Source organism: Peromyscus leucopus, chromosome 5, assembly GCF_004664715.2.
Source record: "Peromyscus leucopus breed LL Stock chromosome 5, UCI_PerLeu_2.1, whole genome shotgun sequence".
In the NCBI taxonomy this organism is placed as follows: Eukaryota; Metazoa; Chordata; class Mammalia; order Rodentia; family Cricetidae; genus Peromyscus; species Peromyscus leucopus.
In genome coordinates, this window is record NC_051067.1 from 22409999 (window position 1) to 22482087 (window position 72089).

A 72089-nucleotide genomic window follows, 5' to 3' on the forward strand; every position below is an offset into this window, starting at 1 on the left:
GGTCACCGGGCATATTAAGTTTCAGGAAGACATTGTCTTGAGGCAGCCCAGGTGGCTGTCTGTTGATGGCATCTCACCCTGACACTAACAAAGGAGAAAGGAGAGACAGGGCCTCATACCAGCCCAAACAACACAGGTTAACTTAAATCAGGAAAACACAGCTCAGTCTCCGAAGCGTTGCTAAGAGATAGTGTATTCCATCCAAATATGGCTGCCTCAAATGACATGTTCTACTGTGGAATCATGTAAATGAATTCTTTACAGTCACGTCACACAAGAGAGTCACACAGCAACTCATTTACTAAACACACCGTGGGAACACCAGGCAGGCAGTTTTCAACAGAGTGAGGAACTCTCTGCTACAGGTCCCAGCTGCTGGCTGAAGGCATGCTTAGCTTGGTCATTGGAAGCTAGAGTTCTGCAGAGTTGACACATTCCATGGGTTGAAAGGTTGAACCTGATAGTTAAGAGGCTGTTAGGTTAGATACAGAGGTGGCTGATAATGCCTATGAAAGGGACTGAAGACAACCCATGATACGGTTAGCTCTTGATCTGCAACACTCCAGTTTTCCACAATCGCAGAGGTTTTAACGAGTCAGTCAGGCTGTAGAGTCTTTGTCACAGGTGTGGCATTGGGGGGACCTCAGTCTGCACAGGCCAGCAGAGAAAGCACTTGCTCAGGGGCACACTGTTCTCTCTTGCGGGTGATCAGTGCAGTGTGGGCTCAGGGATGCTACAGAACAGCAGATCGGGCATGCCTACCAGTGTGGCTGGGAAAGTCTGGTTCACGGTGCCGAATAAGACAGGACACACGTGCGCACACCCACATCACTGGAAGCTCACAGCTCCAGAACATCTACAACCATGTTTCACTCCACTCTGTTTCTTTTCCTTGTTGGTATTTTACTTATTTTATATGCACATTTGTCTGTGTGTACATATGTGCGCCACATGTGTGAAGTGTCTGTGGTGGTCAGAGGAGGCATTGGATCCCTTGGAGTTACAGGGGGTTGTGAGTCACCCTGTGGGTGCTGGGGACCAATCCCAGCTCCTCTGCAAGAGTAGCCAGTGCTCTTTACTGCTGAGCTATCTCCCAGCCCCAAGTACCATAGTTTCTTTTTAAGACTTATGCTGGTTCAGTCTTCCAGTAAATAGTCGGAGTAGTGTAGTTGGACCTTTTTGTTGGAACCACTGGCTTCCCAATAATGACATGGAGATTTCTTATTAATTATGAACACTCAGCTGATAGCTTAGGCTTGTTACTAACTAGCTCTTACAACTTAAATTAACCTGTTTTTATCAGTCTACTTTTTGTCTCATGGCTTTATTACCTTTACTCTGTATTGCCTGTGCTGCTTCCTCTCTGCCTGGCTGGTGACTCCCCATTTCTTCCCAGCATCCTGTGTGCCCCACAAATCCTGCCTAGCTATTGGTTGTTCGGTTTTTTTATTAAACCAATCAGAATGACACATCTTCACAGTGTACAAAAAGATTATTAGACAATATTTTCTCCTTCTTGTCTAAATAAAAAGGAAAGGGTTTAACTCTACACAGTAAAGGTATATATAATAAGAACAATTATCAGTAAGAATTAGATTCACAATGTTTAGTCCATTTGTATTTGGCAATTTTAGAGGAAATACTTTATTTTTTATCTTATCTTGGTGAGTTCAAAGTTCTGTACCTATTTTATCTTGTATCATAACTAAGAAAAACTATAACTATGACTATCTATAGTCTCCAACCCCATCAAAGATCCCAGAAATATTTAATATCATTTTAGTAAATAGGAAGTGTAGAGCAAGCAACTTCCAAAACTAAAAAAAAACAACAGGAACAGCTGGCTGCCTCGACAGTCACCCAAGTTTCCACTGCAACGCTGGGGCATCCATTTTTCAGTCTACAGGCCTAGAAGATCTGGCAGACTTTTCTGTGAAGCAGGAATTTTTGAAGTACTGTCCTACCCTGGCTTGTCAAAGTTTGGCAGTCACTTTTTTGTGTGTCCTACTTGTCCAATTTGGACAACATACTGTCAGCAGTTGAGACAAGGGTAGTTTCTTGCCCAAATGGCTAGCTTTTGCCACAAAGAAAGCAAATTCTATATGGAATTTCTTTGATGTCTATCATCTTCACTGAAGTAATTGGTGCTGCCAGGAGCAGACGTGTCTCATTGTCATGAAAAGCCCTATGTTAACAAAACATTTTAAATGCCATATTCAAACACTTCAAAGACCATCTATCTAAAATATATCTCTGTTTGACTTTGAAAACATACCTAACATGACTACAAGTTTGATTGCTATAGGTGACTAACTCCTAACTTGCATTTCTTTATTACACTAAATAGTTTGTAATAATAACTTTCAAAGACTAGAAATTTACATTATATTGTTAAATGAACTGCATAGGTACAATACCTTAAACAAGAGTAGAAACATACAGTATGTTGTAAAAAAAAAAAAAACAAAAAACAAAAAAACCTTAAATTTGTATCAGTATATAAAAATCCATACCAATGTAAAATATTTGAGACTAGTAATTGTTCAAAAGTAGACCCAACAATCTACCCTTTTATTTCATCCTTTTTATACTATATCCCCCCTTTTCTCTTCAGAAAGCAATCCCTGAATCTAATCTCCTTTGTTCAGGTTTTTTTTTCTGACCATAACCAGTAACAATTTACAACCAACCCTCCCTAAACAATGAAAAACATCCATACCCCACCAAATGATTAAAAACCACCCATTCTTGGGAATGTGGGAGTTGTATTCTCTAGACTACTTCTTGTTGTCTGGGGGCACTGGCATCTTTGGGGGACCCTGAGAAAATTAGAATAATGGTCAAGTCCTTTCTAGAATAGTCTGTGAACTCTGTCTATCTGGCAACTTTCCACTTCTTCTTCCCAGCATCGTGTGCCCCGAAAATCCTGCCTAGCTATTGGCCATTCAGCTTTTTATTAAACCAATCAGAATGACACATTTCCACACTGTACAAAAAATATTATTCCACAACAGAGTAGCTTCTGAAATCATCTCATGTCTGCAGCTTGAGGCTCAAAGACACGATGTAACATTCTCAAGTGCATCCAGCAAAGTGGGTGGCAAAGGTAGGATCAGATGGAGGCTCTGATGGGGAAACCTTTGATCTTTCCTTCTATCAAGAAAGGAGGCACTGAAAAGATGTCAGAGCAGACAGCAGAATCCTCTACGGTCTGGATGTCCACCCAAAGTTTCTGTATTGGAGGCTTAGCCTTCAAAATCATGTTAATGGTATTGGTAGGACTCTGGGAAGTAATCAGGGATGGCTGAGGTTACCAGAGTGAGACCTCCTTGTGGCATCACTGACTTTAAGAGGAGAGGAGGGGCTGGGTTGGTCCCTTGCCTCGTATCATCATGTGATACCTTCCACCATTCCGTTATGCAGCAAGATGACCCTCACTGAATGCCAGCACCATGCTCTGGGACTTCGCAGGGCCCAGAACTGTCAGCCAAATAAACCTATTCATTCCCAATGATTTGCTCTGAGGCATTTTGCTATAACAAGAGAAAACAGACTAAGACAGCAATCCATCCCTTACCTTGTAATTTTAGAAGGAGGTGTACTTTTTTTTTCATAGAAAGTAGTCTGGACAAAGTGGTATTGTTCTGCCAGTGATGTCAAGTCCAACCTCATTGTTCTGGTACTCTTGGGAGAACTGTCCTGGTCAAAGCAAGGATATTCTAAAGAGAGATATTTGTGTCCCTCCCTTGGCTATCAGACTATAGAACAATGGTCTCTGAGGAATTGGAATTTCCCCAGGAATCTCTTTCTGGGAAAAGGAGAAGGCTGAAGCCCCTGAAGCTGGTGCCAGCCAAAGGAGGGACTCGTTTCCCAGGAAGAGATCTCACATCATTCTGATGTGTCTGATGACCTTGCAGGATAGACCAGGAGCCCAGACAATGATGGGTCAGTGATGAATGGGGCTACACCCAACCCTAAACCTCAGGTCAGTACTCCAAACTTGGGGCATCCCTGGACTTCTCTGTCTTCCCAATGTGGCCACATTGAATAAATCTCCTTTCTCTGCTTGTCACTATTACTTGTTTCGTTGTCCTATTGAGGACGAGTGGCTAAGCCTAGCTCTTAGGGGTACCGGGGTCCAGGTTCTGGCCCTAAGAACGCTGATAACACTGGCTCTTCTATGCAATGCCTATTCACTTTTGAGTCCCATCCAGCACTGTCTCCCTGTGAGCCTTTCTCACTTGGACCTCAGGCCAAGCATGCGGACTTGGATTCCTGCTGCTCCTTTATCCTGAGTGCTCCTCTCTGTTATTTTCTTGACTAAAGACCCCACATCTACTTTTAGAAACCCATACTCCCAGGCCTGTCCTGGTGTCCAGTCACCAGGACAGCCACCTCTGCCCATCTAAGCCCTCAGGAGCTTCTCCAATTTCTGAAATGCTATGATGATCTCTAGCTTGTACCTCTCATTTGGCGTGAACTAGATGCAACCTTGGATTTTCTGAGGGTCCTCATATTCACAAGCTACTGAGTCAGGAAATGGATAACCAGGGCCAGCCAGTGGGCTTGTTTCTGGAAATTCAAGTTAGGAAATTCCAGGCATCGATATGCCAGGCATGACATCATAGGACTGGGGAGGTTAACGTGTCCAGGTACCTTGCAGAGAGCCAAGGAGCAGGTCAGCAAACACTGGAAGGCAAGAGAGACGCAGCACTGAGTGAGGGGTCTGGGTGAAACAGTCGGTCAAACCTCTGGCTCGGGTATGGGTTAGAGGGCTGGAGAGCTTTGAGATGGGGAGACCATGTCAAATTTTTAAAATATGTTCAGAGTGCTTTCTGAGGGTGAGCTAGGGAGATTTCCCTCACTGCTCTTGATGTTTTCAGAGTATTCATGGAAATTAAACAAAGCTAGAAAGGGTTGTAGTGCTTTCCACAGCCTTAAATATGCCTGTATGAATTATGAATCCATAAGAGATGAATAAGGCGATAGCCTTATCTAAAGAAATTTTGGACAGATAATTCTGCACAAAAGCCCCTCTCATTCCATGCCCTATGGAACATGTTTAATAAATGCCATTTACATTTAATCTGATCCATGTTTAATTGTGAGTTAAAAGAGAGAAGACTGGAAAATTTTAGAGATGGATCTTTATTTTGTCAAATTTTACTGTTAAAAGTTAGCATTTTTGGCAATATTTGAAGAAAAGAATGAGATGCCAGGCCAGATTAGGAGTAGCCAAAATAACCAAAGAATCCTTCGAGGTATACATTATAAAGTTGGAATCCCACCAAATGACTTTTTCAATCAGAACTTTAAGTTTTTTCTTCAAATTTCATTATTTTCTAGAACTTTAAAACACTGAATGGGTATTGAAGACTAAATCAGTTCTTACGTATTTTCTTTTGGATTATTTGGATTTTCACTTGTAATAAGAGCTCTGCTTTCCCAGTGGAACCTAGCTCACGGGTTTTGTTGTTGTTTTGGTTCGTTTCAGGGACAGTTTTTTTTTTTAATGCCTTAATTCTGTTCTAAATTGCAGAGAAGATTCTGCACACCTCTGTCCTCACAGAAATAGTGACTAAAGTCAGATGTTTACACACATTTGAAACAGGGGTATTTTAACAGGAAGTGATCCATGTAAAAGAACAGTTCAACACAAAGCAAAAAATTCTCTCAGGGTTGTCTGCCAATCTAGTATCTCTGCAATAGAAGAAGTGACATAATGTTGAGCTTGTCTTTATTTGGGGATACCACTGTAATCTAAATTTCAGCCTAAGCTTTAAACAGTTTCTCCATGACAATCTGACCCCACAAATGAATCCACTGTCACAACTGATACATTGTCACTTGATCTTGACTAGGGCTAATCAGCACGCTGCTCACTTTCCCCACCGTACCATGGAACCTGCTGCTGACATCCTTCAGGGCCTGTTGTGCAGATGCTTCTCAAACACGGCATCCCACTACTATGACAACCAAAGGACCCTTTAGTGCTTTTCTCTATGCTGGTATGCTGGACTCAAAATGGCCACAAAGACTGGTTTTGACTTAGTGATTTTTTTTTTTTTCTGATCCAGATAGCTGGTGCTACGTATTAATTTGGTGGAGAATCAGAGTCTGGAATCCATGCTGTATTTATTTATTGATGAAGGAAAATGGTCTGCTTAGTTGAGACCTTAATTAAACACACAAGCACTCTGACCAGTTTCTGGACACTGGTACACAACTCTTAGGATGAAGAAACTGATTAACAGCCCCATGCTGAGCACTAGCAAACAGTATCCCACCTAAGCCATAATTAGGCCTTGCTGCTTTCTTCATAAAATATTAAGGCGAAGCTTTATGGCAGATAGAGGAGCTGGGCTCAGGCTATACAGGAAGTAATCTATGTCCAAAGAACCCACTGGCCCTCAAGACTCACTTGAGTCCAGACAAGGGCTGCTGTGGTCACTGTAGGTCAGCCTTCAGAACTGACTCTGTCTAACCAGCTGCCCAAGTCATGAAAGAACTTGTTTAACTAAGTAAATGTATCCAGGACAGAAAAGCAGAAAGAAAACACGTTTGGGTTTATTCCAGGGGAAGCGTGCTTTCCTAGTGTGCACCATGCCCTGGGTTGCCACCCGGACAGGACCCAAAAGCAAATATCCCAAACAAACAACAAGACTTCTTTCCAAGTAAGAACACACCATGATGGTAAACGGAATATGTTAAAGGTTTGCCAGTAAAGGTTGGAAAATAACATAATTACAATGAGTGTTCTACCAATAAGAGGCACACACACACACACACACACACACACATAGATGATAGATAGATAATATATATATATATATATATATATATATATATATATATATATATATAGAGAGAGAGAGAGAGAGAGAGAGAGAGAGCGGATTTAGATTTGAAGTTTTCAGGTTTTTTCATTGACCTTGAAAAAAAAAAGTAGCTCAAGGTTTTTAACTAAGAATGTGCAGAGACTAAACCTTCAAACGCACTATTAGTGTTGAGGTTATGGTTAGGATGGTTAGGGTTACGGCTTGAGACAAGGCTAGTGTTGAGTTCAGGCTGCTGACTGGCCCCAGTCTAGGGAAGTTGAGAATACTACACTTGTGTCGATGGTGTTGCATGGACAGTGTCAGCCTGAACTTTGAGAAGACAAGGGGAGTTCATCTAATGCTGTGTTGATCAGGGAAGAGACTAGTAGACGCCCAGGTCTAACGGAGTCTCATGTACAGGGAGGTCAAACCAGAAGGACCACGTCTCACTCAGGAAGCATCCACAGGGCTTTCAAGACAAGTCCCAACTGTCCCCACCCATTTCTGTGCTTGTCCTACTTCCTTTTTGTGTCATGGTTTGGAGTCACCATGTGGCAGTCAGCATAAAGGGACAAGGAAGGAAAAGTGGGTTTGGCTCTCAGCTTCTCTTGTCACGGTGTCCTGACTTAGGGTTGGGAGCAATTCTGTGTTTGTCTCCACAGTCCCTGCAGAGCAGGCACACTGTGTAATACAACATGTCCACATGTCTGGGAAAGCATCAGCCCTGCGGGGGTGGGGTGGGGGGGTCTGAGCTACACTTACTTCTGTACACTAACAAACAAAGCTATTAGCAACAGGATCTGAGGTAGCCGGTGACCTTGCACAGCTGGCAGGCACGTCATGCCTGTCCTTCAGGGGACCTCACTTAAGTCACCGCTGTGGCTTCCTCAAGCTTGGACATATTTGGTCTAGGGAATGCAAGGAATTTGCTGGCTGAGCAAGTTCATCCATTCTGCTTTGTAACAGGCTCCTCTCCATTACTGCTTCTAAAAAAAGAAGAAAAGAAAATCTCCCAGCAGGCTTTGTTTCAGAAGTAGCACCGTGGTCAATGGGACAGTTTTAGTCTGAAAGGATTTTCTCAAAAGAAGCACCCTCACCTCAGGACATAGAATCTGGTTCTGATTTTTGGAAGAGATCTATTTCACTCCCTACCGAAACCTGCAGCAAAGGCCTAGAAGGACATCCGTCTACCTGTCCTACAGACAAACAGCTAATGGGGGATACAGAGTTATAGGCTGGGCATTCATTCTATACACGTTATTCCCAGTTTATTGATGTTTAAACTGAGGGTCACAGAAACTAAACACCATGGCCATGTTGAAGCAATGGGTGGCAGACCAGGACTTGACAGGCAGCTCTAGGGCTGTGTAGTTTTGGAGTTGTTTCTCTCCTCTGGGGAAACTATTTAACTATCACTAGCTACGTGCTATATTCAATTTGATAAAATGTGATTAGGCGTTAAGTAATGGAATTTGAGAAAAATGCATAAATCAAGACAAGGCTAATGACTTAATTAAAAATCATATTAATATAACTGTAATTTTTTGATTTGTAAATAACTCTCAACACTGTATCTTAATCATTCTTCAGAAAGCAAAAATTGGTTAGTGATGGCCTATAGAAACTATGTTTTTTCTCATGTTTAATTTGCTCACTTATCTTTAGGAGGCAAAATAATTAGCTGTCTTAAGGGAATGAGCCCCAAAGTACATACCAAATTAGTCTGGACGCCTAAGTGGAAAAAGAATATAGAACCACGGCACCATCTAGCGGTAGAATGAAGCCTTGCAACTAAACAGACGATGCAGTTCCATTCTATAAACGTGGACAAAAGTGGGTCTGGTTGCAACAAATAATGAAAACTTGCAGACAAGTGGTCAGTATTGGGAGATATAAATGCTTCTTAAATGTTTCTGGAGGCAGACCCAGTTTCCCTATGAAAGATTCACCATGGGTCCTGTTGATTTCCTTCGTTGTCCCTATAACCACAGGTACAATTTCATGAGTTAACAAGGTCAGGCATGAAAACACCCAGGACGCGAGTTCCCGTTTAGTAAGTTGAGCAGGACTTGTCCTCCACAAGGGTTGGTATAGAGTTCAAGCGTTTTCCTTCTGGATCCTTTGTCTCTGGTCTTGTCCTAGGTCGGTGCCCTAAGGATGAAGTTTATTGCCTTCTCTCAATGCTCAACGGATATAAAATATATAGAAACAGTTACCTGTTTCAAAAACATTTCAAAACATTAGAGTCCAAGAAAATAAAGTAATAAACTCTTGGTGCATGTGTGCAAGATTTGTATTTCATCTGAGATTTCTATTTGGTTTGGTTCATGGGCAATGTGGAGAGGTATTTAGTAATTTTGTAATTCTTATGCTTTCTGGTACCAAAAAAGAAACTCACTTCAATTTGGTAAATATAAGAATTAAATAAACACCAGTATAAATGAAAAATGTGTTTACTTCCTTAACATTATACATGAAGCTAGTTTTTGTCCCAATAGGGTCAGTGACATTCATAGGAAGTGACTGTCCACTCCCTTCTTAAGATGGGTGAGCCTGGCACCTCCCTCAGAAATCCCTTAAAAAAAAAAAAAAACCCATATTCTGCCTCAAATGAGACAGTCCAAATCCCGAGACTCCACAATGCCAAGGGTGTGCTACGGTCCTCCAAAACTCTCCATTTTTATGTTGAACTTTCTCTACCATGTAGGTTTTGGAGACTGAACTCAGGTCATTAGATTTGGTAGTGAGCATCATTACTCAGTGAGCCATCTCTCCAGAGCTACCTTCATTTTGGAGGCAGTCTTTCCTGGACCATGAGCTTATCAGTCAGGACTGGCTAATAAGGCCAGGAATCTTCCTGTCTCCTATTCTCTAGTGCTTGCGTTATAGGAACACGCCATAGATTTTGGCTTTTCACATGTGTGCTGGAATATGAACAAGGCCAGCAGTACTGATTGGGCCATCACCCCAGCCCCATGGCATAATTTTTAAAACAGTGACTCTTAGAAATAAATGCTTATGTGGCCTAGGATTAGTTTAGCACCAACTAACTACTGGCAAATATAAGCCAGGCCAAATTTGTCTTTCAACTTGTTGCTTACCTTTTCAATACTTTCATAGTTCACAGGTGACACTGGCCGAGAGAAAGCAGCAAACGATCAGGAGAGGTCATGTTATTGTGTTTTCTATGGCTTTTGTGGTACCAGAGATTGAACCCAGAATCTTACAAATGCTAGACAAGCATTGTAGCTCTGAGCCATATCACTGGCCTGTGAGAATACACTGAGTCCACTGTGAGTGAGTTGAGAAGATACAGACTTTAGACAGTCAAGAGTCCAGCACCGTGTAAAGCTTTTGAAGACAGGTTTATTTATATATAAGTGCATGAAATTGAATACAGAAACTTTATTAAAATACTGTATATTACAAATTTTAATCCAATAAATTCTGTGTAATGACACAATAAATTCTGTGTACGACACTGAAGTGCTGGGTTCAGTTTAACAGATGTTCTGTGTGTTGTCCTCAGTTCACCCTGTATACTACAAAGAGGAGAGCCACGTGCGGCTCTCCGAAGTTGTCCTGGGACCAGACGCGGGATGGTGTGAGTTGTGCATCTTTTACAGCAGTGGATTGACTGCGGTCTCATCTTCGAAGGCCAACTTTCAAGGATCAAGATAACTTGCATATGTTTATTGCTGCCCTTTGAAGAAAATGTGTGGTGAAAAATAATTTAAAATAAGGACCAGCATCTCTGAGGCTAACCCGATGCTTACTGCAATTAAAATACTTAAAATTCACTGCAAAATTTGTGTTCTCCAGGAAGTTATGCTATATATACAATGAAATTTGTACATGACTTGGGAAATAAAAAAATTGCTCATATAAAATTAAAAATCAATAGTATACAATATTTACAGCTGGTTAGGTATTACATATAAACATATTTTAAATAATCCTTCAAAATGAAACTGTTTTATGTAAACATGCAGTACACATATTCATACAGTGTAGTTTATAGTCTTAACAGAAGGGGAAGTTGTGTTCACATAATGCAGGTACTTCATCAAACACACTCTTGCTTGAGTATCACCCTCCAATGTCTATTCTTCCTGTCTTTAAGCTTCACAGTACATTTAGTATTTTTATTGTAAAAATAAATCCCTGATGGCAAACGTATTTCTAAAGGTTACATAAAGTCTGTCCTTGTACTACAATATTAAACTAACACTGTTCACACAGGAATCTCTAGTGTACCATAAAACCCAGCTTTAAAATCCCACATTTAATTTGCTTGACCACATATTTCCCCGTTTCACACTTGCTTGGAAAATGAAGAAAGAACCCACAGGAAAGGGAAACGCTGGGGAATGAAGGGTAGTGAAAGCAGTCTCCTGTCATAGCTGACTGGTGTCAGCTGGTGGCTGACTAACTCCTCGGGAACCCTAGGAAGGGAGCAGTTGGACTGCCTCAGTGGCCCTTCCTAAGCTCCAGAGTCTCTCTGCAGTGGAGTGGACAAACAAAGCCAGCTCACTGGTACCAACCCCAGCCCCACTGAGGACACTTTGCAAAGGTTCTTAACTTCCAAGACACAGAGACATCATTTAGCTTTTAAAAATTGTACTGTGGTTCAGCTAAATGATTCATCAGTGGGCTGAGAGCTACTACAATTTTAAAGTGAGTTTCTTAGTATTTTCTGATGGATCAATTATACTTGCTACTTAAACAAAGCCACATTAGCATCTAACTTCAAAGCTGCTCCCTCATCCTGGGACATCTGAAGGCTGAGGCTAACATGAGGGTAGAAGCACAGGTGAATGTTCTGCCAGATTATATGGCTAAAATGAGCAACAGGGGAACTTCCTATTTATCCATCTAAACAGGTGGACCTCATGACTAAAGGTGCGTAAGGGGAGAGAGTCAGACTGTTTCTCTATTTCTCCCTGAAATCGCATCCACTGTCATAAACACTGAAAAAAATCTATGCAAACAAAAGCCTCCAGTTGTCTTTCCAGGAAGAAAGCTTTAAAACTGTTCCATCCCAACCACATTCAGTGATGGAACGTAAACATTTTGATTTAAAATGAAGGAGCCAAGCAGTGGCACACACCCCTAATCCCAGAACCTGAGAGGTTGAGACAGGAGGATCACAAGTTCAAAACTAGCCTGGGCTATACAGCGAGTGAGCCCCTATCTCAAATACATAAAACTTAAAATAAAAGCAAACAAAATGTTGTAATATCAGTAGGAGTCCCAAGCTACTGTTCATTTAGACAGGGCTCTAAAAAAGTTAATGTTTAAAAAGTAATTACCAATACACATCCGGGAGGGAAAGTACTCTGGTCCTGGGTCTTAGATGACCATGCATCAGAACTCCTCTTTCTAGGTATTTAGGCCATACTGTTTCCCAGTTGACATCAGAGACCTGGGAACTCCCCAAAAGGGGAGAGCGAGATTACATACACTAGCTGTAGGTACAGGATAGCATCTAAAGGAAAACAGGAGCATCACATCGTCCTTCCCTCCGTCACCTCACCCCCACCCCACCCCACCTGATGCTGTCAGCTACTTCCTTTTCCATGGGCTAACCATGGCATAACTACAGGCACAGAACGCTCACTCTAGACCAGCACTCCAGCTTCTGTCAAGGAACTGTGACATCGAAGTAATAATATCTGACATCTGCTTCAGCAAGGAGAGAAGAGATTGTTACAGAAACTGCTAGATAAATCAGTTCAAAAAACCAAGAAAACCACTAGATAAGTTAAACACACAGGTAAAGAATGTGAGAGCCAATCTCCTAAATTAAGAAATTATTCTGGATCACAGCTCAGCTTGCTCAGAAAGGTGAATGCTGCCCTCCTCCCACAAAGAGGTAGCCAGTGCACTTCCTGTTTACTGAAAACATTTCATATATTAAGCATTAATTCCTCCCAAACAAATCCTAGCTATGTTCTGTCATAGGCAAATTCAGAAACCAAGACACCACACTGGATTACCTAGAGGGAACAAGGATCTCCAAGGGAGAAGGGCAAATCTACCTCACACAAAATGCACCATGATTTTAAGTGCATGTGTTTGGTAGAGCCCACACTCCTTAGAGTGAAATATTAGCAAACTTGTATCTCACTGGAGTTTAAATTCTTAACAGGATGGAGGAACTATGCTTGCATAATGCAGGGAACTTTATCACACATGCTTCTGCGTACTGACCTCTTTAACAATTCCTCCTCTTTGAACTTTCCTCTGCTACAAATGGCATTATTCACATACATTTAAAAAACATTATATTTTAAAACCAAATAATGTCCTTTATATTCTGAACAGTTTCAAAAGGATGAGAAATTCTGGACAACCAGGAGACTACTAGATGATATCATGTCAAACCACTGAGAATAAAACCCAAACCCTTGATTTTAAAAAGAAACAGCACTTTACTCAGTTACACTCAACTTGTGTTACCATACTTCTCTGCAATCTAAACCCATGAGAAATTCCCCAGTAATTTCCCTGTATTCTTCATGTCTTACACACAAAATCAAAAGGGGTGCTTCCAAATATTGTTTGAGAGAGTCTTCAAAAAGGTTTTCAAATGGCAATAGCACTGTCTGCAAACAGTTCAGAACGTGTTCTCAGCATCTTGTCACTCCCTCCATTATAAAATGGTCATAAGTTTAAGATAATGGTATTTTTTTTTAGGTTAAATAGAAAATAGGTAATAAACAAACCAACAGAGACAGGATACAGAAGTCCCAGATGCTCAGGATGACAGGTGACAGGTGACTAGGAGAGGTGGGGAGCTACAACAAGGGCAATCCTTTGGATAACATAAAGAGTCAATGAAGGTTTGAAGTTAATCCAAAGAAGTAGAAGATGGCAGCGGAGGAAATGCTGGCCACCTCTACTCTTCCTGTAGTAACAGCGGTGACAACCCCGGAGTCTCCTCCTGTCTGCCCTGCACCACCAACTCCCCGAAGTACCCTTAGAGGAGTTACCTGCTGACTTTAAGAAGGAAAGAGGAGGTGCCAAAAGCAAGGCTAGAGGAAAGATTTGTTTTCTTTCTTAAAATATACAGAAAGACACGAAATGGATGAAGAAAGGTAAATTTTACAAAACGCCGTCTCTGATGGGTATTGCAAAAATGACCTGTCAATTCTATTGACTGTCTTCTGAGCACGTACTGTCAGATATGCATTCTTCTACCCAGGAGAAATTCATCAAAGTCCAGAGTGAAACCTGAAACTAAGAGTGGTTAAACAATGCCCAGATCAGGGGGAACAAGGCGACAGAGCCTAGACTCAAGACTGGAGCATTGGCTGAGAATCTAGTCCTTTCTCCCCTAGCTCTGAGCAGCATCTAAGACACTGCAATGCCCAATTCAGAGGATGAGACGGGAAAGGAAAAACTAGGTCACAAGAGGAAGCGAAGGATGAGTCTCAGGAAGCAACAAGGTACTAGCCGCCCACGCTGTTTAGGACTTGAAATTGTTTAGCCAGTTCCTGGTGGACTCGAGTGAGGGAATCCTATTTCAGCCGTCTTTGTACATAGGAGATGGGAACTCACCAAACTGAGCTAGGTAGTGAGTGACAGTCTGGGTACCTTAAAGAGGCCACCCTACTTTCCACTGCAAATGAAAGGTCCTGGAAGCACTGTTTCCTATAGCATTTATTTATTTATTTTTTTAAATCTTAAATCATCCAGTGAACCTTCTTTCCTTTCATAAATAAAACCCCCCAAGGGCTTGGAAAAGAAGCAGTGGAATTCTGCATTGCAAATACTAAGAAAGTATCCTGGATAAGACTTTAACACTGGATGATACATATGAGAATTCAAATTAACAATGACACTTTAAATTGAAATGAACGCAGGCATCAGGTCCCCTGAGAAGCCAATGGGACTGTGCCAGGGCCCATGACCTGCACCTCTTTTTTGAGAAGTTAACAGGCTTCACTTGTAACTTACATGAGGCCCTGGTGCTAAAGACTTTTCCTTTGTCATGAAGGAAATTTACTGCTAGACCACGGCCGAGTTTTCAGAACATGGAACTTGACTATGTTGGTGGAAGCTTTTGTCATGTCCCAAACAAGGGTCTCCAGCAAAAATCCTAAACACCCTCCAGTCTAAAAGATCCCTTAACTTTTATATACAAATATAGCAACTTCTCCAATAGGAAAATGTTCATCAGACAAAGCTTTCCAATTGGACCATATTCATATATAGCTATCTATATATGTATATAATGATATACTTGTGTGTGTGTATATATATATATATATCATTAAACATTTGTCTCTATAAGAAATGGCTATCTTCTTGAAAACTTCACCATATAAACAACTATTTAGACAGTTTCATAAATCCATACTATTCAACTGCATTTCAAACTACCAAGAGTGACAGTTACACAAAATCCCAATGGAAATAACTGAAATTAAAAATGCCCCTCAAAACAAAAGTACACACACACATACACACACAAACACAATTCTTAATGCAAATCAGCTTGACAATGAGATGACTTCAGGACATTCTATAAAATGATAACCCTCTCAGACTTTCATCCTAGAGCAGAAACAGGAGCTCAAACCTCTTTGGTCCATTCATTCACATATTCAATGCGTCAAGTTAATTTCTAGTTAATTTTAGGTTATAAACACTGGGCTCCATATTACCTCCTATGATAACTTTCTTAGATCATAAAATAACCATGTTAAAATAAATATTTGTTCTGTACATGAGAAGCACTCTCCGTGTTAGCAATTTTCCTGGTGGTACACGAAGCTCTGAATTCCGGACAAGCCGCTTAAGGGAAGAGCAGAAATCAGCCAACAGGAAAGGAGAACCAGGTCTATCTGGAAAAGATGCCTAGGTTTCATTTCAGAAAGCATGAAGAATATAAAGAACACATGGGAGAAACAGCAGGCTTGTACACAGAATCCATCTCTAGACTTGTTTTCCCCACATCTCTCAGGGTGATTGGTTGATTGGGGGGGGGGGTTGTTGAATTTCCAAGCCACATTATAAACTGCTATATGTACTGGCAAAAGCAGTCCCTCCAAAAGCTGTCCATATATTCTTTTGCTAGAGAAAAGGTATGGATAATAAAAGTCTTAAAACTAAATGACGTTAAAGAGCTTAGGGTGCTCCATTCTTTTTTAGCTTACTTATAAATTCATAATCTCTACAATGGATATTCTCTTAAGTTAGCACATTTGTAATCACAACTAGTTAACCATCTCCCCACAATACTCAGTTCAACCAGGGTCTGTACTTTCCCGACTTCTTGTATTCATAACAAACAACTGTGTATTTCTCTAAACCTCCTAAAAGGTTTTACAGACAAATTCTATATTTTAGAATTTTAATGAGTGTGATCCAAGACTCTATTTGACTCAGGTAATAACTTAGAAACACAAACTCAAATGACACCCCTGAAATGACCCCTCAGACAAAGGCTCTGTGCTGTCTTGATACACTCTGACTAACTGCCAACTTGTGATACACTATGCCCCCCAGTTTTTATTTAGTGTAATCCTAACCCCACCACACATACAGAGCAAGAGAGTTACTGTTCTTCCTATGTAAAGTACTTATTACTCTTCTATAAATGAGGCATTTTAAATCCCAGAGCCTAATTTAGGCCACTCTCTAAGCAGTTAGTACTCCGGAATCAAAGACTGCCGAGACATGTACACGTACAACACAATCCTACCACAACATGAGTTAGAAGGTCATGCCCTGTGACTTATGAGGCAAGAACTTTCTTAGAAGGGTTGAAGAATGCAACATGCATTTCAGACTTCTTACAAAATTTATAAGAAAAATTTCAAATGATATTTTATGACACACAAGTGACGATGTGTTTGAATCCATATAAATAGAATATGATGTACAGGGAAACTATTAAAAGGGTGAAAGTTACTGAAAAGTATGCACCCTCCAAGTCTATTTGAGTCCTTAGAATAGCTCAGCTAGTCTTCCATTAAGAAGACTATTGTTTTTCACATAAATTAAATAACAACACATAGACATATTAAAGCCCCAAGTCCCAGAAACACTCAGCTTTAAAAACCAAACGCCTTCCTTAGTACTGAAAGCCTGGTGTTCGGCATTCATATGGGAGTTAGCATGACAAACAAAGTCTGACTATGTTACCTGAATCCATGTCAAGTATATTCACAGCACTCACCTACATCTACACTTGCAAACTGTCACATGATAGATGTTAACAGAAAGAAAAGTTTGGCACATAGATCAATTTCTCAAAACGTCCTGTAACTTAACACAACACTGTTGAGAACGATGATTTCAACACCAATGTTAACCTGATTGGCAGCTAAACAAGGTGCTTTTTCTTGCAGCTTCACATAGTGTCCTGTGCACCTTGCCTGGGATGGAGGCACGTAAGGTGCAGTGCGGTAGTGCAATCGCTTGAACGCCAGAGGGCAGGCTTTCCACACGTTTGGACTTGCCCGGTCCCTGCTTGTACAATTTCATTTCAGCTGGTTAACAACGCCATTTCCGGGGAAGCTGTACATCTATTTCCTTAGTTAAGAAGACATTCCTTCAGAACCTCAGAGTGTCGCGAGGATCCTTGAAAAGGAGATGATAAGGGTCAGCACAGTCTGCCCCACGCCCCACACCAGGGCTTCCAGGGGAGCCATGTTCTTCCCGGCCACTCTGTAGATGCCTGCCACTGCTGCACCTGGGAGGGAAGCAGAGCACAGGGTCACCAGGGCACCACCTGCCACACGGCTGCTGCAAAGGCCACCTTTCAGTTTACCAAAGCAGAAAACTTCAACACATCCTCGCTTTTCTATGTGACTGGTTAAAAGTTACTACCTTTACTACACAACATATAATCACTGAATTCAAGAATGGCTTTTTCAACTCAGTTATAGTACACAGCTTATGCTCTCATCTCTTTTAATGTGAGAACTGTTTTAACAATTGCTACTCGTATTTTACTCCAGAATAAACTCTTATCCCCTTTCATATATATACATATATAATATGTGTATGTGTACACACACACACACACACACACACACACACACACACACACACACACACACGAAAGGAAAGAATTAGGTGCTGCCCTGGAACTTTGTGCACTAATTCTAGCCAGTAGTCATGGCATGGAAAAGCCTACCAGTGTCTCACAATACAACTAATGGTATTGGAATAACTCAGTAGCCATCTGGAAGAAATAGATTGAAATTCCTACCTCATACCATTCCATCAGGCACACTAAAGAACAAAATGCTAAAAGTAAATAAAACCACAACTATAAACTATGAAACACAAGCGGACGGATTTAGTATCCTAGGAAAGAGGTGACCTTAAAACCATGGTGGTGGGGGAAGGGAGGAGAAAGGAAGAAAAAGTAAAGAAGGGGGGGGGTAGTAGAAAAGGAAAAGGACCAGGCATAGTGGCGCACACCTTTAATCACAGCTCTCGGAGGCAGAAGCAGATGGTTCTCAGTGAGTCCCGGGCCAGCCAGGTTACACAGGTTACACAGTGAGATCCGTCCTCAAAAGTCAAACAAATGTGGTCTGGAGACCACAATGGCTCAACGGCTAAGAGCACTGGCTGCTTTTGCAAAGGACCTGGGTTTGATTCTTAGCACCCACACAGTGGCTCATGACTACCTGTAACTCCAAGGGACCCAACACCCTCTCCATGAGCATCAGGCACACAAGTTGTGCACATACATACATACATACATACATACATACATACACACACACACACATAAAATTTAAACGAAACAGCAGAAGCCCTTGATGCAGAGAACGAGCTCTGCACTCCAGAGGCAGCATTGTCGTGCCTAGGAGCCTACGCTTCTGTCTTTCACTTTCTGAACTTTCCTGACACGCTTGCACCAGCCTCGATAAGAGCTGTGCATATTTTACTCTTTCTATTTTGTGTGGTAATTTGGATTGGGGGGTAAATAGTCTTTAAAATTTTGGTGGGGTGACCTGAATACCACATTTAGGTCTGGAGGTGGGGGAGGGGGCTCTTCAGCATTTCAAAGTTTTAAAAGTGTTTCTGGTCCATTAGTGCTTTCTATTTCTCCGAATGCTAATTGTGACGAATTTTAAGTTTTTAAATTCTTTATTCTTTACCACACTTTGGTTGTTTCCTCAGTCCTGGTCGGTATTTGACTGTCTTAACACTTAGCCTGTCCGCAGTCTATATCTCTCCAGAGCACCAAGTCTTTGTGAATCCTAACTAAACACAGCTAGCCAAGCATGACAGTATTTCCTCAACCAATACAACTAAAGTATGACCAAAAAGCACATGCACACCAGTTGTAAGATGATGTTTTGGGATTTAAGCAAAGCACACAGCCCTCCCACTGAGGAAAACAGTTTAATCTCTAATGAAAGGGTAGGTAAGTTCCGTAAGTGAACATGTCACATATCCTAACATTCCAAAGCTTCCCAAGAAAGTTCTAACAAAAACCACACTTGTGCTTTGGGGGGAATGTAGCAGACGTTCTGTAAAATTCACATGAAGAAACAGTTCGTGAACAGCTAACTCTGAATTACCTAGGACACACAACACCATACCACCGCCATGACACACTACAAAACCAAAGGCCTAGGAAATGTGGCCTTGCCGAGAGATGGATCCCTGGGCCTTGAGAACACAGCAATTCAGAAGGCAGCACCCACAGACTGATCAGCAACTGGTGAGTTACTTCAGTGGGTACTGGGGTGAATAGTGACTTACCGTGTATGAGGGGGTCCCACCTAGTGCTAAAAACAGAGGTAGACTTGGGCCAGGACTGAGTCCAGACACCTGTTTCTGTGAACAGTTTTCTCTGAATAGTGCTGTCCATTCCTTTCCCCACATCTCGGCTTTGTGCTGCAACAGCAGGCTGGAGTAGCTGGGATCACCGCCCCCCGGGTCTAAAACATCTACCATCTGTCCCTTAGGAAGACTTGTGCTGACTCCTGCTCTAGACGAGGTAAAGACATTACTATAATAAGTAAAGATATAAAATAAAGAATATATATCAAAATGCCTTTTTTTTTTCCTGGTGTGAGACAGAATTTCTTAAAGCCCCAAATTATAAACCATAAGTGGGGAAAAAAACCTGTAAGCTGATTACATTGCTATTTAAACATTTCTACTCAATAAACTCACTGGACAAAGGGCACTGGTAAGAGCCTGGGAAAAGGTATTTGCAAAGCCCCATACCGGCCAGGTGAAGCCCTCAACCTGAACATATGAGAAGCAGCTGTAATGGAGTCGGAAGGAAACAGGTGCATCCAAAGGAAAGCACAGAATTAGGCGATGTGTACGGGAAAAACTCAGTACTGCAGGTGAAGGAAGAGACGCTGAGACCCACCAGTATACAGAGAAATGCAAATTAAATCAATAAAAAGCTGTTACTCTACACCCTCAGATTGGCTTAAATGTTTATAAAAGATTAGCCAGCTAAAATTAGGCACTATATAGAAATAAATACATTTTTGCTTTCTTTTAAAAATTTTATTTGTAATGGGGCATGGTGGCGAATGTCTTTCATCCTAACCATCCAGAGACAGAGGCAGGCAAATCTTCAAGTTCCAAGACAGCCAGGGCTACAAAGAGAAACCCTGTCTCAAAACAAACAAACAAAAGATAAACCCTTTATGTATGTGGGGGCAGGGGGTGGGGTGGGGACACAGGACAGGTTGTGTGTGCCCACGTGTAGAGGCAGAGGAGGATGCTGGCGTCCTGGGTGCCCTCTACTGTCACTCTGCTTTATTCCCTTGAGACACTGAACCCCACTGAACCGGAAGCATACCACTTTGCAGCTAGGCTATCTAAGCAAGGGTCAGTGAGCCCCTAACCTCCAAAGCCCCCACCCCTCACCAGTGCCGGGGCTCCAGGCTTGCATGGCCGTACCCGGGGTTTTGCATGGGAGCTGGGGACCAACTCAGGCCCTCACATTTATGCAGCAAGTACTCACACCCACTGAGCCCCCTTCCTAACACCACCCCTGGTTTGGGTTTAAATCAAATCTGGCAGTATCAATATTAACCAGCATGAGAAAAACAAGCAAAAAGAAAACCCAACCACACATCACTTTTTCTTGGAAATAAAATCTAAGTAACAAATACAGTGGATATATGCCAACATTCATCCCATCAGTGTCTTACTGATAAGGATTTTCAGCAACCGTTGAGTGTACAGCTATGTATAAGCCACCAACAAGCTACATTAAGTAAGAAAAGACTGAGAGGGGCTGGAGAGATGGCCCAGTGGGCAAAAGCACTGGCAGCTGCCCCTCCAGAGGACCTGGGTTTGAGTGGTGGCGCATGGCCACCTGTAAATCTAGTTCCGGGGGATCTGACGTGCTCTTCCAGCCTCTGAGAACACTGCACACGTGTGCACACAGACACACATGCAGGCAAAGCACCCATACACATAAAATAAAAATTGAAAAGATTTTTAAAAAGATAAAAAGGGAAGATACACAGCTAAATATTTTAGCTAGTTTCCTTAATTCATGGTTGCAAATAAAAAAAATGGTAACAAAATATTTCTGTGTATTCTTGCTAACCTAAGAACCAAATTTTTACCTGAAATTTGTGGCAGACTTATATTTTCAAGGATTTTAAAATATTTCATTGCAGTTTTAAAAATCACTAGCTTGTTGGGTAGTGGTGGCACAAGCCTTTAACGCTAGCACTTGGAAGGCAGCAGCAGGTGGATCTCTGTGAGGCCAGCCTGGTCTACACAAGCGAGTTCCAAGACAGACAGGACTAACACAAAGAAACCCTGTCTCAAAAATCCAAACCAACCAAACAAACCATTAACTTATTATTATATTCTCAATGGAACTGAAAGTGGTTATATGCATACACCCATATTAGACATAAATAGAAGTAGAATTAAATACCTCACACACCCTTCAAAATCTTACAGTGACATACACATGCACAGTGTTTACAACATCTGAGCAAACCGCTTCTCCCTTCTCTGCTTATGGTCGCAGTCTCAACAGTAGCCCACACTGGCTGCCCTTCCTGTCTCTTTAAATGTCAGTCACCACAGTGAACAGTACACAGCCGTCACTTAGCGCAGATCCTGACACAGTACTGTCTCCACTTGGACCTCTTAATTCCTCTTCCTTCCCCTTTCTTCTCCCTTTTGACTCTCCCCACTTCCTCCCTTCTTTTCCTCCTTCGCTCCACCCACCCAGCCAACAGTATTCACTCTTATTAGTGGTTTGATTAGTGGGTGTGGCAGTGAGAGCCTGCTCCCTGAGTTTTCTCTTGCTTCTTTTCCTACACTCCATATACAGTTACAGGACAAAATGTCTATACACTCCATAGACAGTTACAGGACAAAATGTCTATACACTCCATAGACAGTTACAGGACAAAATGTCTATACACTCCATAGACAGTTACAGGACAAAATGTCTATACACTCCATAGACAGTTACAGGACAAAATGTCTAACTGAAGAGCTTACCCCTTACCGACCCCTGTAAAATATCTATCTGCGGCCTGGAAACGTTGAGGTTCAGAGCTCTCACTGCTCTTGCAATTAACATGTGGCAATTAACAATCACCTACAGTAACTCCAGGTCCAGAAAATCCAGTGCCCTCTTCCGGTCTCTGTAGACACCGCATGCACACAGTGCACAGATGTATGCGCAGGCAAAACACCAAAAGGAATCTCTTAAAAAGGAAAATAAAAATATGCGTTTGCAGGAAAAAAATCCAACTTTTCTGGTTAGCCTTTCAAAATCCTTTAGCAGTCACTCCAGTCTCTTCCCAGATGACTCTCCTATGACTCTAGCAGCCGAACCTGGACCTGGGCCCTCATTTCAAACCTGACCTGTGACAAGGTAGATAAGAAACCACAGGATAAGGCCACACAATGTCCCTAAATAAGCCAACCCAGGAAACCAAACAGTAAAGACGGGATTAAAAGAGAAAGAGAGAGGGAAAAAATCACTCTTTCCCATAGGTGTTTCATTACGGTTGATGTCAGGAGACAACACAGGTAGACAGACCGCTTCCCTCTTCAGACAAGACATGCTAATCCCTCCGGAACAGGTGTACTATAAAGGTAAGGCCTTCCTCACACTGTGGCCAGAATCAACTCAAAGAAGTCTCTCGTGGTGAACCCTGAAACAGATGCAGTGTAGCAGTGAGCTGTCTCCGTGGTGTAGAAGACAGCCAGAAGTGGGTACCACTTAAGTGTATGAGAAGTCACCAGCTGTAAGCACAACCTAGTAAGAAAGCAGTGTGGGGCTCCCAGGATGCAACTGGCTTCTGCTCAATCAGCAGCCTCAGAAACCAGAACTCTGAAGAGCAGGGTACAGTAGGGCCAAGTTCAGTGTCAGGGGAACAAAACCAGGTGGCATGTAAGAGACAGCTCAGAAAACGTGTACGTTTCCTGGAGCAGAGAAGTTTTGTCACAATATGTGGTACAGGAAGAAATGCAATTCTAGGTTGTTGTCACAGGCACATGACCCTACAGACTCAAAGGCCATAGTTTCCTGTTCTTAAATGACAACTGTTACTGATGTGTTTTAGTGCCCACCTCCCTTCCTTAGTAAACAGTAGGTGTCTTTAAAGCAGAAACTACTTCTTCTACAATCACTTTCAGACTGAACCACTCTGCCCCCTGCCAGCGCCATTCCCCATGAATCCCCAGAGTAAATCTTCTGTCTGGTGAGTTTGTGAACTAACTCCTCTTTGTCTTTGAGGCCCTGGGTTGTAAAGTGCTGAGGAGGAGTCTACATGAAAGATAAGGCTTCTTTTACCTAAGGACAGCACTGACCAAAACAATTGCATATAAAATTACATCCTTCAAAGAAACAAGTCGACTTACTAGTAATCATAGCTCCAGTCACAGAGGCCAGGAAGCCAATGCTGACAGCAATAACGGAGATCACTCTGCCCTGCCTGTGCCTCTGCAGCATCACAAACATCAGCACGCCTGCAGCACCGTGGACAAACAGAGAGGAGAAGAGAGCCCAGAGGAAGATCCAGTACCACATCTCTGAAAGGAAAGAACAGTGTTAGTCCTGCTGCAGAAATACAGATCAGAAGACTCAGTCAGCAAACAGTGAGCAGCCAGGGCTGGGGAGAAGCCCGAACAAGACCCACATATAAAAAGGCCTAGCCTGCTGTCTGACTCACGGTATTACTAAGCAAATCAGTGATTACCATTAATGCTAATGCTTGATGGGGAATAATCCCTTCATGATCTCAGAAGGTGAAGGCCTCACTGCCATGTCCTCTCCATATCCCATTTACAAAGCAACCCATCAGCTTGTCTCCTGTCTTGTAATAATCTTACCCAGGGCTTTGATAATCCTTTATGCTTTCTTCAACATGCTCCCAATGGGCTGTTAACTGTTGTCTTCCTATACCAGGGACAGAGCACACCCTATATTCCGTCTTTCTAGCCGTCACTTCCTTTCTTCCAGGCCTCTGCTGCCTCCCATACTATCTACACACTTCACATCGATATTGATGCCCTGCACTGGTATAACTCCACCTCCCTGGCCATACCTAGGAGGGACATGCAACAGAGGCAGCAGCTGCTCCAGGTGGGATCAATCCTTCCCTTTCCCTGGGAATTCTTGATGGGAATGCACTGACTCCTCCCCATCTTTGGCTAACTGAAGTTAAACCTATTTCCTCCGCATATAGTGCAAGCCACAGTACAGAGAGAGAGAAAAAATAGATCCATCAAAGACAAGAGGCCACCAAGTCTAGTATTTCAGTGGCTTCTGAGGTCTGTCACATTACTATCCTTAAAGAGACTTAATATCCCAGTTTCTCTATACTAAAACACATGTTCCATGGGAATTAACTCAAAGAAGGTTGCTTCTAACTGAAAAGCTGTCTACCATGTTTAGCCATCCTTGAGAGGGTCCTCTTTGGTATGTAGACATTCTACAAGGAAGGACCTCCTCTGATGTTATGCTACTTGTATTTTCTGTAAGGTCATTACAGAGACACATTTTTAAAAATAAGCCCTATTTATCCAAACATCATGGTGGAAATTTGTAATGGTGCAATTATCACAAAAAACAAACAAACAAACAAAAAACAGCATGGCAGTTCCTCAAAAACCTAAGAGCAGAATCACCATATGGTCCAATGCCATTTGTCTGTGTTGGTTAGGTTTTATTGTCAATGTGACAAAACCCAGAGTCACCTGTGGAAAAAGAACCTCAATTGAAGAACTGCCCAGATCAGATGCCCTGTTTGTGAGGAATTGTCTTGATTGATGACTGCTTCAAGACGGCACAGCCCACTGTGGGTGGCACCATCCCTAGACTGTGTAAGAAAGGTAGCTGGGACTGGAGAGATAGCTCAGCAGTCATCTCTGAGCGAATTGCTTCCTATTACCTACATGGTAGCTCACAATGTCTTAAAACTCCAGTTCAGGGGCTCCAATGCTCTTTTCTGGCATCCACGGGCACCTGGTACACATACCTACATGCAAGCAAAATACTCACACTCATAAAATAAAAATAAATAAACTTTAAGAAAGCTAGCTGACCAGTTAGCATGCCAAAGTGAATGAGGGAAGTCTACAAAGTCCCAACCCTAGATGAAGAGCTATAGTCAATTACTGACTGCTGAGAGAGAGAAAAAATCTTTCTTCACAGATTATCCTCTTAAATGGTTATCCAACACCAAGTGGTCAGCCCTAAAAACATATACAAACAAAACTAAGTGGACTCAGCAGGTTCAATTATATACTATATACATGTAACAAAAATAACTAAAGAAAAAGAGGAAAATATTTTAGTAATTAGTAAAGAAGGGAGGGAGAGAAAGAGGGAGGAAGATATCGAGCTAGCTGAGGATGAGCACAACAATGGACTGTGATCTGGAAGTGTAAGACAAACTCTATTCTCCCCTCAGGTGGTTTTGGTCACGGTTTTTGTCACAGCAATAGAATGAAACAACAGAAATTAGTAATAAAGAAAGTAGGAGGACTGTTTCACTGGAGAATTAGGCTGGGAAAGTTGTTGAATGTTGGAAGCAGAACTTAATGGGCTATTAGTGGAAGATAATACTGAGAGACATGTCAACAGTAGAGGCCTGGATTATGAGCAGGGGAATGGATAGAGGCCATTTGTGTGGTATTTGACAAAGAATCTGGCTGTGTTCTGCTCTTGCCCTGAGAACTTCTATGAGGCCAGAATAAAGAGCACTGGACTCATTTATTAAGCAGGAAATTTCAGGACAGCATAGCACTGGGCCTAGGGTGTGGTTATTACTGATTACTCTGATGTAAGCCTACCATGAAGAAAAGCAACAGGCAGAAAGAAAAAAATGTGCAGCTTGGAGAGGAAGCGAGCGGCAGGAAACGTAATACTGCAGTAAGGTCATTTGCTGAAAAAGGTTGTGACTGATAATGAGACAAACATCACTAAAGGGAAGCTTTATTGGGATGAAGGGGACTCTGAGGGCAAGGCCTCACCCAGCTAACATACACCATGTGACAGGAGAAAGCCTAAGGGGTTCTGTTCCCAGAAAACACTTAGGCAAATTCATCCACAGCTTCAGCATACAGAAGCATCTACAGCTGTGTTCCAAGGGAAGGCCCAGGGTCCATTTCACACTGGCAGCTGACCTTGGCAGTGCCATCCACTTGGTCTGCTTTTTGATGTATGAAAGATGCACGATCAAGGAAGTCATGGGTTCTTCCTTCACAGTTTCAGAGAACTGCTGTATCTCTCAGGGTTCTCTAGAGGAGCAAACTGATCAAATGAACCTATATTACATTAATAGGAGACTTAGTATGTCTGGCTAGTCCAACAACATCTGTCTCCTGAAGAAAAGTCAGGAATCCTGTAGTTCAGTCCACAAGGCTGGATGTCTCGGCTGTCCCAGGCTGGTGCTAGTCTCACAGAAATCCTAGAGAGCTGCCTGTCTACACTGGAATCCCAAAGTAGGTTCTAATATCATCAAAGGAATGCATCAGCAGCAGGAGAGATGAACTTGCCAGCAAGAGTGACAAGCATGCAAAGAACAAAAGTTCCCTTCTTCAATGTCATCTTATGTGCAAAGCCACCAGAAGGTGTGCCCTGGATTTCGAGTGGGTTTTCCAACTTCAAATGATTCAGACTTAAGGTGGATCTTCTATATTAAATGATCCAATCAAGAAAAATCCTTCACAGGTACACCCAGCTGTGTGGTTTTAGTTACTCTAGATTCAGTCACTCTTTGAGTCTTAGAACAGACTTTGAACTTTTGAACAGTGTTGTGGCTGTTAAAAGACTATAGGGGCAGCCGGGCGGTGGTGGCGCACGCCTTTAATCCCAGCACTCGGGAGGCAGAGGCAGGCGGATCTCTGTGAGTTCGAGGCCAGCCTGGGCTACCAAGTGAATTCCAGGAAAGGCGCAAAGCTACACAAAGAAACCCTGCCTCAAAAAACCAAAAAAAAAAAAAAAAAAAAAAAAAAAGACTATAGGGGCTTTTGAAGCTGGACTAAATGCATTTTGTATCATGAGATGACCATGCGCCCAGGAAGGCCTGTAGTGGAATGTGGTGCTATTAGGTCAGTAGGAAGGCCAGTAGGTGGTGCTATTTGGGAATACTACAGCACCTTTAGGAGGTGGAGCTTTGTGAGAGGAAGTACATCACTGATGGACTTTGAGAGTTTAGTGTCACCTCCTGTTTTCTAGCTCTGCTTCCTGTGTGCGGAAGAAATGAGATCAGCCAGCTTCCTGCTCCTGTCACCATGCATACCTTCTCTACCATGATGGACTCTATATCCCTGGAACTGTAAGTCAAGATAAATCTATCCTCCTTAAGTTGATTTTAGTCAGAATACTTTATCACAGGAACAGAAAAGCAACTACTACAACACACCAAAGAAGGAAGAGTAAACTAGATGTTCCCAGAGACACTGGCCCAGCCAAGCTCATGCCATCATATTCACCACAGCTGGGAGGCAGAAGCACCCCAAGTGTGCAACAACACAGGGATGAACAAGCACATCACATGCATAGATCATGGGAAATTATTCAGTTTTGAAAGGACAAGAAATTCTGTCATATGGTTCAACACAGATGAACCCTGAAGACATCTGTTGAGTAGAATGACCAGTCACAGAAGTACAAACACTGTATGATCCCAATGCCATGAGACATCTCAAGTGATCAAGTTCAAAGGAAATACAATGGAGACTGCCAGGGAATGGAGGAACAAGATTGTGGGTCTAATGAATCCAGAGTTTCAGGGTTTGTTTGGAATAGTCCTTTATTTTTGCCATAATTAATTCATACTTATTTTAAAACTTAATGGGCTTCTCCATTCTCTTTTCTGGCCTTCCCAGAGTTTGAGTTTTACAAGATGTCAAGGATCTGGGAGTCTGTGGCAAAACAAAATGAATTTACCAAACCATACCCTTAAAAATAGTAAATTTTATACTATCTGAGTTGGTGTAATAGATACATTTGGTGTTTGTTCCTGGCTCCTAGCACAGGACTCCTAAAAATCTTGAAATAGCCTGAGAAAATGTATGCTAAGTTAGCAACTGAGGCTTGACCTTATATGGATGGTAATGGTCACAAGAACATTGTCCTGATTTTCTAGCCCACCCACTTATTTCCAGGAAGGAGAAGAGAAGGTCTGGAGGTTAAGATGCATAAAAAAACTGAACTACTAAGTCTAACCAACTTCTAGGTTGCTAAACATGTGGCGACACTGGATGATGTTATCAGATGACAGGAAAGTTCCACCACTCCATCCCTAATGTTTCTCCCATGCTGGCTGTGAAGTGAGTTCCTGGGTTGGAAGCAATACTGTGTGAAATACCATGACGATAGATAAGGCATTCTGTAAGCCCATGGATAGTAGTCTTGACAGAAGCATTATGTGCAGGAAAGGAAAATTCATCACCAGGATAAGTATCTACTCCAGTAAGGACAAAGCATCCTTCCCACAGTGGAAGTGGCCCAATGTAGTCAACTCCCATCAGGTCGCTGGCTGGTCACCCCAGGAAATGGTGCCATTTGGGGGACTCAGTGTTGGGTTTCTACTGTTGCAAGGTTAGCACTCAGCAGCAGCTATAGCCAGGTCAGCTTTGGTGAGTGGAGGTCCATATGTTGAGCCCATGCATAACATCCATCTCTGCCACCATGGCCACTCTGTTCATGGGCCCACTGGGCAATGACAAGGATGGCTAGGGAAAGAGGCTGACTGTCCACAGAACTGTTTAATCCTATCTACTTGATTACTGAACTCCTCTTTTGCTGAAGTCACCTTTTGATGAGCCTTTACATGGGATACACATGTCTTCACATCCTTCGCCCATTGGAGAGATCTATCCAAATACTTCTTCCCCAGATGTCTTTCTCACCAATTTTCCAATCTTGCTCTTTCCAAGTCCCTGACCACCCAACCAATCCTTTGGCTATAGCCCACAAATCAGTGAACAATCAGACATCCGGCTATTTCTCCTTCCAAACAAAATGTATGATGTGTACTGCCTGAAGTTCTGCTCACTGAAGATTTCCCTTCGCTGGTGTCTTTCAGGGTTGTCCCTAGAGGGATTGTTGTAATGCTCCAGCTGTCCACTTCTGGTGATGCCTGCATAATGTGCAGAACCATCAATAAAACAGGTCCTAGTCTTCTCTTCCTCAGTCAACTGCTCATAGAGGCTATAGGTGCATCCTTGGGAACAAACAACATTGTAACAGGAGCAGAAACGATAGGCATTTGGGCAACTTCTTCATGTAACTTGCTTGTGCCTTTATGACCTGCTTGGGCTCTATCACACACATACCACTTCCATTTGATAATGGATTGCTGATGTGCACATCCTACTTTATGACTTGGTGGGTCAGATAACACCCAGCTCATGATGAGCAGCTCAGGTAGCATGGCAACTTGGTGGCCCATTACAGTTTCCATGAAGGCCCAAAAGCAGGCCAAGAGCTGTCTCTCAAAGGGAGAATAGTTGTTTGCAGATGATGGTAGAGCCTTGCTCCAAAATCCCAAAGGTCTCTTCTGTGATTCACCTAGAGAGACCTGCCAAAGGCTCCAAACAGCATCCCTATCTGCCACTGACATCTCAAGTACTATTGGGTCTGCTGGATCATATGGTCCAACTGGTAAAGCAGTCTGCACAGCAGCCTGGATCTGTTACAGAACAGAGTCATCCCTTGTTCCAGGCCCTATACAAAGCTAGCAACTTTCCAAGTCACTTGGTATATGGGCCAGAGTAACACACCCAAGTGAGGACTATGCTGACTCTGAGGGAATGCTTCCAAGAAGATTTTAGCTCGATGATGCTGGTCTCTTGTTAATCACAGCTAATAGCTCAGCCCCAGCTGACCAGCATCAACTATCCCAGTAAAGCAAAGGTGTTATTTCAACGGTTCTGGTATCGTGTTAATCATAGCTGTTTCTTCAGTCCTACCAGAACCATAAATTCTTAACTCAAAAAAAAAAAAAAAAAAAAAAAACAAATGGCCCTGACAGTCATTAGGGATTCTCAAACTTCCCTCTGAAACTTCCCAAGCCAGGCCTCCATTGTCTGCACTGCTTTCAACATTCTTATTTTCCAAGCTCCCATAGAACAGCTCACCAAGCTTTGAATGGTAAATAGCTTTTCCATCCTAAAGTTTCAAAGTCCTTCCACAATCCTCACATGGTCAAGTCTGTCACAGCAATACCCCACTCCTGGTACCAAACCTGTCTTAGTTAGGGTTATCATTGATGTGATGAAACACCATGATCAAAGCAACTTGGGCTTATTTGGCTTACATTTCCAAATCAGTGTTCATCATTGAAGGAAGTCAGGACAGAAACTCAAATAAGGCAGGAACCTGGAGGCAAGAGTTGATGCAAAGGCCACGAAGGAGTACTGCTTATTGGATTACTCTTCTTGACCTACTCAGCCTGCTTTCTTACAGAACCCAGAAACACTAGCCCAGGAATGGCACCACCTATAATGGGCTGGGTTCTTCCCCATCAATCACTAATTAAGAAAATATCCTGCAGGCTTGCCTACAGCCTGATCTTAAGGTGGCATTTTCTCAACTGAGGTTCCCTCCTCTGTGATCACTCTAGCTCGTGTCAAGTTGATATAAAACTAGCCAGTACTCCCCCTATACACATTCTTCATCTAGTCACCTCTGAATCACATCCTTTATAATATACAGGGAAATACTAAGTGTCTCTACAAGTCCTGTGGGCCACTTAGTAAATAACCAAATCCCAAGTGGAGGACATAGAAATCCCTAATTTACCTCTGGTCAGAAGTACTGATTAGGACAGGAGACTGAAACCAGTTAGGCAATTTAGGGGCAGGTACCCCAAAGTGAAGAATTCTATAGTCCTTGGCCACAAGAAAGTCCTGGTTTCTTATCTCCTCCTAAATGAGCACCCTGCCTGCAGGCTGTGTATGAGAGGGTTTCCCAAACTCTAGTCCAGACATTCATCTCCTCTGGTGAACAGCTTTGGAGCTGGAACTCCAGGTTTTCTTGGTGAAAATAAGTTATATCTATTCCCCAATTTCAGCCTATCTCCTAAATGCTTTTAGGTCCCCATTCTTGAAGGAGGAATGTTACAGGAGCATTAAAGGCCACTGAGGATGGAACCTCTCCATAATAGAATCTATTCTGGCCCTGGGTAGAGACATGCCATTCTGATCTGTGCCAAAAGTTACAATAGTATATAATGTTGTCTCCTCCTTTAAGAGTTAATCCAACTGGCCCTGTCAATTACTGGGCCAAGAGGCCACCCCTCAGGAAGACTCATTTACCCATGTAAAAGAGATAGGAGTAATTATCATCTTAATGGGATAATGTACTTTTCTTTCCCAGAGACCTCCTACTCTTCAAGCAGTCACTTGGAGAGCCACCAGCATGCAGCTAAACCTTCCTACTTCCTGAATCACCTGCTCATGTAGAGCCGGAAAGTACTCATTCAGGAGGGGAGAAGAAACCCGAGAATCAACGGTGACTTCTGTTTCCAGCCAAAGACAAGAGCTGACCTGTTCACCGCCTAGTAACTCCTTCTTTTCCTCTCTTCCTTTGAATTCTGGGCTCCTTTCCTTTTCCTCTGAAGACACACGCCCTGCCCTTTGTCGTGGGCTCTTGTCTGCTGCTACCCTAAGGCATGTTTCCTCTCTTCTAATTCTCATCTCCTTCCTCCTGACAGCTGCTAAGATTTCCAGCTCACCTGCCCTACCATTTTGTTTAAAAACAAACAAATAAACAAAAACACTTTAATAAAATTATCTTGAAACTGCTTTCTGAGCTTGTTCTTAAAATTCGTATTCACAAGACTACAAGTCCAAAGAGGAGACACTAATTTCCTGAGTAACGTGGCCTCTCAGCTGGGGAAAATCCAGACTTTGAACTGGCATCTGAGTGAGCCAGTCCTGTGGGACTGACCCCTTAGCTCGTGGGATCAAGTGTTAACTCCAGGTGGAATGTCAGAGCTGAACTGAATTATAGAACACCTAGTTGATGCCTTGACCGACTGCTTAGTACATTGGTCAGTCTTCCCTGTGACAGCAGAGGAAACAATTAATGGGTTTCATCATATGTTTATTTTTTTAATCATTATGTTTAAGAAATAAGTAAGTTAAAATGTATAAAGCATGGATATAAATTTTTAACAGTTATTTTTAAGTCAAGAATGATGAAGAAATTAAAAACCAAAAACTTGTCTTGAAAATGAAGAAGGGTACAAAAGGGCAGCCTAAGACTTACCTGTGGCAAAGGGGCTGCCCTTCACTGTGTGTCAGTAAACACACTGTGAGTGATAAAAATGACACACTACTACACATGCACATACTCAGAGAAACACACACACACACAAATGAGAACAAGTACATACACAATTCTGGAGGACGCCGAGTACAGTTGGCAGACCGAATCAGTATTAGTATCTCAGCTTCAACCCTCTGTGGGCTTTGAAGACAGCCCATCAAGCCAGCTGGATAAAGGGCTAACCAGCTCTCCTACATATTATTTCCTACCGTCACTGTGGAGCTGTAATTATCTCAGAATGAAAAGTTTAGCCATGAGGAAAAGAAGGCCAGAAATACCGGGATAAAAAAAGTGAGAACATGGACTTTCTCCTGCAACACACAGAGAACGGATTCAGAAAACTTGAAATCATTCCAAGGAAGAGACAGCTGACGTATTTTACAATGTGTGTTAAATACCACATGTACCTCCCAACAATAAAAGGCAGTGGCACTGATCATTAAGGAAAAATAGGCAAAGCTTGACTTTTAAAGGTTTTTCTCTTTCAACTTTCGGGAAAATCGTGCTTTCAATCCATGGTCATGCCAGAACAAACAACTTTGATTAGAGTAAGTTGCATGTAGAATTCAAAAGTTTAACTAGCTCAGTAGATATCTGTATATTAAAGGATATACTTTCTCAAAGTGAACCTAACAGAGTGAAAATGTAAGGAAGGGGGTAAGTGTCACTGGGAAGTGCCTTCCACATCCTACTCAGGGCAAACACGGTTTCATGGTGATCACAAACACTCCAGTAACAGAAGTCAACAAAACCCTGTATCCCCCACCCATATACATACACTTAGGAAAGCTGAATAGATTTACTTCCCCCTGAAGGCCTCTTCCATGTCCTAGTCATACACAAGGGAATAATTCTTGACTACAGTTAACACATATCTAACATAAAAGTGGGGTTATTTGCCCACTGAATACATTAACTCTACACAATAAATGCACTTAATAAGGAAAGGAGAATTTCAAGCTTAATGTTTCATAAAGATCCAAGATATCAAAAGATCAATATACTAAAATACAACCTCAAGAGGTCCTGAGAACCAGCCCAGAGTCATCTGTTAAGCTAACTCTCTCTGAACAAACTACTCCAAAGCTGAGTTTATTTTCATGGTTTCTTTTTACCCTCTCTTAATTATACTATACCATTCATCTTAGAAAACACTGACCTCTATATTTACTTTTATTATATATTATCAATATATAAACATTGCTAATATTTAATTAGGTTAGTTGAGAGCTACTACCATTGCTTTTAATTTCCTGACATTTCAACATGACCTTCTGGGCAAGCAAGTCTGTCTGAGGACTCACTCCCCAGTGGCAATCACAGGAACCTATAACTGCTCAGATGAAGAGAACTGCAGGACCTGAATGACAGGTGCCCATAGCCCTAGGGAAGAATGATGCCAAATGGAGAACCTCAGCCTTTTCCTAGTTTGTTGTTTGCACCAAACAATGTATCTCTAGAATGTGTTCAGTCGGGAAAATTATCTCTGAGTATTTATACCAAAACCATCATATTAATTAACAAAACTCTGCTCTGATATGGTATGTAGTATAATGGAATTGAAAGCACTAATCTTGTTTGATCACATCACATATTTTGGGTAAATGCCAGCCAAACATATGACATCCTCTTGTGGTCTTGGGCCTGTCCTGTATGGCTCTAGGTATTGACCTGACTGGAGCTAGGAAAGAAAGAAAGAAAAAAAAAAAAGACTAATACAAAGACACAGAGAAAAGCAGGGACTGGGTAGGCCAGTCTCTGATGGAGAAGCCACAGCACCCCAGAAGCTCAGCATGTTTATTATATACAGTTGAACAAGGAGGCAGGATTATTGCATAGAGTTGAACAAGGAGGCAGGGTTACTGCATAGAGCTGAACAAGGAGGCAGGGTTATTACATATAACTAAACAGGGAGACAGGGTTATTGCATATAGCTAAACAAGGAGGCAGGGTTATTACATACAGCTGAACAAGGAGGCAGGGTTATTGCATACAACTAAACAGGGAGGCAGGGTTATTTCATACAGCTGAACAGGGAGGCAGGGTTATTACATATAACTAAACAGGGAGGCAGGGTAATTGCACACTGTTAAACAGGGAGGCAAAGTTATTGCATATAACCAAACAGGGAGGCAGGGTTATTGTATACAGTTGAATAGGGAGGCAGGGTTATTGCACACAGCTGAACAGGGAGGCAGGGTTATTACATACAGCTGAACAGGGAGGCAGGGTTATTGCACACAGCTGAACAGGGAGGCAAAGTTATTGCATATAACTAAACAGGGAGGCAGGGTTATTGCATACAGTTGAATAGGGAGGCAGGGTTATTGCACACAGCTGAACAGGGAGGCAGGGTTATTGCATACAGCTGAACAAGGAGACAGGGTTATTGCATACAGCTGAACAGGGAGGCAGGGTTATTACATACAGCTGAACAGGGAGGCAGGGCTATTGCATACAGCTGAACAAGGAGGCAGGGGTATTGCATACAGCTGAACAGGGGGGCAAGTTTAGCTAATCTCCAAATAGTCAACATCTGGCTGACAGGCAGTATTCACAACACTAAAAGTCCCTATTCCCCTTCCTGAGCTTAAGGAAATCAGAACTTGCTGATGTGTAAGCACTGGCCTGGACTACTAAGCTGTATCAGAGGCAGCTGACAGCAATGTCTGCTATCTCGGAGATGGAACAGTGTAGCTACCAAGCACTGGGGCACTGAGAGGACTGGAGGAGGTAACTGTCTAAGTCACATAGCTAATGTCAACATGCAGAGCCCCACCCCCTCCCTTACTTCTGTCTGCCCATCTCCCACCAAGCTCCTCCATCGGGCAATAAAGGAAGGCGGCCACATCAGGTGACATTGCTAGTGCTAAACAAAATATAAAGCAAAGAGCTGAAAAATACAACACACAAAGTAAACATTTGGAAGCGCCTCATGTAAAAGAAATCACCATAACTCACGGAAGGGGCATGTCTTCTCCCAGAACACAACCAGTCTTCTTAGTCACCTGCCAGAGGCAGGACTATCTGTAATCATCATCTTAAACTAATGATTAAACACACCATTGCAGTGTGTTTGCTTCCTTTTTGGTGAGAACTGAGAGAATTATAATTTGTTCTAGTTTCCAAACAATACTAGAAATAGCCCTGCTCGCATCTGTAATACCCCTCAGCCTGGTTACCAAGTCACTCTATGTTTCTGTATTTAATCTGAACAAACACAGTATATGATAAATTAATCCCTTGAGACATCTAGAAAACACTGAGTAAAAATATGTCAAAGAAAGGTAGACACTGGATGATCCTGCTTGTTAGATATCAACCAAAGACTTGTTATCAGATAAGATGAATGATGGGTATTTTAGAATCTTCACTGTTGAACAGTCTAAAATACTTCTGAACATTCATAATGAAAATACAGTTTTTAAAAATTAGGCTTTATTATATTTTTTAATTCATCAAAAGGAGGATAAAATAAGGTGATGGCAAGGTTTTTTTTTTTTTCTTCTTTCATTCCAGAGAATCCAAACATATAGAAATTGGTCCCACTACATTGCTAACAGCAGAAACTTCTGATCTTGTAACGTATTGATTACACTACGGGATACAATGCATTATAATTTGGTAAAACCCCCTAGATTACGGCTAGTAAATAAATAAAGCCTATGCGCCATATCTGCTCCACACTATCTCTGAACAACTATGGCTAAAAATAATTGTGCCTTTAAAGAAGATCTTTTAAAATCCAAAGAGCAAAATTTCATAAAAATTCCTACGTGAACACCAGAATGTATGCTCAGACCATCCACGGGGTGTGACACACAGCAAATGGCTCAGCAAGCCACACGTTTAGTAAATTGACTTCTTCCAGAATAAGGATTTGTTTTAGAGCAGTGCTCCTCAAGTGAACTCCAACAACCTATCACAGGGGTCACCTAAGACCATCAGAAAACAAAAATATTTACATTACAATTCATAACAGTAGTAAAATTAGTTAGAAAATAACAAAATAATTTTGGGGGTCACCACAACAAACTGTATCAAAGTTTCGAAGCATTAGGAAGGCTTCGAAGCACTGCTTTAGAGGATTGTGAAGTTTTGCTGGTGGTACAGTCATTTGAGGACTAAACCCAGGGTCTTGTGCCTTGTACATAACAACCACAAACTGGGTGCTGGGATTTTCTAATGTTTCCCAGTTGATTTTCCTGTACAGCCAAGCATGAGAAATCACAATGTTCAAATCACACAACTGTATGTGACCAAAATCACACAACTGTATTTGACCAAAGCCAAAATCTGTTGGGAGATGAGGTGTGTTGGAGCCAAAACAGATAGGGACTGGAGTGTCACAGATTCTAAAGAATGTGCACTTTATTTTGACAGTGGAAGGTCTGGGGCAGCCCACTGAAAAAGCTTTTGATTTTTAAATTTTGGACAATTTCTTGTGTGCATACAATGCATTATAATATTCATTTCCATTACCCTCTAATATCTCCCCCTTCTGCTGACTCCCCTTCTTCCCACCTAGTCCCCCTATTCTCATACTACCTCTCTCTGTCTTCTTCCCATGTGTGTGCATGTGCATGTGTGCCTGTGTGTGTGGTGTGTGGTGTGCAGGTGTAGCCACAGCTCCTGTGTGTTCATGACTGTAACGGCCCTGCCACATCTTCTATCTACTGCAGATTTTAAGTGCAGAAGTTACATAACCAAACTCAATTTGTAAAAACACACTCTGGTAGAGACAGGAAACTGAGACAGGAGCAGATGAGCACATGTGAGATGTCACAAGTCCAAAGAAAATTAAGGCCTGGACTTGGGTACTGGCCTTGTGGTTGGAAAAAAAAAAAAAAAAAACTTGAGAAATATTTGGGAGGACCATTGGTCCAGTCTGGATGAGGAGACAAGAGAGATATCATATCTGGCCTCCTGGATTTCTAGAAAGGATTAGTGATCGGTAAGAGCATATGGATTACACAATGGAAAAGCATGTTTGGTCTATTCACAACACTATCGAAAATGTGAGCAAAAGACGAGAAATAAAACTAAGTGCAAGAAAATGTCAGGTAGACAAGGTAGCTATTATGTAACCTACACTTTTATATGGCTTTTTTTTTAAGTTTATATATCATATTTTCCCTTAATTGTAGCATCTATTTTGTCATACTTTAAAATCTAGGTTTACTCAAACAGTAAATGTGATTCAGAATTTAGGCTACAGAAAGCTAAAAGAATTATCACTCAGATATATTACGAAATCAAAACTTCTCCTTAGCTCATAAGGAGGGTCTTAGGCAACAAAGTCAGTCAAAAGACACCTCCACCTCCATAGACAGGCACCACCTAGGGGGGGAAAGAAGAAACCAGATCTGTGTGTTAACTGTCATTCGACTAAAATGACAGAGGGAGAAACAGGCATGTGTTGTTCTCCTGGGTGTGCCCTAGAAAGACTGGGTGGTAAGGAGGAGGCTAGAAATGCCTCCTGGTGATGTAGATAGTGTAGACCAGATAGGTGATCAGTCTGCCTCTAGGGATCCTTTCACACAAAGCAAACCCCTTCAGCCAATGGGAGAGCAGCAAACCTTGTTACCCTCCAGAGATGAAAATATACTGCTGCTGCAGTATAGAGAAGGGAAGAAGGAAAAAGTTCTGCCCTCAGGGGGGAAGCAGAAGACTGTCCATGAACCAAGGAGCCTATTCCAAGCAGGGGTCAGTTACTGCTGAAGGCACCAGAAACTCCGACCTAAGACCAAGCATAGACAAAAGCCAAGTTAGCCCACCATGGTTTGGAAAGGCAGGAATGCTGGGAAGGCTCTCACCCCAGTTCCCCAGTACACCAAGCATGACCAGAATCCCCACAATGAGCCTAGCACTGAGTCACGAGCAACAGCTCAGCAGTGGGCAAGTGCATGAGGGGTCCCAGTGCAGGCAGGCATGCAGAGATGACTGGAAACTGGCAATGGAGCACTAAGCAGAGAGCAGCCCTGCAGCACCAGGTCCCATCTCAAGCACAAGACAACAGCAGCAACCTCCAGAGAGTGTGAGGCATGTGGTAGAGCAGGGTAACCAGAGCAAGAGGCAAACTCAGACTCAGCTCAGCCCTGGAGTAGTGTACATCACTGCTGGTCTTTACCAGTGAAGACTGTGTACCTCATTCTATCTTGCATCCAACAACAAAAACTGAGATACACTCAAAAAACTGGAAAACCCTCTTCTGAGAGATACAGCAATCAACAGAACCTGACCCAGACAGCACAGTCTGCAATTCCACCAGGCAGCGAGTTTTAAGAGATAGGCAGAAACTCTTAGAGCTAAAAGGAAACACTATGACCGAAGTTGAACAAAACATATTAGATAGAAAAAAATGCCATCAATGGGCTCATCAAGAGACTTGAGGCAGCTGGGCAAAGAACTGAGGTACTTAAAGATACACCAAAAGAAATTATTAAAACTAAAACAGAAGAGAAAAAAAGACAGTGGAAAAGAAGTATACATCCAAGAGTTATGGAGCTCCTTCAAAGGACTTATGTAATAGGGATCCAGAAGAGACAATAGATAGGGAAAAAAAAAGATATTTGAAGATATAGTAACCAAAGACAACAAGCCACAAAGCCAAGACTCTCAGAATCTAAAGCCAGACAAACAGTATTCCTTCCCTCCACAGCAAAATTGTTGAATCAGAAGCCAGTGTCACCCAGAGGAAAACCAAAGGGAGGAAGATAGGCAGGCAGATACCTATATCCAGCAAAAACATCACAATGAAGATTTTTTTCTTTCTTCTGCTTTTTTCTTTTTGGAAGGAAAACTTAGGAGAACCACCTGCCAGCACTTATGCTAAAAACAGGAGAGGACGTTCTTTGGCCAATGGCACGTACTAGACAGAAGAGCCACTGTCGTGAGGAAGGACTGACAGGCTAAAGAAGCACAGATGCAGGTCTTCCTATCACTCAAATGAACTCTGGCCTCCACCCGCTTGAAGCGTCCTTTAACATACAAGCCTACTTAGATTGCTAATAGCTCTCCACTTTTGCTTCTTAGGAGACGAAAACCACAAATTTTTAAAGTCAGTTCTGGCACCTTCAACAGCTGCTTACCACACTGCCTTTTCAAAGTTATGGCAATACTGTTTATTACCCACTTAGACTAAATTACCCTCTTGCTTGCTAATTCTATAATTTCAAAATCGTAAATTACAATATGCAGCATTGAACAGTAAAAGGGAATCTTTAGAAAAACAGGATTTTCATTACAATAATCACAGTTTCACTTGCTTTAAAATGTTAAGGTTATTTAAAGTAACTTAAAAACTGCTCAACATTAAAGCTACGGCAGTCTCGCCTTATATTGATCACTCATTCAGAAAAGCATATGGAATAATTATTTAAAAATCTGAATCTATATGAAGGTGGAATAGATGAATTATAGAAGACTTCCATGCTATTACTTACATGCCCTCAAGCTACTTAACTTATATATGCGATGTTTTAAAAAAAGTAGTAATACTACCACATGATTTTTAAATCAAACACTGACCTAAGGGCAATCTTCATAATGGGTAAGATTTTTCAGTCTCATCATATAGGGTTATTTATATTGAAAGCTAAAAATAAACTTTTTATAGCAATAGTATAAGTCCTAATAAAACTCCACACATAACATGTTCCTCAAATTTAATCTAAGTAGAACATGTTCCTCAATTTCCTAAGTATAAGACCATGAATGGCAGGTCAGGAAATAAAAGTACAACCCGAAGCCAGGTGGTAGTGGTGCACACCTTTAATCCCAGAACTGGAGAGGCAGAGGCAGGCCAGACTTTGTGAGTTCCAGGCCAGGCTGGTCTAAAAAGTTGAATTCCAAGACAGTCAGATAAACCTTGTCTCCAAAAACTAAACCAAACCAAACGGAAGTGCTACACAGTAGTCACCAGACAGCAAAGATTTGTTCCTAGCTCCAAATCTTATTCTACAAATGAGCATACTGAAAGTCTGAGGAAGGGCTGCTTGAAAATGATATAATTCAAAGATTAATAAGACATTTACATGCACATGAAAAATTGTTTTCTGGACCCCTAATAATATTTTCTGAACTTTTCTTAACTCTTTAAAATGTCTAAGTCAGTTTTCCCTTAACATGACAATGTCAATATTATTATTATCATCTTGTGTTTTGTCAGACAGGGTCTTCTACACAGCCCTGGCTGTCCTGGAACTCACTATGTAGATAAAGCAGGCCTCGAACTCACAGAGATCATCATCCTGCCTCTGCTAGGATTAAAGGTGGTGGTGCACGGCAAGACCACTATGAAAACGAACGCTAATGGAATAGGTAAAGACAGCAAGGTCTGGGAGATACGTGCTGGTCTAAAGTAAGACAGCTTGTGGCTGGAGAGACGGCCTGGGGTGAAGAGTACTTGTTGCTCTTGCTGAGGACCCGGGTGGGTTCTCTTCCTAACACCAACATGGTGGCTCACAACCATCTGTAACTCCAGTTCCTGGAGATCGGATGCTCTCCTCCGACCTTCCAACAGACACAAGGACAAGAGCCCGATTCTTGACACAGGTTCTTTCATTCTTTTGACTCCACGTGAAGACAGAAATCTAGAAGGACCACAGTTAGCTTGGTGTCAGGAAGATTCCTAACTTAAATTTTATGTACATATTTACAGAAACTTTAAATATTTAATTCTATATATTTTGGATGCAATGAAACTACATGACTTAAAAATTTTAAATATACTCCAAGTGTGGTACCTCACATCTTTAAAACCAGCACTTGGGAGGTAGAAGTAGGCTGATTTTTGTGAGTTCAAGGCCAGCCTGGTCTACAAAGTGAGTTCCAGGACAGCCAGGGATACACAGAGAAATTGTCTTGAAAAACCAAAAAGAAATGGGAAAAAATAAATACACTACACATTAATACGGCATATTCTTTATGGTTAATGACTATATAAACAAAATATTTCAATATATTATGGTATTATCCTTGAGTATTAAAAGACAGTCACTTTGGAGAGCCAGTCACCCTTATTCTTTGGAAGTAAGCTGTTCATCTGGAGAGCCTGTCTGCAGTCAACCTACACACACATGAACTTCCAGCACGCTACAGCATAGCTAAAAGCTCATTCCAAAACGTCTTAGTAGTTTTTAAGCACACACTCCCATTTGCTGAGCACTCAATGACAGAATCACCCAGGAGCAGCTTTAAGATCCTTGAGGACCCATACTCTATAGAGACTGGGCCCTGGCATCTCTATAATCAGCCTCAGTGGTTCCCATATATAAGAGGGTTAGCAGCAACTACTTCCGCCTGAAGCTGTGCATAGCAGAGGGATGAGGGAATCTGAGGATGCAAACCAGTTTCCTATTACTGATTTAGAAAACAACCTTTGCCTGGAGTACTCTATAAGCAGCTGTCCTTCCCTCATTCTCTACTACCACATATACAGGGTCAATCTCCATCCTTTAGGTTTCTTCAAAATCCTATTCCTGGGCCTTCCCAAAGACCACAAGCCATAAGGAGGCACTTCTAAGAGTGTCCAGTCCTCCAGGACCATTTCATCTGTTTCTCAGCATGTACCACAATGGCCAGCATCGGGCTCACGGTCAAGAGTCCAGATTAGCTCCTGGAAAGGCTTCACATGGCTACTCCGTACGACTGTACATGCCAAACAGCCTTCTTTCTCGTGGCCTTCTGTTTCCCTGAGACTGCATGCCCTTGCCCTCTGTGCTGACACCATTCCTCCCTCTGAAGGCCTCTTCCCTTCCCCCACACCTATTCAAGTGTCAAAGCTCCTTTCCAGCAGGCCCTCAACTGTTCCAGCCAAACTCGCTTTTGCTTTTGCTTCCCACAATGGACATGAGCTGGTACGCGTTACCAACAGAATACAGCATGACTACAAATTGTACTTCCAAGATTATGTTAAATAGACTTGGGGGTTGTTTTGGTCCAACTTGTCCCCATCTTTTTGTGGGGAAGACAACTGTGAACAGTCCCGTGGAAGCCTTCCTCCCACATGAATGTGTCTGTGGAAGCTGTCTCTCAGGTCCCAGGGCAGTCTGCAGAGAACATAGGCCAGCTGACAGGCGCATTGGAGCACCCAAAACCAGCACTATTTCCAAAGAGCTGAACCTGTGAGATGTTCCTTGTTCTGAGCTACGAAATTTGAGAGTACTGTAACTCAGCATTAAAGTAGTTCAAATTTGTAAGTTAATACTCACTGCAAAAGAGGCCTAGGAGGGGTCACCAACTGCGATTTACCTCTGTGTCTAAGACATGTTTGCTGAACAGCAATGACTCTTCAAGTCCTGATCCGCATGCTCTGCAAGCTGGGCCCATGTGCCCACCATGTGGGGTATTGTGAGAATCAACTAAAGCGCATGGAAGATCCTTAGAGCCATGTCCTGCTCACTAAAAAGGTTTAGGGGAATGTTATCCTACAAATAGTTTCTAACATGGACATGTCCCCATCCTTAAAACTAAAATGCTAGACACAAATTGTTTTGTATAAGGATGATATAAGCCATGGTGAGTTACGAAAACATGAGGAAAATCAGTGTGCTCTCAAGTACACGGGACAGCTCCTCAGGGGCAGGGGAAGTGTGGTAAGGATGTCAGGAAGCTCAAACAAGTCAGGTGTCCACGGAGGTCCACTTCATCTTCTCTAAGTCCTACAGGAAGTGCGTATGTGGGCCTAGGTTACAGTCTAGAATTTATATTATAGCACCGGCATTTAGTCTCACGTAAAACCTGGCTTTTCCTACTTCCGTAAAATTTAGGGGAAAGTTTCTTTAAGCTGAGTCTACTAGCTCAAGGTCTCTAAATGAAATCAATAGCCTTTTTTTTTTTTCCCCACAAGACAAGGTTTCTCTTTGTAACCCTGACTGTCCTGAAACTTGCTTTGTAGTCTAAACTGGCCTCAAACTCACAGATATCCGCCTGCCTCTGCCTCCTGGGTGCTGAGATTAAAGGAGCGCACCAGCAGCACCCAGTTAAGATTAATGAGATCTCTTAAAGGTGTTGCTGCCACCACTGTGTAGTCTATGATTAACTATTATTGCTTAAATAGGTCATTAAAATACATAATTAGCCTATCACACCTTACATAATCATACATAGTAAGCTAATAAATTACATAGTCACTAATTACAGGAAAACACATGTGAAATGCTCTGTATAGTCTGGTACAGTAAAGTGTTGAATGAGTAGCCATATTGAGATTTTTTTCTCCCAAAGCTATGTGCAGCCAGTGCTCAACTCTCAGGGCTTGCCTGTCACACCTGCCCATTTTTAATTCTAGCTCCCTTCCCTGGACCCAATTTCCCTTCCTTTCCAGTTTGGGATTCCTAAAATAGTTACTAGAGGCACAACATCTCTGACCTGTCTTTATGATTAGCTCACTGTCTTGGTCACTAAAGAAAGCAAAGATAGCCGGGCATTGGTGGCACACGCCTTTAATCCCAGCACTCGGGAGGCAGAGGCAGGCAGATCTCTGTGAGTTCGAGGCCAGCCTGGGCTACCAAGTGAGCTCCAGGAGAGGCACAAAGCTACACAGAGAAACCCTGTCTCGAAAAACCAAAAAAAAAAGAAAGAAAAAAGAAAGCAAAGATAAATAAAATTATATAGTTAATTATTAAAGAGTCAAAAAATCATAGCCTATATATTCTTACAATGAATCTGCAGTACTCCAGAGAACAGGGGCTTATGTACAGCTCCAAGACAATAGAGCGGAAACCGAGTGTGAGCCCAGTGAACAATGAGCCTGGCTTACAGTGCTGTCTGTCAAACATCCAGGGGTCCTTCTAGAAGGGTGCATGCTATCAAGTGCAGCCCCGCCTGCACTTACTGCTCTGTGCTACACCACAAGAGTAAGAAATACCAATCCTGTGTTTCAAAAACAGTCAACTGTGGGGTCTGGTACAAATACCAGACGCAGAGTGTATGATTAAAGCTGCGGTTACGGACTGACCAACAGCAGTGGATTTCTGACCACTCTCTACATATGCCTACCTCGGTAAAGGAATGTAACCTAATGGTAAACACACAGCCACACCAAGGGAGGCAAGCTACCTGAAAACAACAATAAAGGTGCTGACTACACCACCGTGTATGAACTATTTCTCCCCTTTCCGCTGACAGCAAAACAGTTTATCAACTATTAAACTCTAAATGGAGACTAACAGTATGTGCATGAATATTCTAAAAGTAAATAAACAGAGACAAAGAGAGACCCCGAATTACCAGTGTTTCAACTTACAAACTGTCAACTTTAAAATGCTGTAAGCCTATGCCCACACAACACTCTGTTCCCACTGTGTGTTTGATAAATACGATGTTGTGTTAAGATGACTTCTGGTCAGCCAGGGGCTACTGTAGCTCATTTAAGATAGGTTAGGCTAAGTGTTGGTTTTGGTAAGAAAGATATATCAAATACATTTTCTACTAATAGTTTTTTTTTTTAATTTACAATGGGTTTATCAGACCATAACCATATCATAATTTGAGGACCCACTGTACATACATGCACATGTATACACAAAATGAACAATATTTATATAGATACCTATAAAGCTTTTATCTTTCACTATATATTGGACCCCACACTCAACACTTACTACCAGGAAAGAGAAGAAGGGGTGCATCTGCCCCCTACGTCTTCTGCTGTCAAAGAGGAAGTTGACAAGCCTAAGACAGCATCTACTTTTCTCCCAGGGCCCAGTATCCCTTTCCCAACCCCACTATGTTTGGCCAGCAGTTTAAGGACCTGCCTTTTCTGAAGTAAAATTCTTCTCTAACTCCTTAGTAACCAAATTTGGATCAGAATACAAATTGGGAGTCAAATCAGTTAAGAAAAACAAAATAAAGCAAAAAGATACAGCTAGTTATTAGGATAAAAAAACAACCAAGGTACAAAGCTGAAAAGATAGACCCAGTATGGAGTTCAACTTCAGATTGAGGGGTAGGAATTTAGAGCACATTCATAGAAAAGGGTACTTGTGAATGAAGAAAGGAAGGAAGCCACTCATCTCTCTAATAAGCTAAAAAAAAAGCCTAAAAGCTATTCAGGGTTAAGCAAAGGAGGAATCTGAAACATTACATCCAGAGAAAGGGGTGGACACACAGCAACTGTGGATGGTGGTCATCTAGTAACAGACACAGGATTTGGGAAAGACTTGTTCTTAGAATCCTCATATGAACGTCTCCAAAAGAGGGAAACATTAAACAGCTGACCAAACCTTAGAGAATTCCTAAGACTGGGAATATAATAAATATGGGTCAGTAATTTACAAAACAATAGCCACTTGGAATTTTAGAAAGCATTGTTTTTTCAATAATATCTAACATTTTCCAGCATCTTTTATTTACTGGACAAATCAGTAAACCATCATTGAAGATCTCAGTTTCTATGGTTTTGGCAACCTGCATCACCAACCATCCAAAAATATTCAATTGAAAATTCTAGGAACAAACAACTCATACTTTTAAAATTGCTGGCCACTCTGAATAGCATGACGACACCTCATGCTGTTCTGTTCTATCTAAGACTCATCTCTGTCAAGGGTACACAGACCTAGGAACCATATGCCTTATCAGACTGACTGTTAGCTACTGGATAGGATGCCTCAGTATCACAAGGCTTGTGTTCAAATAGTCCATCACTTTACTTAATAGCATCAGAATGCAACAGTAGTGATACAGTAGTGGCAGTGTGTAGTTGAAAATTTTCCGGCTTTATGGTTTTATTGTTAAGCATCTTGCTGCACCTAACAGAAAGTAAACTGTATCATAAGTATGCATGTTAAGGACTAGATACTATCTGTGGTTTCAGGCAGCTAGGGGAGAAGGCAGGGGTGGGTGTAGGGGATGTGTCTTGGATGTATGGGGCCCAGCCACTGGAGATAACTTTACATATTCTCAGCCTGCGACAAACATGTGCCAGGCTAATCTTAAGATTTACTATTTTTCAGACCTGCCTGGGTTAAGTAGCTATGTGGGGCAGAAAGGACAGGCATGGAACTAAGAGTCAGGAGCGGCTCCGGGCCTGCCTCTTGCCGCAGGCTGGTAAGAGCGACAGAGTGGTAGTTCAGAAACTGGAAAACTCTTGGGTTAGGATGCTTCTAGTTCTTCTCGGCTAAGTTTATTCCTATCAAAGCAGACTCCTGCCTCTTAGACAAAATCCTAAGAGTAAAATCACACTGCTTATTTGTACAAAGAAGAGAAACGATAGCTTACTTCTCTTTTATTTGGTATTTAATTAACTCAAATTCCCAATACCCAGATTTTTATAATCCCTTCAGCCATAATCCAAGATAGCCTGGTTTTATACTCTGCTTCTTTTCATTATCTGTTTCACTTACAAGTTTGCTATGATGCCAAATATGCCTTCTGAATGAACAGTACATGGGACAATCATGTAAGCTACCAAACTGAAGCTTGCTTCCTGCTTCAACGGCTGCATCTGTAAAGTGAAGATACACAATCTCTCAAAAACTACTGACAATATCAAATAAAGAAACACGCAAGCCAGTACCTAGCACTAAATACAACTGCATTCAATATGCATTTGCCCGTCTTCCAAGTGTGTGAGATGACTGTCTACAAAGGCTGCCTATGCCCCCCACTGCACTTGAATGGCACATTCACTCTAAGAGACCTAGACAAAACAACGCAGCAGCATGTTTAAGTCCCGCGTTAGGTCCTATTTCACAGTCTCACTTCAGTACACATGGGGTCAGCAGTTACAATGTGCCAGAGTCCAGTTCGCTATGGCATAAGAACTCAGAAAGGAGCAAGACAGCAGCCTTACTTTCAAACACTCAGGCTAGCAGAGACAAAAATGACAACGCAGTCAAAAACAGAAGTAGGCACAAAGAGCAGAAGTAGCAGGATGAAGCAAGAAAGTCACACCGCTTGACAGAGCAGAGGATGAGGCTGAATCAAGAGCTGTGGAGAGGGAAAGGGAAGGCATCCTGTAGGCAGGTTTGCTCTGAAGGCCCATTTGCTCACTAGAACTTAGGGCAGTTTCGTTTGCCTGCAATGCTTTGTATGTCTACTCTGCAGAGTTATTAAGATTAGAAATTATATATAGAGAGTAATCCATAGGAGACAATCAACGGTGGGCTGATTATCTTGGGAGCTGTGCTTGCCTGCTTGTTTTGAACAGACTAGGCTGCACATGGCACAGCACACAGCATCTCTTGACTAAGCCTCAAGCTCCATGTGGGACAGCTACGGTCCCCTGTATGATTTTTGTTTGTTTCTTGTTTTGTTTTGTTTTAAAGACAGGGGTTCTCTGTAGGCCAGGCTGGCCTCAAACACAGACCCACAGGCTGCCACTTTATATAAGCAATTATTAGGCTCACACCAGAGATAAGCAAAGCTCTCCAGGATTGCTATCTGCTATTCCTAACCAAATGGGTGACTTGTGGAGCTGAAAAGCCATTGCAATGATAAGAATCTTAAATGTTTTAAAATATTGCTAAATCTTGCGAACAGGTCCACTACATTTACACTTTACTCTTAGAGTCCCCACGCTAACTTTCTATAAAATACCTTGATGAGCCAAGCTAGTTATTAATATAGGCAACATATATTCTTACTAAGTCTTTATCATTATTCATTAATAAACAATCATACTTTGGAAATATGAAACTGTGGATGAACACACACAAAGTCATAAGTAAGATAAGGGAGTGTTATCTTGAAATTACCTTTATGTGGATTTAACTTTTCAGAACTATAAACATGCAACCAAGAAGAGTCTGCTGGCTCCAGGGTTTCCTTTAATTGTGTAGTTTCCTTATATAAGGAATTAAGTAACCTGAAAATTGTCCTGGGGGTACATAATTCCATCACATTTTTCTCTTTGAACATGTGAGCCCTGTATCAGGTCAGATTTTTACCTATAAATATATGCATATGTATACTATATGCTATTAACTTGACATCACACAAATTTTGAAATATTAATGTTCAATTGGAGTTATGAGATTTTAAAGACCTGAGGTTTTTTTTTGGGGGGGGGTAGAGTGGGGAGGTTGTGGTTGTTTCAGAAAAGTAGACACCCTGGACTCCAATTGTTAATCCTATCCTTTCCTGTCACTATCCCTCTTTAGAAGCCCTCTTAAAAACTCAGAGTATAAACATTTCCACATTAAGAAAACCAAAAGTTTCTTCCCAAAGCAAGCCTACAGATTGGATGAAAATATGCTGTGTACTAATGCCTCACTCTAACAACCACAAACTGATGCTATAACGTATCTAAATTCAATTCCCAATCACCTTGATTATTGAAGGGAAATACACAGAATTCGCAAATGTCACAGATGCAGCAACTTGAGGCCAGAAGGAGACACCGACAGACAGAAGGAAACAGCAGTGAAGACAGACAACTGCTCTGACTGCTCTAACTAGACCTTGGCCCAGCCCCTGACCCACTATAATCTACTTAGTCATCTCGCTCTCCAAAAAAGAAAAGAACGGTCCAAGCAAACAGATCGCCGTGAGCAGGGAATGGAAGTGCTGTATTTGGTTTGAGGTTTGTCAGCAAGAAAAAGAGCTATACCAGGAAAGAGAGAATAAAAATGATCGAAACCTCAAGAAGCTGAGTGAGAGTGAGTGTGTGAGTGTGAGTGTGTGTGTGTGTGAGTGTGAGTGTGTGTGTGTGTATGTGTGTACGCGGGGCACTGGGCGAGGGGGGGGGAGGGCTAATGACACAAACGTGAACTGTGATCCAGTCTGGGCACGGGCGCACCTCGCGCGTGCTCCAGCGGCCGGCACCAGGCCGGGGGGGTGAGGACGCCCAGAACACGCGTGAAGTGGGTCCCCACCGCTCCCTCCGCCCCGCGCATTACCCGTGAGGTTCCTCAGCACCGTGCCATGGGCCCAGAGGCTCAGGACCTGCTGCACCGACAGGTTGATCATCGAGTGGTCGGCGCCCTCCGCCCTCATCGTCGCCGCGGGGCGACAGCGGGGCGCTCCGGGGGGCGCCGCTCGGCGGGTGTCGCAGGCAGCGTCCTCCCCGCCGGGGAGACATCGAGGAGCGCGGGAGGGCGAGGCCTGGGCCGCGGGAGGCACCGCCGCTCCCGCTCAGGGCCCGCGTCGCGCCGCGGGGGCCCGCCACGCCACGAGGCTCGGGTCACGCCGTGAGGCCCGCGAGGACCGGCAGCCGGCAGGGACAGGCCGCGGGACGAGGCTCATCGCGGGGACGCGCGACGAGGCTGCGGCGCCGGGCCGCGGCACCTGCCGCCCGCCTGCCGCTAGCTCGGCCTTAGGGTCGCCGACACTCGAGGAGCCGCCCCCTCCGCCCGCGACCGCCCCGGGAGCGCGCACGCGCGTGCCCGCCCCTTTGCCCCGCCTCCCCCGGGTGAGCGGCTGCGCAGGCGCACTGCCCCGGCTCCGCGTGCGCCGCCCGCAGCCGCTTAGAACTCGGCGTCCGCCCGCAGTGGGGCGGAGGGAACGCCTCCTACGTCACTGGCGCCACCGCCGGGGCTCGCTGCTGATTGGGTGCTCCGAGGGAACAGCCTCCACGCCCCTCGCCCCCGCCCGACTGCGCGCCCCCGGAGACCCAGAGCCGGTGAGCAGGGCGGGCATGACGTCCCTGCGCGTGGAACTGAGGAGCTCTCCGTTCGGGCTTTATTTTGAGACGGTGCTTCGCGACTCGAGACCCTTCCGTCTCCGTGAGGGCGTTTGCGAGCAACTTTTTGCAGAGATGTAAATGACAATGTTAAGATGTTTTTATTTGCGGGGTTGTCTGTGAGTCCAGTGACCTGGATAAGTCTCTTCCTTTGCTAAATCCACTAAAACAGAAATAGATCCTCTTTGTCATTTCAACTAGCCTTCCTGCGGGCGGTACGAACTTGACCTCCCGGGGCTGCAGGATCTGAAATCACTTTCTGACGCAAGGCCCGGCAGGTGTCTGAATCCTCCTGGCCAAGGTTGGTTCTAGCTCTTCTTTTCATCTACAGCTTTGAGTCTCTGTTATCACACATGCCTCCCCAGCACTTAAACTAGATCAGCCCCCTTTCCCAGTCCTTCAAATCCAAGGTCAGCCTCAGAAGCATCTTAAGTCCAGCTATGCTGGTTACCCTCTTCCTTGAAGTTTGAAACCTTTTAATGTGAAAAATAAAAATTTAAGTGTTTGCAAAGCGTGCTATCACCTCACCCAACTCCATTTTGTTCAAACACTGCTGGTAAAGTTTAGAGAGGAAAGGGAAGAAAACATAACTAAACTAACCAGGTGTATTTGCTCAGACAGTGAAGGGTCGAGTGGCCTAAATATTGTCACTCTTAGTGAGCACTTTAAAAATGACAACAATGTGTATGCAGGTATATATTTATGTATATTTTTCTTTTGCTCTCACAATATAGGAAAAGGAAATTTGGGGATCATTAATGGGAATTGAATTAAAACCCACTGTAATTTAGAGTTTATCAGCTAAATTAAATCTGTTATTTCAAAATTATCAGACATAAATGAGGCTTTAACATTCTAATTCTTTGTATTTTATAGAGAAACTGATTTTGAGGAATTAAGTGATTTGAAGGGGCATCATTTCTAATTTTACCCTTATTTTTTTCTTTCTCTCTTTTCTTTCTGGCAGCCATAGTGTCTGTCGTGGCTCACTAGTCCCTCCCTAGCATTAAAGTTCAGAATGGGAAGTTACCCAATAATGCAGGAAAGGGACTTGACATTATTAGGGAATGTGAACACACTTAGTGAAAGGCTTATACCCGAGTCTTGGAGCATCTCATTAAACTCTCCTCTCATAAGCTTTAAGCTATTGGGTTCTTTAATTACAGATTTATTTAAAATGCTGTAGCACACATTAAAAATACATATTGAAAACACCCTGAACCTAGGGCAGTGCTTAGAATAAAATGCTCCAGAAATATTTGTTTAATGAATAATTGAGTAAACTTCATAGGAAAGTTAACATTTTTCCTTTTCCATGTGATTTTTTTTTTAAAAAACTCATATCCAAGCATTTATGTTAGATGATTGAGACACAGTGGAATATGAAACTTAAGGCAACTTTACCAAAAAAAAAAAAAAAACTTTTATCAAGATAAATGAATATTAAAATGCAGTATATTTTAAACTACAAAAATCCATAGTGAATAAAATACCAAATTCTTTACATCAAAACAGAGTCTGATCTTGCACTTGTTACCAGTGGGCGGGCTGGAACCCTCTGCTGTACTCGGATAGGAATTGTGGGTAGGCAAGGAGCAGCTCTTCAAGTACTGCCCTTTGGCAGTTTGTGTGTCTCCAGGTATTTGACAGGAGGGCGGCTGCCACGGTTGCTGCCAAGTCCACCTGTCCCAGGCCTGGAGCTCTGCCTCTTCTGTAAGTGTCACTGCAGCTGGCCCCTCTGCTGCCCCTGCAGCTCAGCCCTCTGCAGCTCAGCCCCCTGCAGCTCAGCCCCCTGCAGCTCAGCCCCCTGCAGCTCAGCCCCCTGCAGCTCAGCCCTCTGCAGCTCAGCCCCCTGATGCTCAACCCTCTGCAGCTCAGCCCCCTGATGCTCAACCCTCTGCAGCTCAGTCCTCTGCAGCTCATCCCCCTGCAGCTCAGTCCTCTGCAGCTCAGCCCTCTGCAGCTCAGCCCTCTGCAGCTCAGCCCCCTGCAGCTCAGCCCTCTGCAGCTCAGCCCTCTGCAGCTCAGTCCCCTGCAGCTCAGTCCCCTGCAGCTCAGCCCTCTGCAGCTCATCCCCCTGCAGCTCAGTCCCCTGCAGCTCAGTCCCCTGCAGCTCAGTCCCCTGCAGCTCAGCCCTCTGCAGCTCATCCCCCTGCAGCTCAGCCCCCTGCATCTCAGCCCTCTGCAGCTCAGCCCCCCGCAGCTCAGCCCTCTGGCCACTCAGCTCTTCTCCCATCACTGCCAACCTGGTGCTATTCTGTCGTTGCTGTTATTCTGTTCTCTCTGGTGCTTTCTTCATGTTGCCAGCCTGGTCTGCCCTATCCAAAATAAGCAGATGTGTTCATTGGTTTTATTTATTTATTCATTTTTTTCCTTTTCAATTTGACACAGCCTGGAGTCATCTGGAAAGAGGTAACCTCAATAAATAAAATGTTTCCATCTGATTGCCTAGGGCATTTTCTTTATTAATGACTGATGTGGGGAGGGCCAGCCCGCTATGATCAGTACCATCCCTGGGCAGGTGGTCCTGAGTTGTCTAGAAGAGCAAGCTGAGTGAGCTATGAGGAGCAAGCCAGTAAGCAGTGTTCTTCCATGGTCTCTACTTCACTTCCTGCCTCCAGGTTCCTGGGCTGAGTTCCTGCCCTGACTTCCCTTCCATGATGGACTGTAGGATGAAATAAACCCTTTCTTTCCCAGATTGCTTTTGAGCATGGTGTTTATCATAGCAATAGGAAGCAAATTAGGACAGGAGGTAAAGACCTCTTTAGAGAGGTGTTATTGTTAACACCAGGGACAGTAGCACAGGGCACTGTCTCTTGGACGGCTTACAAAACGAACCAGAAAAACCTGCTGAAATAGTCAAAGAAGAGATGTTTGCAACAACCACAGAAAACCACTCATGCTAATGAAGGTTTGTGGTTGCACCAACTACCCAGTCTGTTTGGTAGCAGCAACAACCACTATACCACTAGGCTGCCAGGAAAAAAAAAATGCTCCCCTAGATGGAAATAGTTGCAGGATCCAGGTAGAGTTCATCAAAGACTGTATGGCAGGAAGTACAGGACAACCTGTGTGAAGTGCCTTTCCTCAGGGCATCCATGGAGTGTTCCAGATGACTGGTGCTAGGAGACTGGCTGACTTGTTAACCGGCAGGCCTTTTGCTCAAGGCTGACAGGGCAACAGAGGAGAGTGGACACCTGCCAGGAGGTCAAATTAACCCATCCCCAGAGTCTTTGCTAATAGAAAATGAATTCTGGAAAGAGAGCCCACAATAAATAACGAACACTAATAGTGTCCTTCATGTGTTTGAATAGTACTTTAACGATATCGAACACCCGCCTACCACCTCGTGGAGAGGCCGGTCCCCTCACGTGTCTCATGTGAGAGTCTTTCCTTCAGCAACTGTTTACTGCTTATGTAACCTCAGGAAGGTTGTGCAAGTTCTCTAACCTTGTGGTGAGTTCTTGTAACTTTCTTGTGAGTCCCCCCTACTTCCACCCAAGGAGACGTGTTTCCCTCTAAAGGAAACACCTATACAACATTTGAGGTTGGTCCTCTGGTTGCTTCTGGTAATGTCTATCACCATGACTGGTGAAACACTTCAGTTGAGAGTCTGTCCATTGTCAATTCACTCCAAACAGTCTAAAACTCACACATTTCCACTTCCTCATAACTGTTCTTCTCTTTCCCCATCATAGCACAGTAGATTGGATATTTTGTCTACTCTTAAAGCTCAAGTGTCTGGGTTCTAACCCCCATTTAACTGCACAAGCCAATGTGAACATTTAATTACAATGGGCTATTGACCTCTAAGCTTCAGTTTCATTATCTGTGAATTTTAGTATTTCATTATATATTTATTTCATATGTTACTTACTGCAGGGAACATAAATCATTATACTTATATTTCATTGCAGTGTTTTCTTGAGATATTTTGAGGACCAGTGTACATGGCATTCGGGTCCTTAAGCACTCAGAATGCAATCTGTATCTATAAATAACAGTAGGTGCTAGTTTTTATTACTGTCACATTTAAATATGGATTTTTGAAGCCATATGAGAATTGCTACCTTGTAAATATTTCTCCTAATGAACAAGTCAAAGGGACTTACTTGTAAAGGAGTCCTTCGATAGGAAAACATCTACTTATATTTTCCTACTTTGAAAATTGTAATATATTTGAGTGGCTCAAAACTCTCACCGTATGAAATGTGTACACTGAAAAGTGTCCTCCCACCAGTTCCCCCCAACTGCTCACTGCCTCTCACCCAAACACAGTTACAAGGTTCTTGTGACTCATCCTGTTTTTAGCCAGGTTAAATTACATCTTTTCAACTCCAGCTGTAACATCTGAGAAAAATCAGCATTTTTAAACTTCATCTTTTTGCCATTTCCTTCCCAGTTCAGTGAAAAGCATGGATCTGACCTCAAATACATACGATAGACTTGAAAACCTGAACCTCAGTGTAGACCATGCTGTGTATTGAATGTCCATATCTCTCCAAACTGATACACTTTCCCAAATTATTAGGAGGTCATGACAGTGGAACCCTTGTAGATGAGACTGATTTCTTTATTAGAAAAGATGAGGGAGATGGTCTGTCATCCATGTAAAATGCAGCAACGAGGTACTTATCTGCAACCCAGGAAAGGACCCACAACAAACATGGAGTTTAATGGCACCCTTATTTGTGTCTCCCAGCTTCCAGAACTATGGAAAATAAATTACTTAAGCTACCTAGACTACGGTGTTTGTTTTAGTAAATACTCACATAGCAGAGTAGCCAAGCCATAAGGTGATGTCATGGGAAAACTCTAAGTGTCAGTATGAAGGCTCTGCAATCACAACCCACAAAGGACCATTCTGAGCTTGCTGTAGCCTGACTCAACCTCATTGACTGTTTGCTTTGAAAAGAAAAAAGTTGGGGGCTGGAGAGATGGCTCAGCAGCTAAAGCTGCTCTCTCAGAGAACCCACATCTGTTTCCCAGCACCCACATCAGATGGCTTAAAACTGCCCAAACCTACAGATCTGGGGATCCAACACCCTCTGGCTTCTGAGGGCATCTGCACATAGATCTACACTTAAGTAAACAATAAAATCCTTAAACAGCAAGTCAGTATTCCTTCCACAAATAGAATACAGAAAATTAGTACCAAGAATTAAGGCTGTTGCTGTATAAACTTGACCATGTAGCTCTTAGGCATTTGGAGCAGGTGTGTGGGAGGAATGTGAAAGAGTTTGGAGGTATGAGCTAGAAACGCCCTACAATGCTGCAAGCAATGCTTAATGGTCCTTCTGGTGGGCGTTCAGAAGAACAGCAACAGATGTGGACAGTGGAGGCCTGGCTCATAGCGCTGCAGAGGTGAGCAAGGACTCTATCAAGAACCAGGCTAGAGAGCACTGCTGTTGTGTTCTGGCAGAGAATCGCACTTTGCCACTGTCCCGAGAACTGGAGTGTGGCTAAATCCAAAAGGAATGAGCTAATTTGTTTGGCAGAGGGCATTTCAAGACAGGGTTGTATTCAGGCTATATCGTGGTTAATTGCTCTTATCCAGGTCTGCAGTAAAAGACAATGACAAGTAGAGCAAAAAGATATGAAAGGTGCCGTTTGGCAGGGAAAGCAGTCCGGCAGGAAAGTTTCGAGTTGCAGCAGGGTGAAGGGAAGGCAGCTGTGGTTGTCTAAGGGCTTAGTCCCACTACAGAGAAACCTAATGATAGGAAAACCTCCCGGCAGTAAGCCCAACTTGTGAAAACTCAAATTCATTTTAAAGGAATGAGCTTAGGCTGACAGTGTCACTGAAGGGACTCTTGTTCAAACACAGTCGCCTAGAAAAAAGTCTCACCAGGGTCCACACAGAGGCAAATGAAACTGTGGCTCAAGGAGGCCAGGTACATCTAGAGCTAACAACAGAGCTTGGCAGTGTTGACCACCTGATACCGTTTGCCGGCATGAAACATACAAAAGGCAGTGTATGGCAAGGTCTGATGCCAAGCAAGAAGTCCCCCAAGAGGGTACTGTGTGAAGCTGTGAAGGTGCAGAATAACTGTTTCTGGAGACCCAGTTAGGATGCTGTAGGTGTCCACCACACAGTTACATTCATTACATACATTACATCATGGAGTGAAGGCAGCCTGAAAGACAGGATATTGTGGTATAAGCAGCAAAGCTGGAAAGTCAGGGCTGCCCACAACTACTAGAGCCCAAGTGATTCCATCAAGAGCCCTAGATACAGGACATTTACATTTTCATAGAAAAAGACAATCAACAGGCAACTCCGAGATGAGTATGTTGTGGCTCGGCTTAAAGAGATCCCTTGTCACAGGCTGAACAGGTGTGCCTACCTGATCAGGCTGAACAGGTGTGCCTAAAGATTTTAGCTTTGTCATAGTGACTGCTCTATTGCTGTGAAGAGCCACAATGGCCAGGGCAACTCTGATAAAGGAAAGCATTTAATTGGGGCTGCTTTATAGTTTCAGAGGTTAGTCCATTATCGTCATAGTGGGAAGTAAGATGCTGTGCATGGTGCTGGAGCAGTACCTGAGAGCTACATCCTGATCCATAGATAGAGAAGCAGAGAGAGAGACGGGGGGGGGGGGGGCCCGGGGGCGACACTGGGCCTGGTGTGGGCTTTTGAAACCTAAAAACCACCCCCAGTGACACATTTCCCCCCAAAATTGCCACACCTGCTCCAATAAGGCCACACCTCCTAATCCTTCTAATCCTTTCCAAACAACCACTCCCTGGTGACTAAGCATTCATATGTATAATCCTATGGAGGCCATTCTTATTCAAACCACCACAAGGTTTTACAAACTGTGAGATAAATATGCAAAACACCCAACTTCAGGAGTTTTATATATTTATATATGATATATAAGTACTCAGTAAATATATTGACTATATTACAATGTATAGGTGTGCTCTCATAATCTATATGTGTATACTCATTAACATATACATGTATATATCTATTGTCCATAAATGCTGAGAGGATTATAAAACAGAAAAAGATGAACATCTGACCTTTGCCTTTGTGAAAAAGATCAAAGCCTGCCTTATGACTAAGGCCTTGCAATCTAATCACAGGTTTGAGATGGAATCAGCTAGAAAGATAATCAACTCCCCGCCTCCCCAAATAGCTCTGTCTTTCCTGATTCTGAAAGGAATGGAAGCCAATGTTTTAAAATCCCATTAGCCAACATACATTGAGAAATACACTGAGCTAGGCAGTGGTTGACCGTCATCTCTCAGTTTGCCAACGGCTCTATGACCAACAGCTTGCACAATAAACTCTAACTTCCTCCTTGCAACCAGAGAACATTTCAAGAACTCAGAGTCTGGTTGCCAAGGGAACTCCTATTTTATGTTCAGCCTCCTTGTATTTATCCTGGATTTCCAAGTTCAAATGAAGTATAATTTAATATTGTACTGTCAACTCTGGTGCTCAAGGTACAGTAGAAAGGGTCAATAAGGACTTAAATTTATTCTAGGGTAAGATAAAGCATGGTCAAATTCTTGGTCCACAAGTCTTGTTGCTTAAAGGATAGATTTCATGTTAAACGTTGTTTAGAAATTAAATAATGAAAGATTTCAATGTGACTTTAAAAAATGGTGGGAACATTCTCAACAGATAGTCTACTACTGGGCCACACCCTCTTGTAACTTTTTAATGGTCTGGGATCTGCTTGCAACAGTTTCTTTAAAGGAGAACAATTTGTAAAGTCTCTCTTCCCTATTCTCATCTTCCTTTCTGGTCATGTAAATATGATATGAGCAGTTTGCTAAGCATTCTAAAATCTTCGTTCCTTTTTATTTTTAGTAAAACCTAACAAAGCCTGTGTACCGATGTCTAAAGTCCGAGAAGAAAGGAAGTCCATGACATTAGATTAGTCATTTGTTTTGAACTTGCTGAGTAGAACTCAATTACACATTCACCCTGAACTTTTCCTCAGTTTTCCAGACAGTGTAGCTAGAGCTGTTTACATGTCAGAGAGATGTAGAGTGGCGTGCCATTTTGCCAAGTTCTGTTGAAAGAAATCTTCTCTGGATTTAAGTCATTGAGACTTTAAGCCAACAAAGTTGATTTTTTTTTTTTTTTTTTTTTTACTTAAAATAAGATTCTCTTCTTTCATATGTGGATACCTATAATTAGCTTTGATAAAATTGACATTCTTGTAAAAGTTGTATTCAAGGGTGCTAATGTCTGTAATTTAAGGGTGAGTCTAGTGTTCTGAAATTCTGAAGTGTGGCGTCACACCAGTTAAGTGGCCAACCTAGAAAATGCTTCTTTTGATCTAAAATGACACATGTCATCATAAGTGAGGGGTTTGTCATCTCCATTTAACTATGCACCAGTAATTTAGCAAGAAAAAATTTCGGACTTTATTGTCGTCATGGCTTGACTAGAATTATTTTTTCCCTCTGCCTACAACCAGATCCTTAAAGAATAACATAACATATTGTCAACATTTGTTTGAGTTCTAGCTCCAGAGCAGACACTGTACTAAGCATTTTTCAGTGTGCTATTTCCCACCCTTCCTAGGAAGACAGTATCATCTTCAGTTTAAGGATGTGGTGGCTGAATTCATTAAGGTTCTGGGACTAGCACCACAGAACGCCAGAAACTGGGGGCTCAAAAGAACAGAATTTCCAGAATTTCTCTTCTCGTAGTCCTAGAGGCAAGAGCCCTATTCCTCCTAAAGTGCTAGGTCAGAATTTGATCCAAGCCTTCCTCTTCGTTTCTGCTATTTCCAGCAGCCCTAGGTGCTTCTTGGTTTACAGCTATGTAACCCCAGACTGCTCCTGTCATTATAGGCATAGGTGTTCTCCTTATGTCTCTCTTCACTTCTTACAAGGAAACCAGTTCCACTGCGCTACCGACCCACCTTTCCCTCCTCTGAATTCATATTGACTCATTAGATCTGCAATATCTTCATTTCTAAATAAGATCACATGAACCGGTGGGAAAGACATGAGTTAGGGCCATGACAGACAGTCAACCTAGTACATTATAATGGGTAAGCCTCTGCAAATTAAGTTGTCCTGTTTTAGTGGATCCAAGATCCAGAAGAGTGGCTGCCAGAGCCCATGCTCATAACAGCTTCATGACTCTGCCCATGTTTGCAAGTCCATCACCTCCTGTCCTTCCTCTCCTTGATTTCTAATCCCAGGTCATTAATGGAACTCTTCTAAATGTGATCCTCTTCAGTCACCTTCTCTGGCTCCTCATCCACTTTGTTCTCTTCATTCTCTGGCAACCCTTGAGTCTCACCTCCCAGGCTGCATGTCTCCACAACCCTGGCTCGTTTTACCTGTCCAAGGCCTTTAATGTGGGTGCATCTCCACCATGTCTCTCCACCCTTCTCTTCACATTCTTTCTCCAAAGATCTTCCTTTTCTTGAATTCAGCTGAACCATGACATTGGCTATTCCTTATATCTCAACATCCATTTTCACTCTGCACTCTCCCCTAAGCCCCAGTCCCACACATGCAGACTTTTTAGACAGGAAGCTCCATTGTCTTCTCTAGCTGTTCATGCTTGAAACCAGACATTTTCATCTCTTGAACAATCTCCCATCCCTTCTCACATCTGCACTATGTTGATAAGGTCTTCACTGTGTGACAGATGGATCACTATAGGATGCCCCAATTAGCTTGCCTGGCTTCAGCCTCCGCCCATCCAATGCATCTTGCATAACCTCACCCCAGTTTCTATCCTGATACTCCATAGTTCAGCGATTCCTTCTTGCTGCCATTCATATTCAAATGGCTCTGATGTGTCTTTGTCCACCATACTCGCCTGGGCAATTTCCCACAGTTTCTGACACACACTGAAGTCTAGAAAGGTAGATCGCTCCTCTGCAAAATGGAGTGTGGTCTCGTCCCTGTGCTTTGGCTCAGGTTTTGTCTTCAATGCTTTATTCTCTCAAATCTCCACCTTCAGGATCCATATCAAACCTCACCCCCTTCTAGAAATTTCTCTCCAACATTTCAGCTTTCGCTTACTTCAGAAGAGCCTAAAGAAAGAGTGATGGAAGGATTATCAGAAATATCGGTGGACCCTCTCTCTGTTTTAGTACCCCTGCAGTCAGCGTCTCTGTTTACGCTTTACTCTGCCTCTCTATTGTCTATCTCAGAACTTCTGAGTTCAATGTTCACTCTCTGCAGCCTGATTTTATATATTGCTTCTTCATACCACTTCCACATCTCATCTTTTCTTTTTCCTCTGCAACGCTGTAGCACTGACACCTGACACTGGATATTTATTGAACCACTTTAGTTTAGTTTAATTACAGTTTTTTTTTAACAGTTTGAGAATGAGATTTTGTATATAATACATAGAAAACAAGTTTCTGAAAACTAAATGTATGCTAGCCCAAAGACTTGTAGCCAAAAGGCTCATGGACTGAAATCAACAAATCCATAAAACAAATTAAACCTTTTCTCCGTATAAGCTGTTTTGAGGGGTAATTTGTTATTATAGGGTAAAAAGAACAAGTGAAAGAAAACCCTGGCCCTGAGACTAGAGCCAAAGAAATACATTCTGACCCTAACCAATTCAGGAACTGAAATCCAACCATTCCCTGAGCACAAAAACAACCAATCCCTGGGCATGAAATCCAACCAATCTCCGAGTTTGTCCCAAGCACAGGAATTGAAATCCTGCCAATCCCCACCCTGAAAATCTCCACCTTGGAAAGCCCCACCCCCCAAGGAACCCTATATAAGTCCTGTACCTGTTCAGTTTGGGGCTGCCTCTTTTCCACCCTGGCAGAGGCAGCCACTCTCCTGGATTCCTCCCTCCCAAACAAATCTCTTGAGTGAGGTTTGTAGTGATGAGTTCCTTTCACCAGAGCGGAGCAGAGCTGTAAGGGCTCTAGGTAGAGCAGAGCAGAACCGCTACATTTCTGCTGGGAACTCTCTTAGTGGGGCAGAGCTGTAACATTTCCCTAGTGCAGAGTTGTTACACTGCATTAGAGAAACCTTTCCTGGAACAAGGAATGTAACACTTTGTTGGGGGAACTCCCCCACTGGAACAGAGCTGTAACACTTCTGTTGGGATAACTTTCCCTTCAGAGCTGGAGGTAATCCTTGGCTTCTGACTACCAGTATACCTTTCTCTTCAGAGCTGTAACACTTACAGTTATAGTAATAGAAAGCTCGTTAGCACAGTGGATATTACTGAAAAAAAAAAAGTTAGCATTGTGAGTGAATATTATCTCTTTGTATCAATCACTAAAAACACGGCACAGAACTGTCTGCTGAACCCAAGCCAAATGTTTAAAAACAGAATTGACATTCAAGAATTAAAAATTTTTAAATTTGCTTAATTTTTAGTGTTAAGCTTATCGACAACATTTGAAATAACAGTAAGATAAACTAAATTTGATTTCCCTTTGTTTCAGTATAGACTTTTTCCTTTAGACATACCATCATCATCCCATAGGCATCTCAGAGAAGGGATGACTTTGGCCCAGTCGCCATGGCAGCAAAATAAACAGAACACGACAATGTCAGATAATTCTGTGGTATCAGTAATAGATGTTCCGACACACTCTAGTAGGCTGAGGGGGTAGGGGAATAGTTCTCTTACCTGAGAGTCTGGTCTTGACTCCTTCTTGCCCCCTTCACCTCCTAGATATAAATGATCTTGGGAGATGCCAGAGTAAATGGAAAGTGTCAGGTTAACTAAAAGTAGGACTCTGTGATGTAGCTTCCATGATGTCATCATCCATGAAGGGGCAGAACTCTGTGCTGATGCAGCTGTTTGGAGGGATTGCCAATTCCTGGAAGTAACCTTTAACCCTTGTTCCTATAAGTAAGCCAAATAAACTCTTTGGTTCACATATTGGACTAAGTAGAATCTATTCCTTGGTCTATGTTGTTGATGCTCTGTCTTGAATTTAAAGATATTTATTTGTGTCTCCTTAGAGGAAATTAGTGTAATACCTTTCTAAAAACCATGTGTTAGGATTAGGATTTTAAGAAAACAGCAACCTAAAGGAGTCATCAGATGTCAAATTCTAAGTGTTTTCTAACAATCCACACTCTCTGCTCAGGAAAAGACACATGAAAGTTTCACACTAACGCATCAACGGAGCAAGGGTGATCTCTATATACAAAATCCTTGGTGGATGAGCCAGCATCACAATAGATTTCTAGCGAAAAATTGAACATAAACTATTGAGGGGCTAGATAGGTGATACTTTCCATATGTAAAGCCAAGGATGTGCAGAACATAAAGAGGGTTGGTTGATTATAGGAGAAAGCCTCTCATAGATCACTTTATTTTTGTATTATTTAGGTTTATTTGATACTAAGTCAACTTCACAAAAGAAAAGAAGGAGGAGGGGAGAGAGAAAAGTAAGGAAGGGAGGGAGGGAGGGGGAGGGAGGGAGGGGGAGGGAGGGAGGGGGGAAAGTTAGGAATTGTTGTGAACAAGGATCTTCTCAGAACCCAAAGGCAGGAAGCCAGGGAAGTTCCAGAAGGAACTGAAACCAGGGTCCATAGCTAGCAGGCTTGAGGAAGTGCCTCTGGTCCATCCTTGCTTCTCTTTTTACTTTCCTCATGTTTTTCTTTCTGAGGACAGTCTTTCTCTGTTCTTCAGCCCACAGTATCAGGGTATACTCTCAGGACCTATGAAGAACAAACATCCTTGGCTGAGAGGAAAACCGACAAATTTAAGTCAGATGTGAGCACTTGAACAATCATTTGTGGTCACGCAACGTTGTTATGTGCTGTAAATTTGGTCTGATCACTGTTTCTCTACCTACTCCTGTAACAGGACATTTAGATACAATGTTGAAATGTTCAGCTTATGACTTTCCTTAAATTCATTATGGGTAAGGAAATACTGAGCAGATAAGACAGACTCAAAGTCACCACAGACAACAAAAATATAACTGTTTCAAAATTGCTTCCTTGCATTCTTGCTCAATAGATATGACATATTTTGAGTGGGGAACATTCAATGGAGGAAGAATGTTTATGAGCTTGACAGGTACCCTAGGAGCAGATATCTAATGAAGTGTGACTTGAACATAACTTACAATTAAAATTTATGCCATTTGAAAATACAGTCATAGAAGTCAAGAAATATATTGAAATGAAAGATAATACACAAACAAAAATAATTAAATCCTAAGAATTCACAAAGAAAAAATTATAAGTAACTTAACACTATGCTAAGAAATTTACAAATTTTATGACATTATACAGAAAGGCTTTGGAAGACTACCACAAAATTTCATTTTCAGTTAATTTCTGGGTTGTGTGGTCATGAATAATTTTTATTTACTTTATATACTATCTTTAGAGCTATTATTAATGAAAAACTCTTCCTTTATAATTTAAAGCAATTACTTTTGTTGAAAATAAACAGCCTAACAGCAAGAATATCAACATATTTTTAGAAATAGTACTTTGGTTAACTACAAATACATTACCAATGCATAAGTAAAAAACAATAATACATGGATTACTGTTTAGATAGAAGTAGTGTTGAAGGACATTCAACTTTATTTTGCATAGACTTTTTCCACTTAAATATCCAATAGTTCCAATACTTTTTGTTTATTGAGCTCTATTTCTGAGCTATGATACCAATTGGTTCTTAAGATGGTATGGCAATTTCATGATGAATGTAAATGTTGATTTCAGTTAGCATAAACCCTCAGCTTTATTGTTTCTCAAATGCGTCTGGATCTTTTTATCCAGAAAATAGTATCTATCTCCAGCTATTTGTGTTTTCTTCATTTCTCTCAGCAGTTTTATCATTTTTAATGTCAAATCTTGTCTGACATTTCTTAGTTTGCAAGTATTCAGTGCCTCCCAAATTACCACTGTAAATGAAGTATTTGTTTCTCAATTGTCTGGTGTTAGTGCATAAAATTACTGACTTTAAACTTATAACATGGTTAAATCTGATTAATTTCTCTTGTGTAGCTATTGGTGAAATTATTAAGGCCACTCCACGTAGTTAAAAGGGAGGTTTATTTAGTGGCATAACTTACAAATGAAGGAATAGGTAGGTTGCAGGGTATGGGGAAGGTGTGTCGCAGTCTAGCGGTGTTCTTTGGAGAACTCTGCTCGGTCTACCTCCACTGTCCAGGGTCCAGGAACCAAGAGAGGCGGTGCATCCGGATCTCAGGTCTTCAGGGTCCTCTCTTGGCCCCACCTTGTAGGCGTGACAGTTACTGAAGCCTCAATGGGGATTGGAACTTCCAGATCAAAGCTGGAATGGCTACCCACTACATAGCAGTTTCTTCCAGAGATCGAAACATTCTATCCTATGGGAAAGGTTTTAAGAAAGATGGTAGACAACTCAAAATTGCTTCAGGAAGTACCTGAAACTGACTATATTCTCTAGGCTCCTCCCTCCCAGAGTAAGCAATAAGGCCTGAAGAGAGTTATTCTCAAAGAAGCCAGCCAGCAAAGAAGACTCTGAAACCAGACCAGTTGCCTGGAAGAAGCAGAAACCAGCAGAGCTGCCTGGAAGAAGTCTAGATCAACTGAATTACTGGGAAAGGATGTTCTCCAACCTGTTGAGCTGCCTGTAGGCTGCGCAGTGGGCCCCAGGTTTCCGGTTTTTGTGAGTTGTCGCCTAAGCTGGGGTAAGCTTTGGTGATGTGGCTGTCTTTGAGTCATTTCTGCCCCTATGAGTAACTCTTCACCCATACTTATGTAAGTAACTCCAATGAAACTCATTGGTTCACCAAGGTGGACTTCGGTGGTATCCATACTTTGGTCATTTATGTGTTACAACTCTGAGTGGAAAAGTTTCCCCAATGTAAGTGCTGTAGCCTGAAGGAAAGGTATTCTGACGGTTGAGAGCCAAGGAACACCACAAAGTCACACTGCATAATACGCCTCACACAAGAGATTTATTGGGAAATACACAAAAGGATGGCTGCCTCTGCTTGCGTGAGAAGCAGTGAAGAACTCAGTGGAGTTTTCCAAGGTGGATATTTCCAGTGTGGGGATTGGTGGGATTTCAAGTCTTGAGCTTGGGACGAGCCTAGGGATTGGTGTAGCACGAATTGTTAGGTCTTATTAATAAAAACAAACCTGGAGCTGGGTATTGGGGTGAACCCTGGAAGATAGAGAAGCAGAACAAGCCACAGCCACCTCACCTTGCCAATTCCTTAGCTGATCCTGTTTCCTCAGACTGGAAGTCTCTGTGTCCTCATATCCGAATGGATCTCAGCTGAACTGCTGCTAGAAGCCTAGTTCCTGGTCCTCATGCCTTATATACCTTTTTGCTTTCTGCCATCACTTCCTGGCATTAAAGGAGTGAGTCACCACACCTGGCTGTTTCCAGTGTGGCTTTAAACTCAGAGATCCGGATGGATCTCTGCCTCCCAAGTGATAGGATTAAAGGCGTGTGTGCCACCATTTTCTGGCCTCTATATCTAGTGGCTGTTCTGTTCTCTGACCCCAGACAAGTTTATTAGAGTGCACAATATTTTGGGGAACACAATATCACCACAGATTGGTGTGCTTTTAAAATTCAGAACAGTTCTCCTCTGTAGATGTAACCAACTGTCTTATTAAATAAGAAACAGAACCAATGCAAAGAAGAAAGCCAAGAGGTCAGAGCTAAGAGCTAAAACCTTACCCTTGCTCCTGCGGTGGTCCTACCTCTCCAAAAGAGAGCTACTTCCTGTGTTAAAATCTTTATATAGACTTTCTGTTCTGCCTTCTCATTGGTTGTAAACCCAACCACATGACTGCCTCGTCACTACCTGTCTATACAGACCTCCAGGTCTTCTATGGTTGGTATTGAGATTAAAGGCATGTGTATCCAATGCTGGCTGTATCCCTGAACACACAGAGACTTACCTAGCTCTGCCTACCAAGTGCTGGGATTACAAGCGTACGCCACCACCGCCTGGCTTTCCTATGGCTTGCTAATACCTCTGACCCCCGGGCAACTTTATTTACTAACATACAAATAACATTTTAATACCAATAAAATATCACCATACTCCTCTTTACCTAGCTTCTCTGGGGTTGTGGATTGTAGCCTGGTTATCCTTTGCTTTGCTTCTAACATTCACTTATGAGTGTGTACATACCATATTTGTCTTTCTGGGTCTGGGTTACCTCACTCAGGATGATTTTTTCTAGTTCCATCCATTTGCCTACAAATTTCATGATGGCATTGTTTTTATACCACTGCATACTAGAGCCTGCATGGGACCAAACTAGGCCCTCTGAATGTGAGTGAAAGTTGCGTGACTTGATGTGTTTGTGGGTCCCCTGGCAATGGGACCAGGACTTACCCCGGGTACACAAACTGGCTTTTTAGACCCCATTCCCTATGGTACAATGCCTTACTCAGCCTTGATGCAGCGGGGGGGGGGGGGGGGGGGGGGGGGGGGGGGGGGGGGAGGGAGGGACCGGCGCGTAGGTCTGGCCCCAACACAGTATAACAGCCTGTGTTGACTATCCAAGGGAGGCCTTACTCTCTATGAGGAGGGGATGGGGATGGGATGGGGGTAGGTGGAGGGAGCAGGAGAAGAGGAGGGAGGGGAAATAGGGGTTGATATGTAAAAGGAAAGAAAATCTTTATTTTAATAAAAACATTATATATATGAAAAAAATTTTAAAAATTCAGAAGTGAGCTTCGATTTTTTTTTTACCTATAAGTCAGTCCTGAGATCCCTATCTGGAATGAGTAGGTGCGTGCGTGCGTGCGTGCGTGCGTGCGTGCGTGCGTGTGCCCAAGGAGGCTAGAAGAGGGCATTCGAAACTCTGGAGCTGGAGTAACAGGCATTTTGAGCTGTCTAACATGGGCTCTGGGAACCAGCTCAGGCTCTCTGCTTCCATCTTCTGGAAGAGCAGCAAGTGCTCTTAGCCATTGGGCCATCTCTCCAGTCCTATAGTAATACTTTATAAGATAGATTCCTCAAACAGGTCATTTAACTCCTATAATTACATGAATGGTGTTATGTTCAAAGTAAGTAATCTGGTGGCACAGACCTATAATCTGAAATACCTGGGAGGCTGAGACAGAAAGATCATGAGCAACAAGGCCTGCCTGGGCTACACAGTGGCTTTAAGGTCATTTGGACAACTAGGACAGACCCCCCTCTCAAAATGAGAAAAAAAAAAAAGGTTGCTGACATTGCTGAGTGGTAGCATGCTTGCTTAACTTTGTAAGAACCTGGATTTTATTCACACACACACACACACACACACACACACACACACACACACACACACGGGGGGGGGGCAGAGACAGACAGACAGAGACAGAGAGACAGAGAGAGCTAAAATATCCCCAAAGTGCTAACAATAGAAATTACAGAGAAGTGCAGTATTATTTTAATGGCATCTTCTGAAAAGAGATGTCTTCAAAGAGAGAACGTTCAAATACCAGAGATTTGTAATGGTTCAGTGGAAGATCCAACTCTGCAGTGACTAAGTGACCCACATGCACCTCACAGCTTTCCCTGTGAATATGGAACGTTAGAAGAAATCTATTTTTAACCACTGCCTTAGATATATTCAGTGTTTCTGATGTTCTTTTCCTTATTGCTTATACGTCACTGAAAGTCCTGAATGTTATTTCTGAAGTTTGAGAAGGAAAGCTATGAGGTTAGATGAAAGCACCTTAAAATTAAGAGATACTTCAACAGAGGTCAAGCAAGTTAACTTTGGTTAACATGAATTTTGATATAAAGTATGAATATAAAGGTAAAATGTGAATGGATAGCTTGATATATGTGTGTACCATTAAATTAAAACCATATATATTTAGTGCTGGTGTTTGGGTTTTTGTTGATATGGGGGTCTCACCACATAGCCCAGGCTTGCCTAGAACTTATTATATAGCCCAGGCTAGCCTCAAACTCTTGATTCTCTTGTCTCTGCCTCTCGAGGGCTAGATTTACAGATCTTCACACCACCATGTCTGGAAAACATTTTTACTTTAAAACCTATATAAGCAAACTTAGACAGCATGACATCTGGCCAGTTATGTTTTTCTCAATCATAGTTTCAGATGCTCTTATAATTCCATCGCTTGCTTTCTCAACCTCATCAGGACAGAGTACATAGGATCTTCGGTAAAGCAGACACCCCCCCCCAAAAAAAAATGCCTTAAAATGAAACTAGAGGGCCTTGAGATGAGGTAGGTGGTAGATGGAAGCTCTTTGTTTTTCTCTCTGCACTTTGGGCTGATGCTCCAGGACGTCAGGGTTAGATAGATAGTCTCTTCAGTGCTGTCACTGTGGTGCCCACAGTCACAATGTTGTTTGAGCTGTCTTGCCAGTGAGACCACAAAGATAAGAATGTAAGGTGAAGGGATGTTCTAAGAAAATGGCTTGGAGACCCTGAACCACAGGATTCAAGAACGGAACAGATTTTGGATTTCCTTGCTGACACCCAAGGAAATCCCCAGACAGTTGTATCTCAGTGGAGTTTGGTTGCTAGCTCTATTTCTTCCTCATATCAATATTTATAATAAATATTTCCACCCCTTCATAGGATGCAATTCTGCAGTCACGCTGAGGGCTACCGTAAAGACACTAGTCATGTGGAGATTGTTTCCCAGAAGGCTCTGTTTAATATTTGATTGATAATAACTAAAGAAAAACAATTCAATGCTCTGAAGATAACATAAGCACGACCAACTAAAACTTATTCATCCAGCATTCATGTCATCACTTATATTATCTATGCTAGTACTTTTGTGTTGCTATAATAAGTTACCCTAAGTACTTTATAGATAAAAGAAGTTCACGTCTCATAGTTCTGAAGGTTCAAGGACATGATGCTGGGGTCTGTGCAGCTCTGGTGATGGCCTCATGACACATGGTAGGTACACATGTGGAAGAAAATACAGGGGGGTTCCCAAGCACTCTTATAACAACCTGTTCTCAAAATAAGTAAACCAGTCTCACAAGACCCACCTTAACTAACTTGGAGGGTAATGTACTATGGTCTAAATACCACTCCCCCAACAGCCCCACACTGGGACCAACATTTCAGCACCTGAAGGATTGGGGCAAATCACATACAAACCAAAGTACTACCTAGATATACAGCAAGTATTTGAGGCTTTCTGCCAAAATCACAAAATCGCCCCACCTCCCTTCAATCCACGTGCCATTTTCTTATTTGTTCTAGAAGAAGACAAAATTATATTGTGGAGTTCGGAAGTGATTGTGATTGCCAAAAAAAGAACAAACATCTTTAATTGCTCCCCAAGTAACAGATATTCTTACAAAAGCCAACTAATTTTGACAGATACAAATCTAAGGGCGAGGAACAGCAGAGAGTGAGCATGTCTTGCACTCATTTCTCTCCAGGTCTTCTTGACCCTGGCTTTCACTCTGGAAGAAGTCCAGTTGACGTCATTCAAGGCAACAACACATGCCACCACTCCCTGTTCATTTCGTCATTTCTCAGTTTTGACAGTGTGAAGTTTCAGAATGACCACGTCCCCCTGAGAAGGAAGAAAGCAGCATTCCTCTCTCTGGTGTTGAGGTCCATTGAAGAGCCTCCCCAGCCCTGGGCATTGCTTGTCTTGAGCTATGTCCACCATATTGGCCGCATAGTGGGAAAGCTATAAAGTTAAACTGGGTCCAAACATGAACTGGCGTCAAGGCTTGGTCCTTAACCTGGTGGTGTTGGGAGGTGGGGTCCAGTAGGCATGGTTTGGGTCATGGTGTGCAGCCCTAGCAAATCAATTCATGTCTTTCTCACTATTGCGACACCACCAGATTGCAGACAGGAAGTGGAGCAGGCTATAAACCTCAGAGCTCACCCCCAGCGCCTCACCTTTCTCTTGGTAGCATGCTACACATGATAGCTCTTTCTGCACCATCCCCGTCACTCCCTGAGGTACTTTATTTTCTTCTCATTTTTTTTTCTTCAGTGTTTCACATATTGTCTTTGGATAGCTTCAAACTAACTCTTCTCTCATTGAAATATACTGCTAAAGTCATCTTGTGACTTCTTAATTTCAAATTCTCTCGCCTTCATACTCATCTTTGTCTTCATTGTCTTCTTCTTTTTCATCCTTCTTTTCTTTTTACTGTCTTTGTCAGTGTTCCAGTGCTGTGAGGAGACACCATGACTTTTATAAAACGAAATCATTTAACTGGTCTTGCTTACAGTTTTAGGGGTTTAGTCCATTATCATCATGGCAGGGAGTGTGGCAGCACACAGGCAGACATGGTGCTGGAGAAGTAGCTGAGGAGTCTACATCCAGATCCGCAGGCAGCGGGAAGAAAGAGGGCGACACTGGGCCTGGCTTGGGGTTTTGAAAACTCAAAGTCCATCCCTAGTGACTCACTTTGTCCAACAAGGCCACACCTGTGGTGATATTTTATTTGTGATGAAATGTGATATTTTATTTGTATGTTAATAAATAAAGTTGTCTGGAGATCAGAGGTCAAATAGCTATTAAACAGAAGTCCGGCACTGGTAGCACACGCCCTTAATCTGATCACATGGCAGGTAGAGTCTCTGTGTGGTCAAGGACACAGCCAAGCATGGTGACAGGAGCCTTTAATCCCAGTGCCAACCATAGAGAGCTGGAGGTCTGTATAGACAGGCAGTGATGAGGAAGTCATGTGGCTGGGCTTAGAGCTAATGAGAAGGCAGAAGAGAAAGGCAATAAAAACACAAGTCAGGCAGAAAGAAACTCTGGGGAAGCTACTGTTGGTGGTAAGCTACAGCTAGTCGTGGCTACTGCTCTGATCTCTTTGGCTATTTCCTCTGTATTTGGCTCTGTGTTTCTTCTTTACTAGGACTGTTTAGAATTTCGTCTACACACACCTCCTAATCCTTCTCAAGTAGTGCCACTCCCTGATGACTATGCAATCGAATATATAAACCCATGTGGACCATTGTTATTCAAACTACTACATTTACTATCCAGGGCCTTGTGCATGCTCAGTGTGTACTCTATCACTGAGCTATATTCTCAAGCCCTGTTTCCCCTTTCATAAATTTTCATTTGGTTGAGGCAGGATAGAAAGATGAGAACAATCATGGACACGTGAGAAGGGAAAGAGGCACCTCACCTTAGAGTCTGAAGCCTCTCACCAGCCAATTCATTAAAATTCCAGCACAATTAATATTTGCTGTAAAGGCCGACAGCATGGAGACAATGTTCCTTTCATACACAAATGCTTTGTGTTGAAGTAACAGTGGCCCAGGTAAGGCCTGAATGTCCATACCTTGGATAGGGCCTTTCCCCAGAGTTGCCCAAGACTCTCAAGCAAAACTGTTAACTTTTTCATAGATCTCTATGTCTGTGAGACAGCCTTTACCTCATCAGTTTTGGCCTGTCTGTACTCATTCAGGCTTCTTAAGCAACTGTTTGAAGATAGTAGATTTATATCCCACCCAAATCTTATAACTATTGTAAAGCAAAAGCAACAAGCTGCAGCTCTCCCTCAGAGAAGCACACACCCATGCCCTCAGGGGTATGGTTTGACTCTCTTCTGTGTGCCCCTCCTTTCTTTTTTCTTTCTTTTTTATCTGTGCAGGGTTGGATTTTGAGACAGGGTCCCACTTTGTAGCCTTGGCTGGCCTGGAATTCACTGTGTAGACCAGGCTGCCTCAAACCCTGAGAGATCTGCCTGCCTTTACCTCCCAAGTGCTGGGATTAACGGTGTGTGCCACCATGCCAGGCTTCTTCTCTTTTTTAAATCTTTGTGTTTAAACCTCTATTAAGATATCTTTATTAAACTCTGACTCCACATCATAAACTGGCTTGTCCTCTGAAATTCTTCTCTTCATTGAAGTTATGAAACTTGATTTGGCCCAAGTTGGGGTCCCAAAACAGCTAGGATAACTCCTGGATCTGCTGAGGGTGGTGGGGAGCTGAGACTCCTGCCTGCATCCC

General features: G+C 42.6%; 1 protein-coding gene across 2 annotated transcripts; it reads right to left on the reverse strand.

Annotated features, from left to right (window-relative positions):
- Positions 1 to 10164: 10164 nt before the first annotated feature.
- Tmem170b (transmembrane protein 170B) lies at positions 10165 to 49907 on the reverse strand. Of its 2 annotated transcripts, XM_028867760.2 has the most exons (3): positions 49440 to 49906; positions 23667 to 23837; positions 10165 to 17523 (listed from the first exon to the last, which is right to left on the reverse strand). In XM_028867760.2, the coding sequence occupies exons 1-3, from the start codon at positions 49534 to 49536 to the stop codon at positions 17393 to 17395; spliced, it is 399 nt and encodes a 132-aa protein (XP_028723593.1). In that variant the 5' UTR covers positions 49537 to 49906; the 3' UTR covers positions 10165 to 17392. The 2 variants fall into 2 exon arrangements, with proteins under 2 accessions (XP_028723593.1, XP_037061673.1); XM_037205778.1 differs by lacking the exon at positions 23667 to 23837 and having other exon boundaries at positions 49440 to 49907.
- Between the last annotated feature and the right edge of the window lie 22182 nt (positions 49908 to 72089).

What these genes read in the sequence shown, in the direction of transcription:
- Tmem170b (XM_028867760.2), bottom strand. Translation starts at nt 49,536, where the DNA reads ATGAGGGCGGAGGGCGCCGACCACTCGATGATCAACCTGTCGGTGCAG. An exon ending in GGTGCTGAGGAACCTCACGG is followed by an intron (nt 23,838 to 49,439) that starts GTAATGCGCGGG and finishes CTTTCCTTTCAG; the next exon opens with AGATGTGGTACTGGATCTTC. An exon ending in GACTGGAGCTATGATTACTA is followed by an intron (nt 17,524 to 23,666) that starts GTAAGTCGACTT and finishes CTTCCCTCCCAG; the next exon opens with GTGCAGCAGTGGCAGGCATC.